Source organism: Emydura macquarii, unplaced genomic scaffold, assembly GCF_026122565.2.
Source record: "Emydura macquarii macquarii isolate MOO-44397 ecotype Brisbane River unplaced genomic scaffold, CSIRO-AGI_Emac_v2 contig_2636, whole genome shotgun sequence".
Taxonomy (NCBI): Eukaryota; Metazoa; Chordata; order Testudines; family Chelidae; genus Emydura; species Emydura macquarii.
In genome coordinates, this window is record NW_027132773.1 from 41,858,066 (window position 1) to 41,930,154 (window position 72,089).

Here is a 72,089-nt window from a genome sequence, read left to right on the forward strand (position 1 = left end):
TATTTATATGACTATAGAACCTTTTACTATTGGTTTTCATTCCCTTTGCAAGGTCCAACTCTACTTGGCTTTTGGCCTTTCTCACTTTATCTCTACATGTTCTGACTGCCAAGAGGCAGCTTTCCTTGCTGATCTCCCCAATCTTCCACTCCTCATAGGCTTTCTGTTTTCTCTTAATCACCTGTCTGAGATGCTTACTCATTCACCTTGGTCTACAACTCTTGCCTATGAATTTGTCCCCCTTCTTTGGGATGCAGGCTTCAGATAGTTCCTGCAACTTTGACTTGAAGTAATTCCAAGCCTCCTCCACCATTAGATTCATGAGTTCTTCAGTCCAGTCCACTTCCCCAACTAATTCTCTTAAGTTTTTAAAGTTAGTCCTTTTGAAGTCAAAGACCCTAGTCACAGATCTATTTTTGTTTATCCTTCCATTTAGTTTGAACTGAATTAGCTCATGGTCGCTCAAACCAAGGTTTTCTCCTGCAGCCAGTTCTTCTATGCGGTCCTCGCTATTCACCATTACCAAATCTAAACTGGCATCCCCTCTTGTTGGTTCAATAATTATTTGATGAAGGAATCAGTCCAGGAAAATCTGGGCCCTATTATTACTTCTAGCACTTGTCCTCCAGTCTATATCTGGAAAATTAAAGTCTCCCATAATCACACAGTTTCCATTAGTATTTACTTCATTAAAAGCCTTAAAGAGGTTTCTATCCATATCCAAATCAGATCCTGGTCTGTAGCACACCCCAAGCACTATTCCAGGGGAAGCTCTAGTAGCTTTCTTCCACAATGTTATTTGTGCCCAGACAGACTCTGTCTTATCAATTCCATCACTTCTAATTTCTTTACAGTCTACATCATCATTGATATACAATGCTACTCCACCACCTTTGCCTTTATATCTGTCTTTCCTAAACAGCACATACCCTTCAATACTTGTACACCAGGCATGACTACTATTCCATCATGTTTCTGTTATTCCTATAATATCTGGTTTCACTTCATCTACCAGTAGCTCTAGTTCCTCCATTTTGTTACCTAGGCTTCTTGCATAGGTATACAAACAGCTTAATTTTTGCTGTTTGGCTTCACTCATGTTCCTTACCTGATTTGTCACAGTCATTCTACTGCCAATATCGCCTATCAGACTGGTATCTACACTACCCTTCCTCTTAATGTCCATTCTGCTCCCCACTTCTTTGTCCTTTCTTACTTCATTTTCCTCCCTCTCAATGCTAAAATGAGGTGTGGAGATTACCTGGGCATCTCCCAACCATCTCCCCCAGCTCCCTAGTTTAAAGCTCTCTTAATCAGTTGTGCTAGCCTCCATCCTAGAAGTGCATTTCCCTCCCTACTCAGGTGAAGTCCATCCCAAGAGAACAGTCCTCTGTCCATGAATGCCTCCCAGTGACCATATGTCCCAAATCCCTCCTGATAGCACCACTGCCTCAGCCATTTGTTGATCATCAGAAACTTGTCACGCCTTTGTTTTCCTCGTCTAGGGACAGGCATAATCCCACTGAAGATCATCTGAGCCTCAATTTCCTAAAGTCTTCACCAGCCTGGTATATTCTCCTTTGATACGTTCCAGCGAGAATCTAGCTACATCATTTTACTCACATGAAGGATAATCAGTGGATTCTTTCCCACTCCCTTTAGGATCCTTTTCAGCCTCAGGTCCACATTCTGTATCTTAGCATCCGGCAGACAGCACACCCTTCTGTTCTCCGGATCAGCTCTGGTTACAGGCCTGTCTGTTCTTCTCAGCAAGGAGTCCCCAATCACGCAGACCTGCCTTTTCCTGGTAACAGTGTGATTCTCCCCTGTTCTTTCTGGCTGCAAGTCATCTCAACTGCTACTCTCCTTTGCAATCCTCTGCAACCATTCCTGTATCCTCCTGGGGATCTTATTTGGTGGTATCTCCATTGACTCATCCACTCTTTGTAGAGGACCAGCTGCTCTTTTCTTCCTTGCCCTCTTACCTTCAGCAACCACTTGCTATGCCCCTTCCTCATTTTAAAACCCTGCAAACCTATTTCTTGAGCTCTATTTCTCCTTCACTAGCCCATCTTTTCCTCTGCTGGGCTCCTGCAGTCACATCCTTCCACTGGCCACTTTCCTCACCCAGCATTCTCCTCTCAGAATTTGTTGGTTCTGCTTCCATCTGCAGGTCTGGGTTTTTCCCTTCAGCCTCCTCATTCCTTTGCTTCATCATAGAATCATAGAATATTAAAGTTGGACGGGACCTCAGGAGGTCATCTAGTCCAACCCCCTGCTCAAAGCAGGACTAACCTCAGCTATATCATCCCAACCAGGGCTTTGTCAAGCCTCAGCTTAAAAACCTCTAAGGATGGAGATTCCACCACCTCCCTAGGTAACCCATTCCAGTGCTTCACCACCCTCCTAGTAAAAAACTTTTTCCTAATGTCCAACCTAGACCTCCAGGGAGCTGGAAGGTGGCCACTTTCACTCAGGCGCCCTGCAACTTGAGACCGTTGCTCCTTGTTCTAAGTGTGTGTCATCAATTGTGTGACCATTGTACCACAAGATGGAATAAACGAGCAATCAACAGCATCCTCTGCTCAGCAGCCCCATCCTCCCTGGAACCGTTGCTCCTTGTTCTTTCAGATAGTTAAAGGCCGCTATCAAATCCCCCCTCACTCTTCTCTTTTGCAGACTAAACAAGCCCAGTTCCCTCAGCCTCTCCTCATAAGTCCTGTGCTCCAGCCCCCTAATCATTTTTGTTGCCCTCCGCTGCACTCTCTCTAACTTGTCCACATCCTTTTTGTAGTGGGGGGCCCAAAACTGGACACAATATTCTAAATGCGGCCTCACCAATGCCGAATAGAGGGGAATAATCACTTCCCGTGCCTGCTGGCAATGCTCCTACTAATGCAGCCCAATATGCTATTAGCCTTCTTGACAACCAGGGCACACTGCTGACTCATATCCAGCTTTTTATCCACCGTTACCCCCAGGTCCTTTTCTGCAGAGCTGCTGCCCAGCTCGTCGGTCCCCAGTCTATAGCTGTGCATGGGATTCTTCCTTCCTAAGTGGAGGACTCTGCACTTGTCCTTGTTGAACCTCATTAGATTTCTTTTGGCCCAATCCTCCAGTTTGTTTAGGTCACTCTGTATCCTATCCCTACCTTGCAGGGTATCTACCACTCCCCCCAGCTTAGTGTCGTCCGCAAACTTGCTGAGGGTACAATCTACCCCATCCTCCAGATCATTAATAAAGATGTTGAACAAAACCGGCCCCAGGACCAACCCCTGGGGAACTCCGCTTGTGACCAGTTGCCAGCTAGACATGGAGCCATTGATCACTACTCGTTGAGCCCTATGCTCTAGCCAGTTCTCTGTCCATTTTATAGTCCATTCATCCAACCCATACTTCTTTAACTTGCTGATAAGAATGCTGTGTGAGACAGTATCAAAAGCTTTCCTAAAGTCAAGGTATATCACATCCACCGCCTTCCCTACATCCACAGAGCCAGTCACCTCATCATAGAAAGCAATCAGGTTGGTCAGGCATGACTTTCCCTTAGTGAATCCATGTTGACTGTTCCTGATCACCTTCCTCTCCTCCAAGTGCCTTAAAATGGATTCCTTAAGGACCTGCTCCATGATTTTTCCAGGGATTGAGGTGAGGCTGACCGGTCTGTAGTTCCCTGGATCCTCTTTCCTCCCTTTTTTGAAGATGGGCACTATATTTGCTTTTTTCCAGTCCTCAGGGACCTCCCCCTGTTCCCACGAGCTTTCAAAGATAATAGCCAATGGCTCTGAAATCACCTGAGCCAACTCCCTCAGCACCCTCGGGTGCATTGCATCCGGCCCGATGGACTTGTGAATGTCCAATCCTTCTAAATAGTCTTGGACCCGTTCCTTCAACACTGTGGGATGTTCGCCTCCTTCCCATTCTGTGCCACCCAGTGCAGCAGTCTGAGAGATGATCTTGTCTGTGAAGACAGAGGCAAAAAAGGCATTGAGTACCTCAGCTTTCTCCACATCCTCCGTCACTAGGTCGCCTCCCTCATTCTCTAAGGGGCCCACACTTTCTCTAATCTTCCTCTTGTTGGCAACATGCCTGTAGAAACCCTTCTTGTTCCCCTTCACGTCCCTTGCTAGCTGCAACTCCAATTGCACTTTGGCCTTCCTGATTTCATTCCTGCACGTTCGAGCAGTGTTTATATAATCCTCCCTAGTCATCTGACCAAGCTTCCACTTCTTGTAAGCTTCTTTTTTGTGTTTAAGTTCGCCAAGGACATCTTTGTTAAGCCAAGCTGGACGCCTACCATATTTGCTATTCATCTGCTCGAACCCCCTTCTAAACTCAACCAGAGTTTTGACCTGTATCTCCAACCCTCAAATCTTCTCTTCCATCAGCTCTATAAGGCAACACTTCATACAAATGAAGCTCTTTTGGGGTACTCCCTCCAGATTCATGTACCTCATGCAGCTTCCGCATCCTGTCATCTTCATTGTCTCTTCCACTGCTTGACTGACTACCATTACCGCCTCTGTATCAGTTATAGTCTTTCCCCCTACTTCCTGTCAGTGAGAGACACAAAAACAAAAAACCCACCAAAACAACCCCCAATGAGCACCCCAAAAATACCAGAACACCACACACCCCCTCCCCAAACTCCCCTTGCGAACTCCCACTCAAACTCCCCTGTTTTCAGTTCTGTTTGCTGGCTCCTGTGCCTAACCTCCTGAATATTCATGACACTACCAGATGCAGTAATTTGAATCCCAGGCTGTGTAGTGAGAGCTCGTATACCTCCAATACATATATCATCTCTTATATACTGTCATATAACCTTATATATAGTGGGGTTGCCTGTGGCATCCATGAGTCTGGAGTTCAGACTCTCATGTGATCAGCAAGCAGGTGTCCCCTATGAGATAAGGCCATAGAGGTAGGCACATATGGTTCAGCTGATCCGCACAGCAGACATGGTGTTCTAGAGTTGGTAATACAGTGTTCTTGTTTAATCTGCTTATCTGTCTTTGTAGTGATTCTTTCTGTGTGCCACCATTCTTCGGACTATGGCATATTTAAAAGAGTAACACAGCCCTAATGGCAACAGAGAGAATGTGACTGCTTCTGTGCACCTTATAAATGCATTAATAAAATTAACTTTAAATAAAACTAAGTAAAATAATAAACTATGAAAACCCACTATCTTCTTGATCCAAGGCACAAAGGGTTGAATTCTAGATTGCTGTGCAAAGCCTGAGTCCTTGTGCCTGGAATTGGTGAGGGTGATAAATTCTTCCTCCCCCAGGGTGTGTAGCCATTAGTATAGCCACAATTACATAAGCTGCAAAAGAATCTACAGCTGCTATGTTTCTCGCCTCTTATACAAACATCAGGGTGTTGATCTGTGGATAATGTGTTGTCACTGGCTGTACACCCTGCTGATGCGGAGAGAGCCATTGGGTAGCACTGCTAAGTGGCATGCCAGGGCTTTGGAGGTTCCATTACATAGCTGCCTCCCATGCAGTGAGTCCTCAGCTGTTCACTGATGTAGGACCTTCTGAGGGCAACATCTGGCCCTCCATCCGAAAACAGTCAGAAGCTTAGTGCTTAGCCAGATGAGCATGCTTTAAATGTTGGCTAATATTTAAGTTGTGCCAAGGATAAGAGACTTTTGTGATATTCATCATCTCAATCTCAGAATCTATTTGATTCATGCAGCAATTGCATCTCCCTTCTTTTCAGATGTTATGGTCGGGGCTATATTTATAAAAGGCTTTTCAGCAATGGTATCCTATAAATGGCTTCAGGATATGTAACGTGTGTAGCTGATTTAAACTGTGAGGGGTTTATTTCCCTCTCCATGGGCACGTGCAGTCTTTATTGACAATAATAAGAGTTATTTATATATATATATATATATATATATATATTCATGTATGGACAGGAGAATGAACTGCAGAGTGTTGAATCCAATTTAGTAGATAAAGAATTTACTTTTACAGAAGAGTGGCTGACTCAGAGGTCTAGAGGGAATGTGACCTTTTGAGATTCCATATTTGAGACTTGACATCAATTATTTGCTCCTGCGTTAGGAGCAATGTAGAAAAACTGTATGTTATCTCAGAGGAGGAAAAAGTTCCTTGTATCTTTCTCTAGTGATCTCACTGACCGCTATTGCCTGATCCAGCAAAGCACTTAAGCACATGTAGTTCCACTGATATCAGAGGGACTGCTCACTGGCTTAAACACATACATATGGGTTTCCCTGAAATGGGGCCTTTGTGAACAGTAGTGGCAGGTTATTTAGCAGGAAATATCCCCTCCTATGAGATACAGAGACCACCCTGTCTTAACCAGGAGATCTTAAGTGATTTAAAAGTGAAAAAAGAGTCCTACAAAAAGTGGAAACTAGGTCGAATTACAAAGGATTAATATAAACAAATAACACAAGTATGCAGGGACAAAATTAGAAAGGCCAAGGCACTAAACGAGATTAAACTAGCTAGGGACATAAAGGGTAACAAGAAAACATTCTACAAATACATTAAAAACAAGAAGACGACCAAGGAAAGGGTAGGCCCGTTACTCAACGAGGGAGGAAAAACAATAACAGAAAATGCGGAAATGGAAGGGGTGCTAAATGTCTTCTTTGTTTCGATTTTCACGAAGAAGGTTGGTGGCAATTGAAAGTCTAACATAGTGAATGCCAGTGAAAATGAGGCAGGATCAGAAGATAAAATAGGGAAAGAACAAGTTAAAAATTACTTAGACAAGTTAGATGTCTTCAAGTCACCAGGGCCTGATGAAATGCATCCTAGAATACTCAGGAGATATCTGAGCCATTAGCAATTATCTTTGAAAAGTCTTGGAAGACAGGAGAGATTCCAGAAGACTGGAAAAGGGCAAATATAGTGCCCATCTACAAAAAGGGAAATAAAGACAACCTTTAAAATTACAGATCAGTCAGCTTAACCTCTGTACCCAGAAAGATAATGGAGCAAATAATTAAGCAATCAATTTGCAAACATCTAGAAGATAATAAGGTAATAAGTAACAGTCGGCATGGATTTGTCATTAACAAATCATGTCAAACCAACCTGATATCTTTCTTTGAGAGGGTAACAAGCCTTGTGGATGGGGGAAGGCGGTAGATGTGATATATCTTGACTTTAGTAAGGTTTTTGATACTGACCTTCTCTTAAACAAACTAAGGAAATACAACCGAGATGGATCCTGTCCTCAGAGGTTAAGAAGAACAATTTTTCTCCCTCTTCCTTCTAACAACCTTTTATGTACTTGAAATTTGTTATCATGTCCCCTCTCAGTCTTCTCTTCTCCAGACTAAACAAACCCAGGGCCACAAAAAACAGATCAGTTCTAACAATTGGAGGGAGCCAGTAGGATTAACAGTGGAGAATAAATGATCAAAGTAAATAGATAAAAGTAAGTTTTAGTAGGCTAAGCAAATGTATTACATAGGTTATTGATTGTGATTTATGCATAAAATGTTTATCCAGGGGTTTAGAATGGATAGGTACACAGATGAGGTAACTGAGTCTGCCTAGAACAGGAGAGAAAAGATAGGTGATTGACAATAGGAAAGTGGAGAAAACATAAGGGAAGAACGTAGCAGAGACCAGTGATTTGGTAAAAGTTGCCCTGTTCCCAAGAGAGGTAATTTGATCAATTATTTTTCTTGACTTATCTGTTTTTCCATGTATATGTAACCGATAGGTGTTAATAGCATTGTCTTAAAACATACACTCCATTTAGACTTAAATAATTTTTTGTGGCCTTTATTTTGTATCTCATTTGTTACACAATGAAACATAATATTTTTATTTGTAAAGTACTTTGAGAGCCACAGATGAAAAGTGCTATATAAAACACAGGTGATGGCTTTAAAGTATAAAGGCCTGCACTTTTCCCACTGAAGTTGGTACGAGCAAGATCAGTCGCTGGTATAATAACTTACTAAGTCAGACAATGGATGGTAATTCATATTGCAATGATTTAATGTAAATTACAGTACCTTTATGGAAGATTTAATAGCAAATATAATTGCTCTTACAATTCAATCTGTTGCATAGTAATTTGGGAGAGTGTCTACGCAGCAATGTTTAGCCACTGTGTGCATGTATGTGCATACAAAATACATATATTAAGGTATTGCTTGAATGGCATTATGTTATTGGATTGGGACCATGAACTGTGTATCCAGGAGGTGTTATTTCTAATCCATTTTTATTTATTGTTGCATTAGAGAAACTGGTAGAAGCACAGAATTGATATGGAAGTTAGCATGAAGTTAAGCCATGTATTTTGAAAGGAGAAAAGTGGTGCCAACATGCCCCCATGTGGTTGTAGACTTGTATACACAGAACCAGAGATGAGTTACTGTTTTCTCACAGTTAGGGAGAGATTTAGAGGCAAATCAATCAATTCAGCATCAAATCCAAATAAAGTACATGGTGATTGAGTGGTTTTCCTTTAAATAATCCTGCTGCCTTGATTCACGGCAAAATGAAATGAATATATGGAAATGCTTTCCTCAAAAATCTTACTACCTCAAGTGGATTGTGAAAATGTTTAATGGTAATTTATTTTCATGAGGCTTGAGAAAATCTGAAAGGGATCCTCAGGGCCTTTTCTTGTTTTGCTCATATAATTGCTGCTGTTCTAACTTAAAATTTATGTGTATTTTCTTAATCGGGATTTTGAATTTTTTTTTTACAAGCAGATGTCAGAACCATGATGTGCCAGTCTGTAAATTGTGGTAGGTAGCATTTGAGATGGCTGTTAGTCATTTTTGCTGGCTCTGAGTGATGGTTCAAGAATTATTATGTAAAATTTTACCGAGTAATTGATGGCATTAATTGTCTTTTTTTTTTTTTTTTTTAAAGAAAAGAAAGCAACTGAGAAATCAGGAATTAGTAGTTCATTTTTATTAATCTGCCCCCTATTCCTAAATAAATCGGTATACAGAGATAGATGTAAAATCTCTAGGCCTTAAAGTGTTTCCACTGCGTAGCCACTATATCTGTTTGCTGTGAATGTAGACTTCAAAGGGAGTGGACAGTTCTCAGCACCACACAGGACTATGCCCATAATGAATTTATTCTTGTGGTTATTTTAAGCAAGTAGATGAGTTTGCTTAGATGGCAGAATTAGGTCATCTTGCAGTGAAGAGCTGTATTCTGGGGAAAACTTGTCTCTGACAAAGTGTGCAAATATTTGTGAAAAGATCAGGTTTTGCTTGCAATATTCCTGAGGCAAAAACTGGTCATTTCACATCAGGGGCATAGCCAGACTCAATCTTCTGGCAGGGCCTCTGGCTGACAAGGGCTGGCCAGCTGAAAAACCTGAACTTCCTGTTTCCAGTCAAGTGACTGGAAGGAAGCAGGAAGTTCGGGAAGCCAAGGGAAACTGAAGCATCGGGCAGCTTAGTGATTCTCATCTGGATCGCTTCCCGAACTTCCTGCTTCTGGCCACGTGACTGGAAGCAGGAAGTTCAGGAAGCCACCAGCCGAGAAAGCTCCAGTTGCACAGGTAGATTAAGCAGAGCTTGGGTGGACCTGCTTTCAAAGTAGGTGTGCCCTGGCCCACCCAGACCCACCTGTAGTTATGCTCCTGTTTCACAGTCATGGTCTTGGTTCTGGGTACAATAGACACTGCCTCTCTGACTGCTGAGATCAGAAGAGGTACTTCTCTTAAAAGTTGCACTTTTGCGGGTGTTCGCATATTTTTGGTGGTGGCCCTCAAATCTGGAGCTCATTCCCATTGTTGGTTTGCAAGATCTCATTTTTTAGAACAAAGAAATTGCCCTTCTGGATCAGAGCAATGGGTCTTGCAGCCTAGAATCCTGTATCTGACAGTGGCCAACACCAGATGCTTCAGAGGACTCTGCATAAAACCCCATAATGCAGAATTTACATTTTTTGCCCTTCAGGGTGCAGTGTAAAGTCCACCCATTTGCTCATGCTCTTGCTCGAAGTGGGTTGGGTTGTGAAAGGTATCATAAATAACACATTGATTTTGCAGTTATTAGGGATGGTTTAAAGAAGGTTATGTTTTGCATTATACCATCATGGCAGCCAGAAATTAATTTTGATGCTGCCTCTCTTGACAGAATAAATTTTAAACATGATTTGTTGATTTTAAAGTCCTCCTAAGGCCTTGGCATTGAATACACATTATTGAAAATACAAATAATGAATAAATCAAGTAAAGGGCTCCCATTCAGAATATTATTAGGATTATTATTATCAGAATACTAGGGATGGCAGACACCTACTCTATTTGGTCATCTTGTCTAGTTCGGGACTGTCCCGCACACTCCATTTTCTAGTGTTTTGTTCAGTTTAGTTTTAAAAGTGCCAAGTGAGAGACTATGCCCAATCTAACGAGTTTCACTGTCAAGAGAATTTTCCTGAAATTAGGACTAAAATTTTCCTTTCTTAATTTTATTCCACTAATTCTACTTTAAAATCCTCTTCCTCTTTGATGTTTGCCCCTTCATATGTTTATAGACTGTCCTCTAGACCTCTTAACTTTCTGCACATATATAGCACCTTTGGTCATCCAAGATGGCAGCTATCACACTATGACCAAAAGTAAAGGAGGTGGTAGAATCTTCATCCTTAGAGATTGTTAAGGCCCAGTTAGACAAAACCCTGGCTGAGATGATCTAATTGGGGTTGAGCAGGGGGTTGGACTAGATGACCTCCTGAAGTCTCTTCCAACCCTAATCTTCTATAATTCTATGATAAGTGATTTCTGAATCCTAAACTCGTGCTTTAGCAGCTACAAAGAAAAATTTAAGACTTGTACAGTAATTTATATCTCTAATTCAGCTCTACTGCATATCAATGATATTTCCAAAAATTGGTTGCCTTATGCTTCCAATGTTACATTTTTTCAAATTCGGTATATAGCTCTTTTATTAATATATGTATGTATTTATATATATGTATATGTATTCCTTAAACTTTTTTATACAAATAATATTAAGAAATCTGATTTGCATTGCTCTGTCAGAAGCCAACCAAATACAGCAAGCTAAATTCCATTGGGGCATGTTATTCTATATTTGCATTAAAAATCTGTTGAATTCATGCAACATCATTTTGAACCATGAATGCAACATGAAAACACAAGAAAACTGAACTGAAATGATTGTATAATATCTAAAGGGTTTTTTTAATATTAAGGTTTTCTTAAACCTTAAAAAACCCAACACTACCCTTCCTGCTTATTGTCTTCCAGCACCCACCACTCCCCTGTATTGAAGAATACAGGGCCTTATCCTGAGAAGTTCTGATCATCTTTAAATTACATTGGAGTCAGTAGGAATTTCCTGCTAAAATCAATAAGAGTTATGGGAACACAGAATCTCTCGACATCAGGTTCACATAATCTCATGACAGTCCTTACAGAGGGGTCTTTGTTCTACAATGCAAACTATACCTGAGGTATACAGTTACATCTAATCAAAGCCTAGCTGACAGCACTTTATCTTTCCTCTCATTTTTCCACTACAAACAACATGCAGGATAAAGCAAGGTGAGAAGAGAGAGGTAGTGGAAGAAAGAGAGGATGAGGTGAGGGAGCGAATGGTTAGAAGAGCCCACAGTCCTTCAGGTTTTCTTTGATTATTATATCTGTTACTGCATTGAAAACAAACTTGATGTTCTGGGTGTCTGTGGCGCAGGTCATATGAGAATATATCTCCTTGTCTTCTTTCTTTAAATTCAAATCTAGGAACTGCTTCTTGATGTAATTTCCTGCATCTTCAAATGTGTTTAGTCCTAGTTGGAGATAACAGCAGATGATATGAACAAGACATTTTTCATCAAGGGCTTCATAGCAAGTGCTAACAAATAGTTTTGTCAGGACGTTAACTTGAAGCACCCACTCTTGAAAACTCTGAAACTAAGTTAGGCACCAAAATTTGTATTTCATCATGTAAATAATTGGTCTGGTTTTGAGACTTGCCAAAAGTAGGAGAGCAGTAAGTGGGAGAAACACAGGAAGAGATGAGAAAATAGTAGGACAAAATGGAAAGGAAGAAAAGAGTTAAAAATAGAAAAGACAAGACTCACAGGAAGGAAGGTGAGATGAGGAAGGAGTAAAAAAATATGGAAGAAAAAGCAAGAAAACCACATAGGCCTCAATTTTCAAAATTGACTAGCAATATTGGGTGGCCAACTTGAGACATCTTTAAGGGGCCTGATTTTCAGAAAATGCTGAGAACCCATCTTCTGAAAATTAGGCTTCTATGAAAGGTGTCCCAAGTTGGGAACTCAAAATTACTAGTCATCTTTGAAAATCTGGGCCTTAATGTACACATTAGGATAGCAGTTTGGAGCACGGTACTGTTTATTCTACTGGTGTAGTGTAACTTGACTTTACGTGTTCTGCTGCATTATCCTGTAACAACTGCTGTTTTCTATATCTATAGAAATTATGACCTACAAAAAGGACCAGCATTCACACATTTATCTTTATGTAATGCAGAAAAAATGGGCTAGACGCAGGCCTGGTGTAAATAGGTGAAACTCCATTGACTTCAATGGCATGAACCTACTTATGTCGGTTCTGAATTTGGTCCAGTGAGTATCAATATAGCATCCACTCAGAATGATAAGAACATAGTGTCCCTTTGCCCTAATAACCCTCTCACAGCTTTCTGCAGCTTTGCCTTTGCTGGCTATTTTAATGTAATTTTCATCTTGAAACCCATAACTTACCATCATATTCTGGAAAGCAGATATTGAGATGAACCTTTGTTATTTTTTCTTGGAAGAGGTCCTTTTTATTTAGAAACAACACAATGGAGGTGGTAGCAAAGTACTTGTGGTTACAGATACTGTTGAACAGATGAAGGCTTTCGTGCATTCTGTTCTGTTAAAATACAAAAGGTGCCCTTGAGAAGCTGACAGATTCCATCACTTTGTTACTTTTACTCTGATGTGCTCTTCTATCAATATACAAGCATAGTGTGTTAACCATTAAAAGAAGGTTATTAGGAAAAGGAAAAGGAAAGGGAAGATTTCTAATGTGCCATTAGAGAGCACATTAAATCTTCACAACTCACAAGAGGTTTTTTTTTTCCTTCTGACTCACCACTTTTCCATCTTCCACCAGGACTGTGTTATAGGCACTGAGTGCAGCACAAAATATGATGCAAGTAACTCCTTCAAAGCAGTGAATCCACTTCTTTCTCTCTGATCGCTGTCCACCCACGTCAAACATTCTGGACAGAAAAGAATAACACACATACCATGTCTAAAAGTAGATAATGAAGACGCTCACACCTCCAAAGTACACAAAGTAACTAGAGACGAATGGATGTTGAAACACCCTGCTGGCTCAAGCCTTGGGTGGGCACCATTTTCCTTCCTCCTTGGAAAAGTCAAACAGATCTGCATATTTCTTCCAAATGTGGGTTGGGGATCTCGTTCAAAACAAAGCCCTAATTCCGCAAGGAGCTCTGTGTGGTTAGCCCCATGCATTCTTCCAGAGCCCCAGTTAAGTCACTAGGGCACTGCACAGGTAAAGGACCCCAACCACACAGAGTTCAGTGCAGGAGTGGCCCCTAAATTTTCCATTGAAATGAATGGTGGAGGGGACCTTTCGTAACAGTCTCAGACAGGGAGCCTCCCTAACCTTTAACAAAAAAACCCAACCCAAATCCATTAACATTTTCTTTGTTTAATTCTTATGCATGTGGAGAACTGGCAAAATGATCAATAAAAACACGGGGGTAATGGGAAACCAACCACTGGTTGAGCTAGCAATAGCAATTAAGGCTCAGATTTTATCAGCATTACTTTGCTCAGTGTTACAATACAGTGTTAATTTGTGCCAGGCCTTGCCAGGCTGAGTCCTGGAACCTCTAGGCTTGGCAGCTCATAGTTCCAATACCTCTGGGCTTGCTGCATTAGTAACGTGTCACTCAGCTGCCAAAGGAACATCCTGAGCCCTGGCCCTCTTGCTTGAGCACCAGTATCTTTCATTACAAATTAAGCACTGTGAAATGCCTAACTGATTTAGGAGTCTAAATCTCATTTTTAAAAGGAATTTAGTCACTAGCTGAGCTAATTACAACAGCTGATCATGAATTTTTCATCAATGTTTTTTTCAATGAAAAATGCAGTTTCTTCTCAAAATTTTCGATGGAAAAATTTTGACTTTGCTGAATTTTTTAAAAATTTTTATTCATGGAGAAAATCCAAGTGGGCTCAACTCAGATTGAAACATATTAGTTAACCGAATTGAAACATTTTGTTTTGGGACAGTTTGACATTAATCTGCACTTGCCTAAATTACCCCTGGGAGTTGTAGTTGGGGTGCCTCATGCCGCCATTCTCCCTTTTGAGCTGGGCTCCCTGGCTGGATCACATCTCCAATGGTGCACAGCAGTGTTCCCCCGCAGTTGAATTGTCATGGTGCATCATGGGAGTCCCATGACAGTGGTGGGAGATGTAGTCCAACTGAAGAGTCTAGCCCATGGAGGAGAATGGTGGAATGAAGCTCCCAAACTACAATTCCCATGAGGCAGCCTGGGAGCTGTGGAGAAGGCAGCTAGATATTGAACAAAGCTGAAACTAAATATTGTGATTTGGTTCAACAAACTGAAATGAAACATTTGAGATTTTAAAGTGTTGGACCATTTAGTTCTGATCAATATTTTTCAGAACTTTTGTTCCAAGAAAATTGATGACATTTTTATTTTTTTTTCTTCGTGATTCAGTATGAAAACAAATGTTGAAATATTGGAATTTCCCACAGGACAGAAATTCCAATTTTTGACCATCACTGATAATGTTCAGTTCCAATGCAAAGAGTAATTCTTCTTGTTATTAAAAAAAAATGAAAGTAGATGCAAATCAGTAATAGTAAAATATTTGCATGCTGTTAAAATAATTTAGGTAAGCAAATTTACAGGAGTCACAAGCCACCATGCAGGTGGCACAGTCTGAAACCTGATTCTTAGACGTTTGCAAATGTAAAGATGCCCTTTTAGGTCTGCTGCTGCGATCAGTACTCAGACAGGAAGACAGTGGGAGTTTTGTCTGAGTACGGACTGAAAGATTAAACTCCAATTCAAATTTCTCAGGGAAATCTCTTAAAATCATTTCATTATGAACTTAAACTCGGGAAGTTTACAACACAGTATTTCACTTGTTTCAGTTATGAACCATCAAATAAGTAATAGAGGGTTCAAAAATGACATAACTGAGTTATTAATATACCAGCCTTTTTGGATAAGTAGCATCCAGAAGAATTAATCTTTTTAAATTATTTTTTCAACCTTTTACAAAGAGCTTGAAATGTGACAAACCCAGGAACAAACATCAGAGGGGTTTATACCTGAAGTTCAAACCCTTGAAGGAAAACTGAGTCTCGATAATTCCAGTCGTTTTCACTCGTGAGTGCAGAACATCTTGGTCATTGGGAATATATCCAGGCACTGTTAGCCTGTCCAAATCACTGAGAAAGCTATTGAAATTGAATAGAAATTAATAATCAGTGAATCAGAGAAGATTTCTGATACAAATAAAAAATGAGTATTTTTTTCCCAATACAAATGGGCCTCTGTTTACTTCTCATTCTCTCTTCCACACCTGTAAACTGGGAGAAACTCCACTGAAGTCAATGGAGTTACACTTGTGTCAAAGCTATTATTTGGACTCAGTTCTACTCTCACATACACCATGGTACCCCATAGGTTTCAAAAGGGATCTGCTGTCTTAAGCAAGAATAGAATTTAGCTTCATGCATTATCATCTCCTGGAAAACTTCAGCTCCAGCACGTCTTTATCTTCTTCAAGAATGATAAGAAAGCACAGGTGGGAAAGTCTAGTTAAGTTAGTTCAATCAAGTAGAAATTGCAATCATGACAAAATCCCTCTTAAAGAAAGAAGATTTGCCAGGAAATTGAGCATCAGACAGTGCTGCCAGGTTGTTGCTATAATATCTTTCCTCTTCCAAAAGGAATAATGTTCCAATGAGAGAATGTGATGGTTCAGAAGAATTCATAGCTATGATCCGTTTCCCTGCACATGCATGAATTTACAGGTTAAAGGTTCAGGAATGTGTGTGTCTTCTTTATTACTGATTAATACTGTTATTAACATTTATATTACAGTAGCACTAGGGGGCCTTTCACCCAAGTTTGGGGCCCATAGCGTTAATATCCTCACAACACCCCTGTGAAATGGGAAGTACTATCTCCATTTTACAGAGAAGTAAACTGAGGCACAGAGGTTTAAATTTCTTGCCCGGAAACACACAGGAAGTCTGTGGCAGAACCAAATCTTCTGCATTTGAATGCCTTTACCACCCTTAAGCTAGCTCTTCTCCTCTTAACTTCAAGTAAAATTTTATAAATGGCTTATCAGTAACCCTGCCCCCTAATATGTGAAGATCCTCTTCACTGTGAAGTTAAAAGCGAACATAAAAAATAGTTATGAACTAGAAACAAAAAGGAAGGCATGAACTATTTAGGGTTATAAATACATTGACTCTTACAATTGATATCCAAATAGCGAACAAAATGTAAAGGTAAAATGGTGTCAATTTTGATATGTGATTCAACAATGGTGTCAGTATCTTCAGGCCCTTTTCCATTTGGACTACATTGCTTGTTTGCCTTTGATTAAAAAAAAATATTGTAAGTTTCTCTGATATTTGTTAGGCTTTGTGCTTTTTTTCTCTCTCACACAAGCTCTACCCAACCCAGTATGCTCTTGTGTACAGTTCAGCTGACTGGAGAACTACTAAAGCAAACTCCATCTCCACTCCCATCTTAGTCTGTCAATATTTAACATTTGCAAATTTAAAAAGTGCAAGTGCTTGGATTTTTCAATAGTTGCAGTTTAGTAAATAAATATCTTGAAATAGGATTTTCATACTATAAACTGAATAGACCTTATTCGAGAAGGAAGGAGTACTTCAGTTCCTCTCAGCATTTCAATGTCAACCCATTATGTATGTCCAGCAGACAGCAGCCAACCTATTATTTTAAAATTGCCATTTAATTCCCATTCATTGGGTCTAAATTCCTGTTTTCTGAGCCTGTGGTCTAGCAGTTACTTTAGCCAGAGGTCAGTTCTGTGGGAGTCAGGAACTATGGCAGTCTTCACTATATATAAAGTATGTAAGTAGTAAAACACATGTATATATGCTAGTCAATATACACACACATAAGATAGTCAAGTGCCTGAACAAGCAGGAGGCATTAAGTGCTAGTACTAGTCATTCCATTATTAAGGCTACAGCTGAATTTCTATTATAACCCTAATTTTACCCCTTACACTGACCTCAAATTTGGATAAATTGTGTCTGATTCCAAAGTAAAATTTTTCAGACTAATTTGAACTATTTGGACAAGGAATTTCTAAATTATGACACCCTAAAAATAGAGATGTTCACCAGAGTTCAAGAAGTTTAACGTTTTTTTAATAAGAAAAAACAAACACAAAAAACCAACCAAACAAACAATAAAAGCACCAGAAAAAAGAATGTCCAACCTTACTGGACTCACCTAACTAAAAGGTTAAAAAATTAGTCAATAAAACTCTTGGGGCCAGATCCTCAGCAGGTGTCTCCTCTACAGAAGTCAGTGGAACTCTGCTGATTTACACCATCTGAGGCACTGGTTTATAATATATATTATTTGTATTACAATAACACCTAGGACTTCCAGTCATGGGTCATGACCCCATCATGCTAGATGCTGAACAAAAGACAGAAGAAAAAAACGATCCCTACTCCAAAGAGTTTATAATCCAAGTAGTTTTAAAGGCAATTTAAATACAATGTTAGAATGGCTCCAGTAGGCATTGATGAAAATGTTGACTAGCATCAGGCTTATCTGGTGTACTGAAAATTGTGCTAAAATTACAAGCTATTGCTTTAGGCTTCCAAGAGGTTTGTAAGGAAGTGTGTGGTCTGGGTCTTTCAGAGTTAGTCTCCAAGAGCCTACAGCAAGGTGGGATGAGTTGTGCCTCTCTACTTTAGGGAGCAGCCTGCTTTCTCAATATGTTTGGCTCTTTGTGTAAATAAATGAGTCACATTGCAACTCCAACCTTCCAAAAAGAATACATTATGTTTTATGATGCAATTTCTCTGACCGAATGCTGTGAAAATAAAAGCCTAGTACCAACCCAGCGGAAACCCCACTAGAAAATCCTCACTTTCAATGATGATTTCCCATTGTCAGCTCTTAATCTATTTAACATGGGCTTTGATAGTGCTAACTTTTTAGTCAGAATGTTGTGCTGTACTAAATCAAATACCTCAGAAAATTGTATGAATATTTCAACGGTTTGATTTTATCAACCAAACTCTCAAAGAATGAAGTGTCCTTTTATTATGACTTGTTTTCTTTCTTCAAATGTGACTAATGCAGTCTAGGTAAACCAAAAATAATCTTGTATTTTTTCAGGTTACCAGACATTCATTTTCACACATTTCATTTGCTGCGTCTCTGCCCTTCTGACAACATTCGGGCTGTATTTCCTTGAAAGCGATAATCAACGAATATCTAGAATCTACCTTCTTAAAACTCTGGTAAAGACCATCTAATCTTAGGTCTTTCTTGAGTGCACCTCACTGTAATAGCTATACTGTTAAACTATAATTCTTGTCACTTACTAAATGGCTGAGTCGTTGAGCTGGTATTCTGCTGCCCTTTCGATGCAGGCCTGAATCCCAGGGTCATTCCACAGACGCTTTATGATTTCAGCCAATTCAGGAGTCATGGAGCCATCCTTGATAGTATTTGCCATAGTGTACAGTTGTCTTTCATCTTCCTAAAGTGAAATTTCAGTAAATATAATTTAAACATATTGTGGTCCTTGATCTTTTTCTGAGACATACTTATTTTATAATAAAACAACGAGAGTTCTGTGGCACTTTAAAGACTAACAAATTTATTTGGGCATAAGCTTACGTGGGCAGAAACCCACTTCATCAGATGCATTATTTTATTATGAATCACAGTGGTTTAGGAATGTCTCATTCTTGCAGTTTTTTGTGAATTTTTTTTTTTTTAACTATGTCCGCCTGTGAAGCTTTTCCCTGTGTTTGGAGGAGGGGAGAGGGGTGGGCACATACATACACCTGCATGGCCTCGCTGCCTACTATATCACCTTGTGGTGCAGGTCCAAAGCAGGATTTAAGTGGTTAAGAGAGCTTCCTTTGGCTTTCTGTACCACAGGACAATTTCATCCTAACAGAGCTGTTCATAGCAGAGCCAGATGGCAAGAAAGATTTTTAATGTAGTGTCAGAGACATGTCTTCTGAGCTAAAGTGTTAGTGTGATTTAAGATTTAAATATTTCCTAGGGACATTTTAATGTAATTGAAAAAAAATTGCACATGTTTTGCTTCAAGTCACTACAAAAAAAAAAAAAAAGAATTTGCTAAGTGAATCCAGCTAATGAATGCATTTCCCTTCTGATCTGGACTTTAGGGAAGGAACCTGTGATTGAAAAACAAAAAAGTGACAGTTTTAAATATATTTGTCCTAGTTTTGTGTGTCCTGTTGTAATTAATCAACAAAAGACTCAGGCAATGTGCTGTGTGGAAAATATTTTTTTCAATAGCTAATGGTTTAGAAACAGAGTTTAAATAAAGAGCTTGATTAAATTAGGATCACTTGATACACTATCATAACAGTAGATAATTACAGAAAATAATCCCTTGCCATCATTTCTCACCATGCCAAGTAATGTAATTAGACAACTGAAATGACTGCAATAGCCATATTTTTCAACCAAAAATTATGGTTTCTTCAAAAATAATTTTTCCTCCCATGTAAAATTCATTTTCAATAGTAAATTTCAATTTTTCAAATGGGAAATTTAGAAACGAAAGATATTTTTGTTTTTGTTTAATTTCAAAATGAATTTTTTTTTCAATTTAAAAAAAAGACAGATTTTTAAAATTTCTGATTTTTGTATTTTCCTGTTTATTCCTCGTTTTCCTCTTTTCCCAATGAATACAATAGCATGACGTGGTTCCCGTTTTTCCTTTTTTCTTATTTCCATTAAATTTTGAAAACTTACTCAGCTTTGGAAAAGTTAGAGACTGGGAAAAATGAAACACTGGAACTTTCCCAAAAGTTGGACAAATGTTGACAAGTTATGATGGAAAAAAAATGAGAAAAACAAAATGAAACAAAAACATTTATTTTATTACAATCAGTGGTGAAAACGGGGAAAACTAAAATTCCAAATTTTGAAAATTAATTTTTTTTTATAAAAAGCTATATTGTGAATTTTTTTTAAAAAAAAATTGTTAAATTTCGAACCCTGCAAAACAAAAATAGCTTCAAAATTTTGAATATTTTTGATGAATCTTTTTCCCCATTTTTGGGCTGTTTAGTCTCTCACCTCTTTCTCTTCCTTATCCATGGTTTTATATCTTCGCTAAAGGAAAAATTCATCCCTGTGCACAAGCTCTGTACATCCCTAGGCCCACATTAGCCTTTTTCAGTGGGTAAGTCTACAGTGCATCAAAAGATCCACAGCAGTGAGTCTCAGAGCCCAGATCAACTGAGTTGGGCTCCAGCTCAAATATCTGTACTGCTATTATTATCCTATAGTGGGAGCCTTATAGCCTGATTTGATTGACTCAGACTCTGAGACACCCTACCACGTGTCTTTTTTTTTTTTTTTTTTAGTGTAGACATAACCTGTGATACCTAGGCCTTGTTCACACCACCAGCACAGAAGTGAATTTCTCTTTCTTGAGTGTGATCTTTCTTACATACCTTGTGAGACCCCCGGGACAAGGACTTTGTCTGCTAATATTTTTATTATTTATATATTATTATATATTTCTAATAATTATAATAATAAATAAAATAATATATAATAATAATAATACATATTTTATATATTTATTTTTAAAATACCATGCAAATGTATGAAGCTAAAATAGTGAGGCAAACATTTCAAAGTTGGGTGCCTAATGTCAAGCACCTAAATGACTGATCTGATTTTCACGTGTGCTGAATACCCCAAACTCCTATTGACTTTAATGTGAGTTATGGCTGTTCAACACCAGACTACTTAGTTAGGTGCCTATGTGAGGATGCCTACTTTTGAGCACACGGTTTTGATAATGTTGGCATTTGCCCAAAGTAACGTGCAACAAGCCTTTGACAAAATGAGATCAAGATGTTCTAATTCCAAGTCCTGTATTCTGGCCATTGGAACAAATTGCCTGTTCACTTTTTAATTTTTGAAAGTTTTGTTTTGTTTCTTTTCCTGGGTCTCTTTCATGGCTCCAGAATAGATACTGTAGAGCGAATGAAACGGAATTACAGAGAGTTAAGTTAGTAACTGTAATATGTGATGCAAATCTCATGGCAATAAAATCACAATTAAGAAATAACTAAAGCTGGTTGAAATTTTTAATTTTGAAAATTCTCAATAATAAAAAGGGATGCATTTTGACAAATTTTAATGAAATAGTCTCCGTTTTTTATCTGCTCTAAAACAAATCAAGCTCTTTTCCTTTATTTTAAATTATGGAAGTAATGATCAATACTGGCTAAAAGGCAAGAGCACTGGCTTGTAGATTCTCTGTTCCTAAATGAGCTCACTGAAGACAAGGACTGTGTCTACTCATGTTGACTTGAGTCAGTATTACTCAGTGTGAGTAAAGGTAGCAAAATTAGGCCTTATCCTATATCTATACAGTGTTGAGCAAAATAGCCACATCTACTTCCTTCAAGTTTTGTGGTAGAAGTAACCAAGACTTGGTGGGGTAACTCACACAACTGAAGCACTGTCATAGATGGATGTAAACTGTTCAGGAAGGACAGGCAGGGGAGAAAAAGTGGAGGAGTTGCATTATATCTAAGAAAGCAGCAGTATGACTGCTGACAGCTCCAGTATGAAACTGGAGAAAAGCCTGTTGAGAGTTTCTGGGTTAAGTTTAGAGGCAAGAGCAACAAGTGTGATGTCATGGTGAGCATCTGTTATAGACCACCTGACCAGGTGGATGAGGTAGAGGGACTTTCTTCAGACAACTAGTGAAAGTTTCCAGATCACAGGACCTGGTTCTCATGGGGGACTTCAATCACCCTGACATCTGCTGGGAGACCAATACAGCAGATCACAGACAATCTAGGAAGTTTTTGGAGAGTATTGGGAACAATTTCCTGGTGCAAGTGCTGGAGGAACAAACTAGGGGCCATTCTCCTCTTGAGCTGCTGCTCACAAACAGGGAAGAATTAGTAGGGGAAGTAGAAGTGGGTGGTAACCTTGGCAGCAGTGACCATGAGATGGTAGAGTTCAGGATCCTGACAAAAGGAAGAAAGGAGAAGAGCAGAATCTGGATTCTGGACTTCAGAAAAGCAGACTTTGACTCCGTCAGGGAGTGGATGGGCAGGATCCCCTGGGAGGCTAATATAAAGAGGAAAGGAGTCCAAGAGAGGTGGCTCTATTTTAAAGAAACCTTATTGAGGGCACAGGAATAAACCATCCCCATGTGCAGAAAGAATAGCAAATATGGCAGGCGACCAGCTTGGTTTAACAAAGAAGTCTTCAGTGACCTTAAACACAAAAAGGAAGCTTATAAGAAGTGGAAGCTTGATCAGATGACCAGGCAGGAATATAAAAATACTTCTCGAGCATGCAGGGGTGAAATCAGGAAGGCCAAAGCACAACTGGAGTTGCAGTTAGCAAGGGACATGAAGGGTAGCAAGAAGGGTTTCTACAGGTAAGTAAGCAACAACAAGAAGGTCAGGGAAAGTGTGGGCCCCTTACAGAATGGGAGAGTCAACCTAGTGACAGATGATGTGGAAAAAGCTGAAGTAGTTGTTGGTTTTTTTGCCTCCCTCTTCACAGAGAAGGTCAGCTCCCAAACTGCTGCCCTGGGCAGCACAGAATGGGGAGGAGGTAAGCAGCCATCAATGCTGAAAAAACAGGTTCAGGACCAAGAAAAACTGGACATGCACAAGTCCATGGGGACAGATGTACGAGGGTGCTGAGGGAGTTGGCTGATGTGATTGCAGAGCCATGGGCCATTATCTTTGAAAACTCGTGGCAATTGCGGGAGGTCCCAGATGATTGGAAAAAGGCAAATATAGTGCCCATGTTTAAAAAAGGGAATAAGGAGGATCCGGGGAACTACAGACCGGTTGGCCTCACCTCAGTCCCTGGAAAAATCATGGAGCAGGTCCTCAAGGAATCTGTTTTGAGGCACTTGGAAGAAATGAAGGTGATCAGGAATGGTCAGCATGGATTCACCAAGGACAAGTCATGCCTGACCAACCTCATTGCCTTCTGAGATGACTGGCTCTGTGGATATGGGGAAAGCGGTGGATGTGATATACCTTGATTTTAGCAAAGCTTTTGATAAACTTTGCTTATTAGCAAAGTTAAAGAAGCATGGGTTGAATGAATTGACTATAAGATGGATAGCAAGCTTGTTAGATCATCGGGCTCAATGGGTAGTGATCAATGGCTCGATGTCTAGTTGGCAGCCGGTAACAAGTGGAGTGCCTCAGGGGTTGGTGTTGGGGATGGTTTTGTTCAACATCTTCATTATTGATCTGGATGATGGGTTGAATTGCACCCTCAGCACGTTTTCAGGGGACACTAAGATGGGGGGAGTGGTAAATACCCCAGAGGGCAGGGATAGGACATAGAGTGACCTAGACAAATTGGAGGATTGGGCCAAAAGAAATCTGATAAGATTCAACAAGGACAAGGGCAGAGTCTTCCACTTAGGATGGAAGAATCCCATGCACAGCTACAGACTGGGGATCAATGGGCTAGGCAGCAGTTCTGCAGAAAAGGACTTGGGGGTTACAGTGGACAAGAAGCTGGATATGAGTCAGCAGTGTGCCCTGGTTGCCAAAAAGGCTAATAGCATATTGGGCTGCATTAGTAGGAGCATTACCAGCAGATCAAGAGAAATGATTATTCCTCTGTATTCACCTCTGGTGAAGCCACATTTGGAGTATTGTGTCCAGTTTTAGCCCCCCCACTACAGAAAGGTTATGGACAAAGTGGAGAGAGTCCAGTGGAGGGCAACACAAATGATTAGGGGGCTGGAACACATGACTTATGAGGAGAGGCTAAGGGAAATAGACTTGTTTAGTCTGCAGAAGAGAAGAGTGAAGGGGGATTTGATAGCAGCCTTTAACTACCTGAAAGGGGGTTCCAGGGAGGATGGAGCTAGGCTGTTCTCAATGGTAGTAGATGACAGAACTAGGAGCAATGGTCTCAAGTTGCAGTGGGGGAGGTCTAAGTTGGATATTAGGAAAAGCTTTTTCACTAGGAGGGTGGTGAAGCACTGGAATGGGTTACCTCGGAGGTGATGGAATCTCCATCCTTAGAGATTTTTAAAATGAGACTTGTCAAAGCCCTGGCTAGGATGATTTAGTTGAGGTTGGTCCTGCTTTGAGAAGAGGGTTGTACTAGATGACCTTCTGAAGTCCCTTCCAACCTTAATCTTCTGTGATTCTATGATTGTAAAGTGTCATTCAGAGAAAATAAGAGAAAAAATATAACAGATGTTGAACATGTTTCATGGGAGCATATTGGGTCTTGTGCATCATATATTATATTTATATTTCTCTTTCTAACATACCCATCATCAGTAAAATACAAACAGTGAAGTCAAATATATTTCACAAAATTTGACAGACATAGGTGTCATATGCCACAGAATATCCAAATACATTAGATAGAATGAAAGAGGATGCCGCTCTAGATAGACAGTCTTGGTCTGATCTAAAATGTAAGTTCCTTTATTCCTATCTCAAATGAACAAGTATTTTAATGTAAGGCTGTTTAAAACAATTGGATTAGCTACAAGGCTCTGTGCAACTCAATAGTTTCACCCACAGGTCTTTATGAAAACATTTTCTTTTGTTTCAGTCTTCATAGGTTTGGGTTTGAACAAAACTTGCATCTAAAAGCAAAGCCCTGTTTAAATCCGTGAGTATTGCCTAGTCTCCAGTCAAAACCGTGAGAAATTGTAAACTGTATATGATGTAATTGAAAGCATAATTTAGCCCAGGTTCACCAAGAAGGGGCATCAACTGGTGGACCTTGGAACAAACATGATATAAATTTCAAGTTCATAATGAAACTCAAATGATTTTGGGTTTCATCACAAACATTTCACACAGCTCTAGTTGTGACTAGAACATTATATATACAAGTTCAAGCCCTCATTCTAGAGAATCATTTTACTATTAATGCCAATGAGAGCTGGAGCAGACTCATGCTATAATTTGGAAACTCACAGTATTTATATTTTTCTTCATTTCATCATTCCTTATTTTCTTCAAACTGCAAAGCATTTGTTAATAACTTTTAGGCCAAAATACCAAACACCATTATCATAAAATGTTGCCTTTTGGAACCAGCTATGGATTTAACTTAAGTGGCTTCAATTCAATATAAAATATATCTGTATTGAAAGTAAGAGTGACATTCAATAAGCAATTAATGCCATAATTAGAAAAGCCAGTTGAAATCCTGGCTGTGCTTAAGCCTTTGAGAAATTTGCAACAGGATGTGAATTATACAACAACAACAATACTCTTCAACAGCAAGGGTCTGTAGTGCCGAAAGTCCATAACCATGTTGTACAGCTTTATTCCAGGTCTAAAAGCGCCACAGGGTTATTACTGATTTTGTGCAGCCAGGTTAATCATGGATGACTATGTGGCTGATGTCAGTCTATGACCAAGCAATGCCCCCTCCTGACCTCAAGTCCAACCTTTAGGGCTCGATGTGCAGGGACTTTATCTCCGATGTGGGCTATGTGACCAAAAAATACAGCCAGCACTGACCAACGAGGACTCCAATCCTCTCGAGGCCACTTCTCAAGAATATATTCGATTACTGATAAAATCAAATCATCTTATGCCCAATAATCACTGCTGGCAATGCATATGAAATGTCTCCAGCCTCCTGATGTTTTGTTTAAGCAATATCCATGTTTAAATTTCATATAAGAGGATCAGAAGTACACAGGTTTGATAAATTAGCACTTTGCATATAATTTAACTTTCTTTTGGAGCCATATTCTACGCAGGTCCTCTATGGCAGAGGCTGCTAAACTGATTTTTCCTAGAGTGTCTGTCTGGCTGTGTCCATTGAATGACAATTTACTGCCTAGATACATGAAACTTCCATGGCTTGTCAGGCAGCACAGAGGTCTTGTATCACAACTTTTGTGCCAACACTCTGGATTTTTGGTTTTGCCCAAGAAATTCTTAATTCAAGGGAAGCTGCCATGTGCTGGAAGCTCTCTAGTGCCTCTTTAAGGTCATTTGCATCCTGGCCAAAGAGGACAACGTTATCCACTTAATCCACGTCAGTAAAAGGAGTTGAACTGAAAGTTATACACCTAGTTGCGGAGATATGTTCAAGGAGCCAATCTACTGCATGGCTGAACAAGGCTGGGGCCAAGACACATCCCTGCTTCACCTCAAATCTCCTGTAAAACCTTTCAGACTTATGGGTCTCCCATCACACCCGTGCCACAGGTCATTATGCAGATCTTTAATTAACCTCAAGAAGATGTCAGGAATGCCAATGCCTTGTGCAGCCTTCCATAAGGCAGTTCTATTGACAGAATCAAATGCTGCCGTTAAGTCTATATATGCTGCTGTCAAAGGATTTAATTCATGATATATCTCAAATAAAACACCAAGAGCAAGTGTAGTGTCCATTGTAGATTGCCCAGAAGTGAAGCCCGATTGCTCTGGGTGATAGCATTTCACAAAGAAAGGCTGGAGACGGGTAAGTAGGACACATGTCAAAACTGTTCTGGGAACAGAAAGCAAGGTTATTGGCCTGTAGCTGTTGCACTCAGAACATGGACCTTCCCCTTATAAAGTGAGATGGTGATTTCTTTCTTCCACTCTACTGGAACCTTCCCAGCAGTCCTAGCCCAGATAAAAATTCTACACTTATGGGCTCTATGGCATACCTGAGAAATTCGGGTATCATTCTACTGGGTCCAGCAGCATACCCGCTTTGCAGTTTCTTTATGACAGAGTGAACCTCTTCCAACATAGGTACATCTATATGGGTTTCAGGCTCAAGCATTGCATCTACTACTAACTCATCTGTATCTGGGCATGGAGTCGATTCAGAATGTTTAAGGGCTGTTTCATAATATTCTTTCTGTCTTTGCAGGACTGGTTTTTGGGCCAAACATGTTTTACCCATCAGCCATATTTATTGGTATAAATCCCATGCAAAGTCCAGTTTAGATCGAAGTGATTGAGTAGCTTTGAATGCAGGTAATAATTTATTATTTCTTATTCCATCTTCTGTCTGTTTTGCCAAGTTGTCAAAATAAACTTCATTACCCACTTTTACTCTTAACCAAAAAATACCTTGTCAACAGTGTCATGGCAAATACCTCATTCAGCAGCATCACGGCTCTGTCCAGCCTCATATTTCTTGCAGAATTTGAAATATCAGATAGCCAAGGGAATTGCTTGTAGCATTCCAGTTTTGGAATGGGAGCTATGGCTTCTTGGATTTATTTATGGCTCTCCAAGCTGATTTTATGTCATCTGGGAGAGCACCGAGTTTGTTAAATTTGTTCTGCATTGTGATAGAGTTAGCAAGTGCTGAATTTTCACAGATGCATTGTGAATTATGTGTCATAAGAGGCACAGTCTTGTATTGAAATTGGGAGGTAATTGCCATTTTAGCACTTGACGATGGTCAATATTTGCTGGGACCTCTGCACCTCTGTAGAGTCAACATGACCTTACTATACGATGATTCCAGACCAACAGATGTGAATTGTAGGGAATATATATGTGAATTATAAGGAACTGATTAATCATAGCACTAAATGGGAAAGTGTATGGTCCTCTCTTATTTCTGTCCCTGCAGCTCCCAGTGATGGTGATGGGAGTTTTGCATGAGAAGCATGGGATAATGGGAATTACTTGCATGTCTATATATCTAAAGAAGAGACCTAACATTTTCATTTTACATATGGAACATTAATACATAATAGGACTGCAAAGTAGATGGCCCCTGTGCAAGGGGGGGGATGGGGAAGTAAGGGGCTTCCCCTCTCCTTTACTCCCGTATAACTCACCCTGTGCAAGCCACAGGGGAAGTCCTTGATCTGTATTCAGGGATTAGAAGGGACCAGCACCACTAGTGCCACCAGCCACCCTAATGAGGTTGGAGAGAAAAAGAGGGGATGGAGCTATGGCCACGCCTTCCTCGGTACACCACCAGCAGAACTAAGCAGCCACAAATGGGAGGACAAGCCATGCCTCTTACAGATGCAGTGATAGGTTTGCTGCTTCTGCACAATGGGGGAGCTCTAGGAAGCACAAGGGGACAATGTAACTCTAAACTACTCCCACAGTGGCTCAGTGACCTTTCAGCCCCCAACTGAGCCCCCAAATGTGTCCATAAAAGGGAAATATTCATTGCACTTCCCAATGGCAGTGGAAAAGCATCTGGCAAACACAAAGGGATTCTCTCTCTTATTAATGGCGAGGAGGTGATTACTGGTTTGGATTCTGGTCAATGTTTTTACAAATTGAATGACATTTTGCTCAAAAGATTAGATCTCAAATCTCAGGTTTCCGCCTTCAGAAATGCTTATGTTCAATTAAATGTTAGAGTTCAAATGGCTAAGGACATTTTGATGCAAATGAAATTCAAGCGAATAAATATTTCCACTTCAGTAAAACAAAGGCTGACTTTCTTGCTATCCCATAGGGATCCATTATCTTGATCCAAAGTTTCATATTTTTATGCTTATTTCAAGGGCACAGATGTCATACTCACTAGACAGGCTGGGTTTTTTAAATCAATCCCTAAAGTGGACATCGCCTTCACGATTGCCAGGATGGATTGCAATATGTTACTGTAAATGACAGATCTGAACTCCATGCATTCCTGATCTGAGAAGCCAGCTTTATGGATGATCCTGTGAGGCAAACAGAAAAACAGATCTAAGAAATCTTTAAAGTAAAGATTCCAGGAAAACTGGACAGCAAATGCACAGATACACTGCTGCAGTGAAGACCAGCCCTTTAACACAATTCTTCCCGGGCTCTGGAGGATAAGAAGTTACTTCACCCCCATTTCGGCAGTGCAGCTTATTTCTTGCTATGCAACCAGCTAGCAGTTTGGCTGCAAATACAAAGCAGAGAGCCAAGGCTACTCCCACTCCCTGCACCCTTCCTGCCCACTTACTCAAAGGTAAGGAAAGTGAGCAGCTCCTGCTGTTTCTCTATAGCCAGAGTTGCAATCTGATCAGGCTAAGTAGAACTCCCTGCCCAGCTGCATAAGGGCTGTGATAAGGTAGCCCTGGTTGAACAGAAGTGTACATGGAAACTTTTCTTGCCAGGGACAAGCCTACACTAGCCGAGAATGGGAGTGGGCTAGCATGGAATGTCTCTGAATCCTATCATACCTCTTACCCCAGGCACACAAGAAAAGGCCAAAGATACAACTTTGCATACAGAGAGAGGGTCAAAAAACCCCTCTCTAAAACAATTCCAAATTAGCTTAAAACTTACCTTCTGTTTTGGAAGTGTCTAATAGTTTTAGTGACATGCTCAAAATGAATATATATTGGATCTAATTCAAAGCCCATTGAAGACAGTGGAAGGCTTCAGAAACTCTCTCTGACTTCAGTGGGCTTTGGCCCCAGAATGAGAAACACCTCTAGAACCTTTCTAAATGTAAGAAAAAACGAATGTGTGTCAATTGTATGTAACATGTGAGGCATGTCCAGGATACATGGTAGTGTGGAGTAGCAACTAGTACTTATTGGGCTGAGTTTGGAATGTCCATCTTGCTCATGAGTGGCAAACCAGATCATGAGAAAGTCATCCAAATGAGTGTAAGAAACCTTCACCTTGTACCATCCCATCGTACTTTCTGTATACGCCACGTTTTACAGAATAAATATTTCCGATATGTTTTCAAGATATTTTGGAACTTGTGAAGAGACCTTTATGTATCTCCCCACCTATAAAATCAGGTGCTTTAGTATATACAATGGAATGAGATATAAGGAAACTCCAAACCACAGAGCAGTCAGTGTCTGGGGTTGGCTGTTTTTAGTCTGCATGCCCCATAGCAATGCACACAGTAGAGCCTGTGTGGAAGTTGGGGCATTAAAAGAACACATTTAAGTGTCTGTCTTTTGGGGAGCGGGATAGTTGTGACTACCTAAAGGAAAAAGAAGGAAAACAGGCATGTGCACTTGTAAATCTCAAACAGACATTTTAAATGGTATTCTGCTTAAAAGCATTTGAACAACAAAGAGAGGAAGAGAATAGAGGGCCTCAGAATAGCACTAGCTATTGTAATTACAAAAAGAAAAATACTTATTTTTTCTTGAAGCTTTTATATTTATATTGACATCCTCTGGCAGCATTCAGGCGACCCACCCCTAGGAATAGTCAGTCAGTAGCAGTCTCCTATTCTCTTTATGTATGACTTTAACAAGCAAAGTAACATTTTCAAATGCAACCTCAAGGCATAGACTTCTTAAGAGAAGATTTAAAACCAGTGATATCACCTTGTAAATACTCAAAAGCATAGGAACAGTTTTAACACCAGAAGAATTATCTTCTTTAATCCTAACTGAAAATGTAAGCACCTTTAAAAAAAACCAAACAAACGAGAGTCCTATATACAGACTAACATGGTACCCCGCTGGAACTTTTAACCATTTAAAAAAAAAAAACAATCTCATGATGCTGAAAGGGCTGGACAGTATCATCTGCACATATATGAGGGCAGAATTCAGTCCCCCGATATTTTTGTGGGAGAACGTTGCATTTTCATCACATAGGAGCAGTTAGCTAAGTCTCAATAAGCACAATCAGTTAGTAAATACTTCAGAATTTTCTGTTTTTTCTCTGTTAAGACACTGTAAGGGTATGTGTATATTGATGGTGGCACTGTTGGCGCCGCCAGATTGATTCTGCGGGGTTGATTGAGCGGCAGTAGAGACCTGTTCAATTGATCCGGAAGTTGACGCCATTAATCCACCTCTGCAAAAAGAGTAACGCTGCACCAACAGGAGGGCATTTCCCATCGGCACAGTATAGTGGGGACACCATGGTAGGCAGAAGTTAGGAAGTCGCTTGCGTATCTCCCATCGACTGCCGCTGAATTTCCCCGGCAGTGTAGAGCAGGCCTAAGCCTCCTCTGTGTCAGAAGATGTTGTCCAAAGCCTACGGAAGTCAATGTAATAACTCAAACTTCAGTGGGGTTTGGATCAGGTCCACAGATATCTCCATCATAATGAATAATAAAAAGTATAGTATTGTGATTTATTCATTAGAATAATTATATTAGTAGTATTAGGATGACATCTGTAGGGTCAAAACATTTCTATCAAAACTGTTTTCTGACAAAAAAGTTTTCAGTAAAACAATTTTTTTTTAAACCTATGCTTTCTTGGAAAAATTTAATAATTTGTGTCAGAATTTTCCATGGGAAAAGAAACATATTTTCCAACCAGCTCTAAACCTCATAGACACAGAGCTTTAAAAGTGACCTACAACTTTTCAGGTTTACCTCTAATGCCATCAAGTATGTTAGCGGTCGGATTTCTCAGAGTTCCCAATTCGGCAGTACAAGCTTAAATCTAGCCCTATTTAGCAAAATGCTTCAGCGCAACTTTAGTGGGTTTTAAGTACATTTTAAAGCACTTTGTAGAATAAGGATGTGCTACTCAATCAGACTTACAGTGAAGAAAATAAAAAATACATGATCTTATGTGAAGCAGAAAAGTTGGCAGAATGTTTGGTGAAATCTATGGTGATATTACTAAAATTGTCTTGCTACAAAATCAACTGAAAAAAAGGTAAAAAAGCTGCCATTGTGACATTTATCCCTCCGCACAACGTTGTCCAAATTACTCTTTAAATAGGTCAGTAAGGATGTGAAATAACCAGAGAAATTGAAATAAGAGGTAATGTGTTCCATCTAATAAATATGCTGTTCTTAAAAATGTTTACATTCGAACAGACTGATGGATGCTAATAATGTGGAAAGATGTTCAAATAATTACAATGGTTCTGTAAGTTTGTAATCTTCCTCTGTTTTTGTCAGATGGCTATAAAAAGCAATGTCAGGCATTAATTCACAAATTCACTTGGAAACATAAATCTAGATTAACCAATAAGATTTTATGAGCTTGTAAATGTAAAGTCGGACATAGGCTGCACATCTGAGCATGAGTTACATTGCCACGGACTTGGCACACTTGAGTTATTTCTTTAAACCACTACTTGAGCTACCTTTAGAAAAATTGGCCTGCTTAAATACATGTAAAGAAATGTGAACAGGCTAGCTATGAAATATAATAAAATAACCCATGATGAAGCTCATTCAGTTCCTAATCCAACTGCCTTTGAAATAAATGGAAATACAGTCATTGACTTTAATGGTAGTGGGACCAGGCCCTTGTTGAGTGAACTGTTACTGCACTAGGTTTATTTTAGGTAATGGCACAATCAAAATAGCTTTCTGTCCAGATCCCTAGTGAGAGTCTGGGCAGGGAGATTGCCCTATGGATGATCCCATCTGCTATTCCCAGCATGTCCAGTGGGGACCATGAACACCTGCAAGTGGGGTAGGGCCATCATCCCATCTTCTTCACTTGCCCTTCGGAGTGGTTTGCGTCCTTGGGTGCACAACAACATCATTCCGTGCAGTTGTCCACAGCCCTGGTATAAAGTGTGCAATGGCGTTTCCTTGCACCTCTCACTCTGCGCAGGAAGCAGACGCAGTCTTCCCATTCACGAGGGAGTTGGCTGTGAGCAGGGATTTAGAGTAATTCTGTGCAGATCAACAGCGATCTGAGAAGCGAAGATTTGTGAGTTCAACTATACTCCTTGATCTAATAATCCTGGCTTGATACAATTCCTGTGGAAGCTAATGGAAAGATTCTCCTTGACACTTTAGTAGTAGTTGGATCAGCGGAAGATTTGCCAAACATATTCGATTAGAAAATCAACTGTATATCTCCCATCATTTTGTATTTCACTTTGTGGGTTGAAATTGAAGTTAATTTTTTTTTTTTTTTGCATTTTATTTGAAAACGAAATTACTGATCGCTAAAATATTTGCTACACATACTACAAATATTTAAATTTTATAACTGAAATTGATATTCATATACCTACTTCATTTGCTTCACAATAGTGCTCTTTCCTGATTCTCCAGCACCTGCAGAAAAGGAATATTCAAAAATTTTACTGATACATGAATAACTCTAATAGGCATTAATAATAATCTTGCAAAGTCCATAATTTTCATGGACAAAGGCTGGGAAGGTGAGAGAGACACATATTGTCTTCCAAGGCACCCTTTTATCTCCTAGAATCCTCTCTCTTTTTAAATCGAGGGGTATTTTGCACTGAAATCCTAATAGAAATGTCATTTGTAAAAGATAAAAGAACACTGGCGTAATTAAAAGAATATAGATTTTGGAAACAGAGAGAAAAGAAAATGGGCCAAATATACTCTATCAGCAACCACTGGGCACTTGAAGCATATGAAGCTCAGCTCAATGAACAAAAGGCCATTGATCCTATATGAGGTTGCCCAGAGGGGAAGGGAGTGTGGAAAGTTTACATTTAGCCAACTGATATACTTAGAAGCATCATGGGTGCAAACCTGTTGTTGCAGATATCTCACTCCACTGCCTTTGCACCATAATCTTAGACTCTCATGTAGAAAGGGGAGAGTGAGTGTGTGTGGAAAGTAGGACCCCAACCAAACTTGCTCAGTTTAGGAAGAACCCTATATCTGCATAGAGCCCCCTTGACTTCTCTGAGGTTCTGCCTGAATAAAGTCAGCTGCAGAACTGAGACCAAGATTTAGCAGGGGGTGGTCTTACGTACTTGAACCTGGTCCTCCTAAATGGCTAACAATCACAAAATGATATCCCCCTGTGGCAAAGCAAGGGTAGCTGCTGTTACTCCCCTGAGATGCTGTTAGTGCACAGATTGGGGCATAGCAAGGACAGCAGCTCAGGTGAGAAACTTACTTTCCACATCTGGGTTTTAGGCACGTAGGGGGACATAATTTGGGGGCTAAATCCAAGAAGCATGATTTTCCATTGCCCTGCTCTTTGTCAGTCAGAGCACCAGTGCAAAATATTTTTGATTTACCCTCTTTTGGTAGAGGTGTAAATGGCTGCACCTGGTGCAAACTGGAGAATCAGGTCATCGCTATTCCAGCTGGATGTCCATTGGCTGAACGGAATACATAGGTGACCAGCATTTTCTGAAAAGGTTTTTTTAAAGTTAAAAACATTTAAATGTCAGCAAATGAGTCACAAGAACCAGAAAAACATATGCAAAGCATTTTTCTGAAACCCATGATGTGAATGGCAAAAAAGCATAGGTTAAAACACCATGATTATGCTAAGTTTGTGAATAATTACAACTGTGTCAACAATTTGTTTTGCATCTGGAAATTGCAAATTTGGTATAAGTCATCAAGCAGTCATCTTCTCAATATCCATTTAAGGAACTGAGCAAACCACAGCACACTCCTGCCAACTGTGCAATGATTACCACCTTTTTACTACGTGACAGAGAGGTCTTATGCAGTGCAGTGGTGTACCATGGGTCTACGGCACTCAGGGGCCAATACTTTCATTTGTGCCCCCCCCTGTCAGTGGCAGCGTCTCATGGGGGGGTGTCTGCAGGCCCATTTCCTGCTCTCCCCCACTCCTTCCTTTCTCCACCGTGGGGGGGGGGGTAACGGCTGGGAGTGAGAGTGACGGGGCAGTCAGATGTCCCCGGGACGCCTGGCAGCAGGGGGGTGGGGATGTGACAGGCTCAGCTCCCTCATTGCAGCCAGTGTGGGGATGGAGGGGCCAGGAGGATGCTTGCTTTCCCCAGAACCCTTGGCTGCCAGTGTAGTACCAATAACCAGGACTTATCAGACTTTGGGACCTAGGTCTGGAATGGTCTCAAATTCTGTTAGGTCCTAGTTATCGATACTCCCCTGGCAGGCGTCGGTGTGGCCGCAGCGCCCTGACCACCTGCTACAATGGGGGGGACGGTTCCTCTGAGGAGGGCCCAGCCAATGCCCCCCCCCCCAGGCCGGTGCCAGGTGGCATGGCCTCCCCGCCCCCCCCTCGGTACGCCACTGATGCAGTATTGTTGTAGCTGTGTTGGCAGGATATTTGAGAGACGAGGTGGGTGAGATAATATATTTTATTGGACCAACTTCCCTTGGTGAGGGAGACAAGCTTTCAAGCTATACAGAGCTCTTCTTTAGGTCTGGTCTTATGACATTTATGCAAAATACCTATGCTAGCCCAGGGGATTGAACAATGTAAGTGAAAATAGTACCTAAATGAGTCTCTGTTCAATATCTGACAGGCAAAGTTAAACTACGAAAAGAGCTGGGTGCATCTCTCCTCTTCTGCTTGTACTCTTAATTGATCTCTCAGTAATGCTTTAATCATAGACTACATAGAACTTTTAGGCTCAGTCTTGAGTATGGGGTCGCTCTTAGCTACGCTTTTGCTCCCAAGGCAGTGGGATAGTAGAACTTTATTGCAGCCCTGAATCTTTCCTTCCTTCTTTCCTCATGTTCAGCCAGCTCCTCTGGCCAGAGCATTTAAGGGGCTGGGGACAGAGAGTCATGACTGTTTTCACATCCCACCCCTCCTTCACAGGGAACAGCAGCAACTGAGCCGAGACCCAGAATCACAATAGGTCTTAAATGGCTGCACAGAGGCTTGGGGCCTTGGCTCCCTCCTGTTCCCCTGTGAGAATTATGGCTAATGATAATCCTATCCTTCTATGTATAACTTATGTCTGGATGGAGTTAGAAAAAGAAGAAAAGTTTGTAACACTGGACAACACTCATTCCTGGAGTTATGTACCGTGGGAGCTATTACAAAGTTAATATAATAATGGTTATTTATTAAGTATTACCTACTGCTTTTCATCCATAGATCTCAAAGAGCTTTACAAAGGGGATCAGTATCTTTATCCCCATTTTACAGATGGGGAAACTGAGGCACTGAGCGTGGAAGAAAAGTATCCAGCAGGCCAGCAGAAGAGCCAGGAATGGATCCCAGGTCTTCTCAGTGCCCATCCAGTGCTCTAGCCAATAGGCAACATGGCCTCCTTCTAACTATTTCACAGTTACTGTATCTCCTACTTGGAATAACAGGTGAAAACTGAGGTAAATTCCATTAATTTTTTCCATGCAGGAAGGTTAGTCACATTCAGTTGCAATAACTGTTAATTTAGATTAAGGGAATAAATAATAAAACAAGAATGCAAAAGTGAAGTCCCCGTGTGTGTGTGAGAGAGAGAGTCAGTGTGAGACAGAGAGCAGTGTGCATCTCCTTTGTAACGCGCTGCTTCACTTACACTCATAAAACAGCAGCTCCCTCTGCAGATCCAGGCCCCAGGAAATGTAAAGGTGCAATACAAAATAACTACCTGTGCCATAGACTCTCTGTAGTATCTACAAATAAGTGACGTTTTTATGGCACCTGCTGTGTAACTATTCAGGAACAACACAAATAACTCTTTGTTAGTAGTTTTTAGTCTAGGAATGGGCAAACTACTTTGAATGAAAAAGAACTGACCCTAATTTTAGTCTACAGAACAAAGCAAACCCAAACCATTTCTGAAGCTTGGAAACATTCAGTTAACTTTTGAAAATATCTGTGTTTCCTGCTGAGTTTGGCAGGAAAGACTCTTGGTATGAATTTTGAACTTGGTATCTTCAAAGGCCTGCAAAGCATCAGAGAACATATTTTCAAAAGTGGTCTCTGAAGTTGAGTGCCTTTATTTTAATTTCTCCAGTTGTGCACCCCTCAAAATGAAGCCACTCCCAATATCAGTGGCCACTTTTGAAAATTGGGGTCTGTTCCCAAGAGATGCAGGATACTTGCAACTTCCAGTGACATCAGTGGGGGTGCAAGGTACTTGACAAATCTCAGGGCTGGGCCCCTACAACATTACTGTGAGTCAAAGAATTATTTTATTATTTTACGGATTGGAACAGAGTGCCTGAAATTATACAGGGAGTCACTGGCAAAACCAGGAGAAAAAATTAAGGATTCCTGGCCCCTAGACCCATTCTCAGTCTATCAGGGCTTGTTGTTGATATATAAGAAAAGACTTATTTTTTTCCTGAATGGAATGTGAAATGGAAATGTTTTTGAAAACCTGTTCTTGTGATATTTAGAGCCTAAACTCAAGATGTTTGAATCAGAGGGATAAAGTGTGAAAAAATGTCCTAATTCTTGGATGCTTCTTTGAACTAAACCTATGAACTTTTAAATCTATAACAGGGTATTTCTAACTATCTGATATATACTCTTCATTGATGCTCAGATTAGTATAAATGGCTGACATAAAACTTGTTTCTAAAAGACATGGGATAGAGAATTGCTTTAAGTATTAAGTCCACAAAGGTTAAGAGTTAGTTCCACCAGGAATGAATTTGACCCTTTGATCATTTTAAAGAATATTGTTAATTAGAATGAATGACAACAGGAAGGAAGGAAGGAAAGAACATTTTTAACAGATTCTGAATGACTAGGATTTAAAAAATGCAACTGCTGATTGATGCAGTGATCAGTGGTCATGATGAGGACAGACCCATGGAATTAAGCAGTAGGCCACAACTTTTCTTACATTTTAGCGCAGGGGCGGGGCACTACCTGCCCATCACTCATTATCTCCTGTAGCAGGCCTTTAATTTGTTCCACTGTGGGAGTGGATTGGATGGAGGGAAGCATGAAAGAAGTTCTAAAACTATATGTGAGAAACAGGAGGTGAAAAGAGCAGTAAAGATTGGTATGGGTTTAGGGAATAAACTTGACTTTGTCTACACTAGTTCATGTGAGACTTATGTGAATCAGAAACCTGCAGTTCTGTGTATCCCCATTTCTGTTCCAAGAGCAACACTCAGCATTTCCATACTAAAACACCTTGTACAGATAATGGAAATTGAACTAAATAAGGGTGTCTTCATTTTTGTAGGTGGTTTCATACTTTTAGTGTGACCACTTGAAAGCTGTAGACTCCAGAGAGATTAACCTAAGTACTAAATCCTTCTCTTGGTAAAAACACCACTGGAAACAGTACATTTGATTACATACATTGTTTTAATCATAAGGGTCTTATGGCCACTCTCAAGACTCTTATAATTTGCAGCTCCTCCAGAACGTTTCCTACCAACCTATGTTGACCTCTGGTCCATAATACAGTGGCAATATATGGTCTGAATGGGTACAAATCTGTCTACATGATAATCTTTTTCTATGATGATCAGTATAGTATGATGATCAATATCAGTATGGTCATAGTGAAATTGTGTTCTTGGTGATTGTTAAGGAGATAACATCTTCTGCACAAAAAATAGCTGTCCCATGCTCAAAGCACGGCCATCCTCTATACATTTCCCCAACCCTGCGCTACTTTGTGATCTCAAAATGGATTTTCACTCAGGTAACTCTATTGACTGCAGTGTAGTTACTCTGGATTTACACTGGCGTAAGTGAAAGGAGAATCAGGTCCAAGATCTTACTCAGAGGTGGGAATGGACCAAAAGCCCTTAGTAACCTAAGCTTTGGGGAAGTTCCAGCTTTGGAGATAGCTCCAAATTCTATCGACTTGGTCCAGACCTGGACCGGCCCACACTGCTCGTTAGCCATGGAAGGAGGCACATGCTGCAGCAGAACAAGTGCAGGTGCAGCAGCTTTGCTCCCCTGGATTTCAGGGAGGCACTTGGTTCCCTCTGTGACAAGCCATCGTTGCACTAGCCCTAGTACAGTCTTAGTGGCCCCATATATTTTTTTTAAAGGACAAGTTAATTGGGATCTGCTAAACCCAAAAATCTTCTTTTCCCTTCACTTGCTTTTTTATAAATAGTTGCCTCTTCATTGTCCACATCAGAGATTCCACAAGGGAAAAACCTGCCCACATATTTCCCATTGAAAAGACTGAGATCTTTAGCTGAGGAAGAAGGTGAATAAAAGGGGGCATGATTGAAATATACAAAATAATGAATGGCTTTGAGGAGGTAGATCAGGCTATTCACCTTGTCTCTTGATGCAAGGACAAGAGGACCGTGAATGACATTGAAAGATGGCAAATTTAAAACCAATAAAAAGACATACTTTTTCATATAACATGCAGTTAGGCCATGGAACTCATTGCCACAAGATCTTAATGGAGTTCAACAAGGTATTGAACTCTTATCTGGAGAAGCATACCCAGAATCATAATAATAAACACTGAAAAAGAAGAGTTTTGTAAGGGATAAAGCTGCTCAATCCTCACAGTATAATGCAACCTCTAAATAACGGGGCTGTGGGAAGAAAATTTTCCTGGTGGCAGGTTAGCCCATAATTGCCATCTTTTGGTTTTCCCAAAACTTACTTTGCAGCAACTGGACAGAGTCAGAGTCAGGCTACTGGAGTAGATGGAACATGGATCTGATCCAGTATGGCAATTCCAATATTTCCTACTAGTATCTAGTTAGCTAGTTATTGTTTATGGCTACAATAAGATTTTTTTTTTCTAGAGCTGGTCAATTATTTTGACTAAAATCTTTGTCAACATTTGTAATTTCAAAATTTTTTTTATTTTTAAGATTCTTTCTTCCCCAGGTTTTAGAATCATAGAATATTAGAGTTGGAAGGGACCTCAGGAGGTCATCTAGTCCAACCCCCTGCTCAAAGCAGGACTAACCTCAGCTATATCATCCCAACCAGGGCTTTGTCAAGCCTCAGCTTAAAAACCTCTAAGGATGGAGATTCCACCACCTCCCTAGGTAACCCATTCCAGTGCTTCACCACCCTCCTAGTAAAAAACTTTTTCCTAATGTCCAACCTAGACCTCCCGCCCTGCAACTTGAGACCGTTGCTCCTTGTTCTGTCATCTGCCACCACCGAGAACAGCCTAGCCCCATCCTCCCTGGAACCCCCTTTCAGGTAGTTAAAGGCCGCTATCAAATCCCCCCTCACTCTTCTCTTTTGCAGACTAAACAAGCCCAGTTCCCTCAGCCTCTCCTCATAAGCCTTGTGCTCCAGCCCCCTAATCATTTTTGTTGCCCTCCGCTGGACTCTCTCCAACTTCTCCACATCCTTTTTGTTTTGACTAGCTTTAGTTTGTCTCCAAGAAGACAGTAATTTATCTTACTGTGGCACATGACCTGCATATTCACTACAGGGTAGAAAAGTTTTTTAACCTGCAATTCAGGCTATACAAGGAACACTTTCTCATGGTTCTATATGGTCACACTCGGTCTGCCTTTTTGCCAGTAATAATAAATACTTAATAATATCTAGCTCTTATATAGCATTTTTCATCAGCAGATTGCAAAGATAGATCCCTTTAGCATTACTGCTTTGGTAATTTTCCAGGGAAAACTTTCATTAAAAAATAGGTAGTATTTGCCAGTGTGATATGCAACTAAATATCTCTTAACATATTTACAACTTTTCCCTCTTAAAATATTACATCATATCCTTAATATGATGTAACTAAGAACTCTTTTCAATATCATAAGTTTTACTAAACTGGTGCCTCCTCATTATTGCTTGAGAGATCTATGATTTTATGTTTTCTCAGAATTTATTTAAATGTATTTAAATTTAAAAATTTATATTTATTTTATTTAAGGGTTAAAGCTTCATCTGGTGTCAGTTGAGGACTTGTATAAAACTGAAGTCAATGGAGTTATGCTGATTTACATTAGCCCAGGATCTGGTAAAGATAAACTACAATGTAAAAGCTTTTGTAAGCATTTAATAAATACAGTTATAGTAAGTCCTATGCATCTGATCCAACATATTTATATTGTTACGCCACATATACTATTAGATGTTATAAAGAAGACTGTTAAGAAAATCTGTAGGAGTGCATAGCGTACTGATGGAAGTCTGATAAATTCCAAACTTGCTCATGGACAGGACTAATATTGTGCCATTACTCATGCTGCCTATTAACAGGCATTCCCTAGTTCACAGTTTGTAGCAGGAGAAATAGTACATAGGAAAATCCATCTGCATTAACTTCACATCATCCGCTACCACAAATTGTACACAGAAGCATTTTTACATATAGAAATGTTCACTAAACCATCTGTTTGTACTGTATGCAGCAAGCTGCAACAGTTTTGCAAATTTAAAACAATTAACACATTTTCATGAGCCAGTTGCACTTGTGGTTTTTTTGTTGAATCAGTTGACTCCTTCAATCCATTTGCTAGTGCATTTAGGCTGTGTTTATTGTACGTTACCTCTTACTTTCTGTATTATACATTACAAAAGATAACAGCAAATACTCTAATTATTCTAGCAGTGATTTCTCTTCCTCAGATTCTTTCATTCCAGGGATTTAAATGATCTAAAAATGATTAAATGTAACAAAACCATATTCATTTTCAACCTGTTCCTCGCCTCTTAACTGCTTGTCCCTATCATTCATTTCATGACATAAAACGGGTGCCAGCCATGACTGTAAGATCACAAAACTTTTTTGTATTTATTATTTTACACAATTGTTTGCTTTAAAGTAAAATTGTAAAAGCTGGAAAATCATTGAATTGAAATTTAGTTTCGATGTGAAAATAATTACTTAACGGAAGGAATAATAGATTATTATTATTATTATTAATATTATTAATTAATTATTTACCCAACAAGAGCAATTTGACTGTCCTGGAATCCTGCTCTGCATCTTCCTGGAGTTTCTTTTCCAGTTCCTTTGATCTTCTGGCAGACTCCTTACTTTCTGAACTGACTCCACTACCCATGGTGTGGTGTTACAGACTCACTTTATTGTCCTAGCTAGTTTATTTCCAATTAGAAGAGCTGCTTAAGTTAAAACAGGCAATGCAACAGCAATTTTAGAGTGAAGTCTAAAATTCCCGTTGAGCCTTCTATCTATAGATTGCCTTCAGACTCATCAGTTGCTTTTCATCCATCACATGATCCAGAGATGGCACAAACAGGGATTTACATAGGAACATGGAATTACTCTGTTATGATGACAACAAATTAAAATATCCTACTCAGCTATTATAGCTATGGAAAATCATGATATAAGAACATAGGAATTTCCATATGGGATCAGAGCAGCAGTCCATCTATCCAGTCTCTGACAATGGTCGGTACCAGATGCTTCAGAGGAAAGTACAAGAAACCTGAAGTGCTCAATTACAGAATAACTTGGCTATAGGGAAAGTGAGTTTCTCACCCCATGAGTCAGTGGCTGGATTATGCCCTGGTGCATAAAGGTTTATTATATTCCTTCCAAACATTTGGGTGCATTTATTTTTTAATCCTTACTAATGTAACTCAGAGTGTTCTTGTTATTCACACACAAATGTCTAGGTTAGGGCTAGTAACTGATGATGTCGCATCATTAAGAATAAGTTAGCTAGTAACATGTGAGGATGTCTAAATGTTCTTCAGTTTCACACTATTATGATAATATGCACTAACTGCTTTTCAGACTTTGTAACAATACATAGCCTCTGGAATACACTTTTGTGTGGCTATCTTTTGGTAAAAGCTATGATGTCTTTGCCAATTCCTATCATCCCATTAACTGTTATGGAACATAGTACAGTTGGCATTTAGTTAGAAATATCGTCCCCCTTTTTTTGTGGAAGAACAGGCTTTTCTGAAGATAAAAGGCCAAATTCTCTTCCCTCCTATGGTCACTTTGTGCCAGTCAGCCAATGCAAAGGTCTTACAAAGCCACTGGATCCAACCAGGTGGAAATTTCTCCTGGCATGGGGAAGTCACTAGTGTTATGGCACTGGCTGCTATAGTCTAAACATGGGTAAGGCTGGTATAGAACCCCTAAAGACTGGAGGGATGGAAACAACTCCTTTTCAGTCCCTTCTGTCCAGCTGCATTCAGTACATATTGGAGGCAGCTGAGAATTTAATTCAAATGATGTCCAGTTTTTATTCATTCCTTATTTTAAACTCTCTTAAAAATCAGTGGGTGAAATCCTGGCCTTGAAGTCAATGGTTGTTTTGCCATTGACTTTAATGATGCCAGCGTTATACTCAATAAAAGTTTTGCCGATTGTGTAAGTAAGTAGGTGCCCAGATTCCATAGTGATGAGTGGTATATAAATTACTTTGCCCAGGTCATTCCTCTGTATCTCTTCATTGTCTCCCCTTTCTTTATTTTATCAGACATAAACTACTTGTCTTCATTTTCAAGGCTCTTCGTGACCCATTCCCACCCTACCCATCATCTCACTCAGCATGGAAAGGTTGATTCTTGCCTCTGATCAGCATGTGATGAAAGCCTCCATGACCAACATGTTAAAGATGTAAACAAGCATCTTCATGCTTTCCCCCATGCTGCCATCTCCTGCAAACGTCATCAACTAACTCATTATCCTCCTTCGAAACCTTCCTCAAAACTAGGCTTCTCTGTGATGTTTACAAAAAGCTTGACAACAGTTAGGCTGCCAGTGCAGAGATCCCTGCTGATCATGCTGACCAAGTCTGTCCCTTTATCTCCTTGTCCTCCTCTGTCTGTCTGTCCTGATCCAGCTGTTGTCTCTTGTCTCATACCTAGACTGGAAGCTCGTTGGGGGCAAGGACCATCTTTTTTGTTCTGTGCTTGTACTAGCTGAACAGTGGCAGCCTGTTCCATGAGTTGAGCTCGTAGGCGCTACGGTAACACAAATAAACAAAATATTTCAGGATTTATCCTGTAAAGACTAGCAGAGGGAAATATAAGTGACAAGATAGAAGCAGGTGAGGTTAGATATATTTTCAGACAAGATGTGAAATGAGAATGAGCACAAGGGGGCAGGGCAGAGAGACTAAGAAGGGTGTGGGATCAGGAACTGCAGAGGAGATGTTTCTGGTACCGGCAGTGGCCAGACTGTGAGAAGTAAGAGGAAGGAGGCCAGTACTAGATGAGGTGAGTGTACAGAGAAAAGAATAAAGCAAGAGCAAGCATGGTATCAATTGGCTACATTCCCATTGGAACAGAAGGGGGTTCATTTCCCAACTGAGACATAGATCCTTTCCTCTGTGTAGGTCCCGTTAGGTAATGGGTATTATCCCCACACATCAAGAAGAAACACAGGCCAGTGCAGAGGTCTGCAGATTTGACTCCTGCATTACCTCCTTATTACTCAGTGGAGGAGCTCTACCAGAAAGAAAACTATATTTTTAATGACTCCCTGCATTGCTCTTCTATAGGCATTTCTGCCCCACCAGTTGCTAAATGTCAACAACTCAGTTTTGCATATTTATTTACACAGCAAAAAAACACTCTGCTCTGTTAAGTCAACATTGCTGCTATGTTTATTCTTTAAAATAACAGGTAATAAAATCTCTGTGCATAACCAAATCTTTCCAGTCTTTTTTTAAGAGATGAAATCACAGAGCCACATCTTTGCAATATTTGTGCCAGGCATCTGTTTATCAGAATTTGAGCTCCAATTAACTTCAGAGTGTTAGATTTTTAAAGCAATACATCTATATGTATAATTATGGGCATTGAAGTGATTTACAAGTTAACTGATAAGTTCACAAGCCTAGATGGAAGAACAACATTGTTTCAAAACTATGGGCCTAATTCACCACTGTGTTGCTTCCGTTTTATATTGGCATAATGGAGTTATACCAGCATAAAACTGGAGTAGTGCAATGGCTAACTAGACCCTATAATGGTTCTTCTGTGTCTTGCACCTTCTGTAGTCATTTATACCAGTGCAAAGTGACTATAAATGAATCAGAAAGAGAGTGTTACTCCCTCTTTGCACTCACTTAGCACAGAAGCAAGGCAGTGGGGAAAAAATCAGATCTATAATTTCTACAGTGTTTAAAATAAAAAATTCCAGCTAGCTCTAGTTACTAGCATGATTATGTACAGGAACTCGCTTCAATTAAATTGCTAGCTTAGGGGAGCTGTAATTAAAGTGTAATTATAGTCATAAAGATAAAAACAAATACTTTAATTAATGAGCTGTTAGTTGGTATATCATAACTATAAAATAATATCTTCTTACCCATTAGACCTACACACTCCTGTTTCCTAAATCATATCCAAATATTTCATTTAAAACAGTTTTTCTACTTTTTATTCCTATTAGCCAGTACAGCTGTGGGAGAATGCAGTGAGTTCTATTCTAGCTTGATCTGTAAACTAACTACATTTGATATCAAAGTCAGGGGGAAACAGTAAGTCTGGACTCATTTTTGGATTAGTAATTCAATTTATATTCAATTTATATTACTGGACTTTTACTGGGAGTGCACAGTAGATGGTGCTGGTATTCAAAGCAGTGTGTGGTAATGGTACTATTTTGCCAATAAGGGAAATCGTAGAGAAGAGACATTTTAAATAATTTTTTTTAAAGGAATGGGATCAGTTTGAAAATTTGGATGTGTATTTGGGTTCTGAACATCCCAAAATAAGGGTTTGTTCAGATCCCGGGTTCTGATTTTGCAAATTATAAGAGAGTCTAAAAACTTTTGCTGTGGATCCAGTTTTAAATTTCAAAGCTCCCCAACATTTTTTTCTTCCCAATAAGAGAGAGCCAAGTAAGGAAATATCTTTTTCTTTCTTTCTTTCTTTATTTCTTTCTTTCTTTCTTTCTGCATATTTTTAAAGCAAAGAATGACATTTTATTGACTGGAGTCTGCTCTTTCCCAACCAAATAAATGAAAATGTGAGTGAGAAGAGGAGGAAATTTAATCAAGCAAAACAATTCAGTAAGTCCAGGATCCCTAAGTTTTATGGACCTGACCAGTGCCCATTCAATGGAGTCAATGGAAATGTTATAAATGATGTTAATGGGCATTGGATTGTGACCTACGTGATCATCCCAGGAACAATGCACATGAGAAAATGGAGCTACTCCAAAGCTGTTTGGCTCATGAGGATGTTGAAAGGTTTCTATCATCCTGCTAAAGGATACCACAGCTTTATGAACCAACCTGGCAATTGTGACCTTCTTCTAGTATTAAAGCATTTAGGAAATGGATGGTTTTTCATATTGATTCTCTTTAATTGGATTTCATTGCTTCCAGCTTTTGTATTTTAAAATTTAAAACACTGCATGTAGGTTTGGTTCTACATCAACATGAAGTGCTGAGTCTTCTCTTCTCCACACACTCCTCTCCTTAGCAAGCAAACACTAGCCCCAAGAAGGGGTCGTTAGGATGGCAGTAGGAGCAAGAAACACTTCACTTTTGTGGCATGAGGTTATAAGGAAATCCTTGCTAGCATTTATAGAGCTTCTCTGCTCCCTCAGTATCTTCAACACTCTTTCACTCTTTTTTGCCAGGTGAGTGTCCGAGAATCCAGACTCCCAGAGATGTTGCATGGATGGAGAGGCAGTGGCTTATACTATGCACCCACCACTCAAAGACCCCGACGGGAAAGTGCTGTCCCTGAAGGCCAAGAAGGAGAATGCAGGAGGACACTGAGCTACAGGAAACCATCAAAGGAGCACAGTGAGTCAGGGTGTTGTGCTTCCCCTGAAAATATTTTGTGTCAATAGGGGGTTCCTGTTGAGAAGAGGACACTTGCATTGGGTTCTCATGAGGCAGGCAGGGCTCAAGAAGTAGGGCTGGGAAATTACTAGTGGCCTAATTTCAGGATGTGGACTGAGGCATGTGTAATAAGCAATATCCGGGGCTAATATTGTGTAAGAGATCCACAATAAATTGCAAACCCACTTGAAATTGAAAGTTTTTTGATAACAACACACTTTTCCACAAAAAAATTTGCCAAGTTTCATGGTTTTCCCAAGCAGAAACATTCCAGAGTCAAGGAACCGTAGACAAATTTGAAATGATTTGGTCTAATGTTTTATATTTGATTAATTCTTAGCAGATGGAAACTGAGATGTCATTCTCCTTTCCCTTCTCTGCCCCTCCCTTCCCTTCCTTTACTTTTCTGCTCTTTGGTGCTTTTTCTGTGATCCCCTTATTTCGGGGAGGAGGGGGAAATCAATAAAATATAAATACATAAATGAAAAGTTATCCCTATAAAAATCATCCAGTGTTCAAGTAGGAACGGGTCAGTTACTGCAACTATTAATGCCTTCCTTGCATTATTCCTCCTGTTGTGAAGTTTTTTCCGTGTGCTATATATGTTTCTAAGGAAGCTTAAGAACTATGTTATCTAACATGTTAGTCACTTCTAGCTCTGCTGACTGTAATTGCTGGGGTCAAATTTAGCTTTTATCTACTGATTAATCCTGCTTTCATCCTACTGCTTGTATCAATGGAACACTGTTGCAAAAAAACCAAAGATAATTCTGGTATGTATTAGCAAGAGTGTTGTAAGCAAGAATGAGAAGTAATCCTTCCCCTCTACTCCGCACTGATTAGGCCTCAGCTGGAATATTGTGTCCAGTTCTGGGCGTCACATATCAAGAAAGATGTGGACAAATTGGAGAAAGTCCAGGGAAGAGCAACAAAAATTATTAAAGGTCTAGAAAACATGATCTATGAGGGAAGATTGAAAAAATTGGGTTTGTTTAGTCTGGAGAAGAGAAGACTGAGTGGGGACATGATAACAGTTTTCAAGTACATAAAAGATTGTTACAAGGAGGAGGGAGAAAAATTGTTCTCTTTAACCTCTGAGGATAAGACAAGAAGCAATGGGCTTAAATTGCAACAAGGGTGGTTTAGGTTGAACATTAGGAAAAACTCCCTAACTGTCAGGGTCGTTAAGCACTGGGATAAATTGCCTTGGGAGGTTGTGGAATCTCCATCTTTGGAGATTTTTAAGAGCAGGTTAGAGAAACATCTGTCATGGATGGTCTAATTAATACTCAGTCCTGCCTTGAATTCAGAGGACTCGACTAGAAGACCTATTGAGGTCCCTTCCGAACTTCTACGATTCTAATTAGGCATCATCAGTATACTGAAGGTAGTGTGGTCCATGTCTCCATACTAAGCCCCCTCATGGCCTCATAGATAAGTTGATTAGAGCTGGTCAAGAAATAGAAAAACATTTTATTGAAATGTTTCATAATTTAGAATTTATTTTTATTTCACAGGGTTCAAAATGGAACTTTTGAAAAAACTTTGATTTCTCTCTTTCCTTCTGCATTTTGTTGGGGATGGGGGAATACCATGGAGTACAATAAAATGAATAGTGTCTGGGCCTTCCTCCCCCCCAAACACTTTGTTGCTACCCTCACCCTTTCCACTCTGTAATGTATCAAAAGTTCTCCAAATTTCCAAAGCTAGAGAACTTTTGAAAAATAAGAGTGGAGGAAAAAGAGAAACAAAACACCTAGACATCATTCATTCTATTGCATTCATTGGGAAGAAGAAGGTTGGGAGGAGGAGGCAGAAATAGGAGGCGGAGGGGAAACAAAATCCAAAATTACAAATATTTTTAATTTTTTGAAAACCAGAAAGAATCAAATTTCAATTTGAAGCTCAACAGAAATTTTCGCTTTCTTGCATTTTAAAGATTCCCAGTTGAAAATGTAATTGAAACTTTCCTTGTGAAAAGTTTCCTTTTTGATGAAACCTCATTTTTTTCAGAAGAATGTTTTTTCCAGTTGAAAATTTTCAGTCACCTAACATTGATGAGGGTGGTAGCTGTTGTGAGGGAATCGTCATGGTGGAAAAACAGCTATTCACAATCTGTCAGAGGCTGTAGCATGGGCAGTCTGACCTAGTGGTTGGAGCCCAGAGCAGAGTCAGGGTCATGGTTAGGGGTCACGGCAGCACCAGAAGCCACACCAAATGTTAAACTGGAGCCAGAGCCAGAAGTCATGTCAAGGGTGCAAAGCCAGACTCAGAAGCTACTTAAAAGGCCAAACTGGAGTCAGTAGCTGGAGTTAGGATGAGGAAACAGGAGTAAGGTGTTGTAACAGGAACAGGGAATGGGAACCAGGATCACCTGCTTGGTACCAACAGTTAAAAAGGGGCTGGAATATCAAAAGTGCTGTTATCAAATGGTTGCAGAAAGTACAGAGAGAAGGCAAAGTTGTGCAGAATCAGGATGTAAATGGATTAAACTATTCCAGTTGGTCTCAATCACATCCACTTTTGTTTACTTAGTTAAGACTACAGCTGGTTGGAGATTCTCCAACTGAATGTGTTTTTCTGTTGCAAAATACTGATTCATTTCAACTGAAATATTTCATAGAGACAGTTCCAATTTGACAAAGTTGTGATGGAACACAGGCAGGGATTCCATCTGAAACCTAACTGGTTTCCTGCCAATCTGCCTATCTGGATCCTCAGCAGCTTGCCTGGTGGACTGACAGGGAGCTGAGAACCTGAAGCCCTGGGGGCTTTGGTTTCCAAGCTACTCTGCAACTCTCCTGGTGAGCTGATGAGAAGCCAAGAATGTGGGAAACTGTGGCTCCCAAGCTCCAAGGATCCTGGCTCTGCTGGGGTTTATAGGCCTGTGGCTTCCCTTCAGGCCATCAGATGAGTTGAGAGAAAGCTGGAAGCCTGAGAGATGTTGTTTCCATTGTTGACTCATATTTAGCTTGTCATCCACTATGATCCCTTCCGGCAGTACTCCTTCCTAGGCAGTCATTTCCCGCTTTGTGTGTGTGCAACTGATTGTGCCTTCCGAGGGGACTACTTTGCATTTGTCCTTATTGAATTTCATCCTATTTACTTTGGTATCATCTGCAAACTGTAGAAGCGTACTCTCTAGGCCATTATTTAAATCATTGATTAAGATATGGAACAGAACCAGACCCAGAACTGATCCCTTTGGGACCCCACTTGATATGTCCTTCCAGCACATCTGACCCTGCTGATGCAAAGGAAGGAGTGACTATTGGTGCCAAGATGCAGGCTAGCTGGCTGAGCTTCAGTCCAGATAAGTTTTGCATGGTCACAAACGTTCTGACTGTATGCATGCCCAGTTTTGAGCTAAATTGAGCCAATTGGTGAATTCCTGATAGTAGACACGTGGCTGAGCTACTAAGTCCACATCCAGATCTGTTCATCCCAAAGATGATCAGGCTTGGGGGTATTGGTTTGGCCCACTAGAGAGAGAAAGAAGCTAAGCACAACATTTGGGTGCAGACCCAGATAAGAACTTCCTTAAGGTTCAGGTTGTCCAGGGCCAGAGATTTTCTTCTTGATTGTATCAAGGAGGAAGCCATGTGAAATGTGTGACTTGTATGAAATTGATCGTCAGGGAGTTGAATCATTAATTTCCCCTGGTTTCTCACAGAAAACAAAGGGAGCAAATAATGCTGGACTAGGCCCTTCTTCTGTAGTTAACAAAGGGTTTAAGCAGGAAGCTAACTTTGGGCCCAAACTGCTGCCATGGAAATTGATGGCCAAACTCCCACTAGCTTCAATGGGAACAATATTAGGCTTTTAGTTTTTTACCTTGTAGCCAAACCAAGATTAATTGTATCTTTGATTTCTCCAGGCATTCTACATACACTGTGGTAATTCTGGAGTTATTTAAACCTACAGCTACTAACTAGCAAGTGTGACAAGTGGAGTGTTACACATTAAGTAGCCTGTTCTCCACCATCTTTCACTTTGTGCAGTCGCTTACACCTGTGCTAAGTGAGAACAAAATGCTACCAAATCTGCAGCACTTTGCACTGCATGAATAACTGCACAACATGCCAGGCTGTGGAGAATCAGCCTTCCTATGTTGCAGTAAAACTGACTCTTGGTTGATTTAGGAGAGGGAGAGTCAATGAGTATGTTAGGAAAGTTAAGTCACACACCAGCCAAAACATAATGCAGTGTGATGAACAGCGAGAGAGCCCTGCAGCTTCTGAGATACAGGACTTCATGTACAGGTTAATGTTATGAGTATGGGCTGATGCTGCTCTATTCCTTATAAGGCTGTTTGACATTTCTCCCTGTTTACTACTGCTGTGGATACAGCTTGTATTTAGAAAACATAGGAGGTAGACTTTCAGAAGGACAAGAGAGGATGCTTGACGTCTAAGTTAAAAGTTCATTTGCCAGTTCAGGGCTGATATAGTGGGGAACATGAGGGAATATCTTAAAATAGAGAGAGCATCTTTTTGTCAACATCCCATTCTGCATTATTTCAATTCCCATGGGAGTAAGTCTTCATAACCTGCCAGCTCCCACAATGCCTTACAGCACAGGAACTGAAGCAAGAGTGAAAACACAAAATTCTCATGTGGTGAGTAGAGCCCCCCATTTTAACCTTTCCCCTATACCCCATTAACACGGGAGAAAAGAAACAAAAGGTTAACATACAACTTTTTCCATGGTGCTGATGAGACAGGAAGCTCCTCCTTCCAGTACAGTGAGCATGTTCCAGCAGGCTGAACTTTAAGCAGCCTGTGATACAGCAGGGTTAGGAGTTACAGATGGAAAACCCTTGTATGCAAAAGCCCTCAAAGGACAAATAAGCCGGATAGGCCCACTTACTCATGGACTGCAGTCCCTTTTTGTAGGGAAGGAGAAGTCAAATAAAAAATATCCCTGAAAGAGCAGCTCTGTTCAGCATAACTGTTTCTGAAGAGCTACTGGAAAACTTTTGACTCCCAGATTTTCAGGAGTACACACATATATGTGCAATGTAATCTTGGTGCTCAGAGGGAGGATTCTATGCTTAGCAAGTTATGTACTGGGTGACAACTCGCTGCACGAAGAGTAGATCCTTTTTTCTCTGGAGGATCTGTTGAGATGTTGAGTGTTATCCCCACCAAAGGGAGGGCATGTGCCTCAGAGATGATGAGCTGCCACTGAGGTCCTGTGCGGTATCTAAAGGGATCTCTAATACTACTCCTAGAACCACTGCCAATGGCGGCAGTCTACTCTTTTTCCTTTGTCCTGCTTCATAGACATTTAGAGCCAGATGCTGACTTCACTACAGCTGCTTTGTGGAAAATAGTTGTCAGATGGATCTGGTCTGCTGCACGTTACCCTTGACTAGGAGAATCCTCAGGTAACATTCAGCTGACTTAATGATTTCTATTGTTATAAGAACTCTGTGTTCTTGGGAACAGGGCACAAAACCCCTACTCTCTCTGGCTCACATGAACACCCCTCACCCCCAGCCCCTGCTTGAACCAGAAACCAAAGGCATCTCAATATGAAAAGGCAGTGGAAGACACACCTAAAACCCTCCCAACAAGGGTGATACAACTCCCCTAGCCTCATCTACATCAAAGATGTAAAAGGAGGCATCCAATTAGCACATCGAATGGAGAACAGAAGCCTCATCTACATCGAAGATGGAACAAGAATTAGCATAGCATATGGAGAACCAAGCTCCAAAGCAGGGACCGCACTGAACTCTGGGATTGGCAAAGCAGGGACACACTGCATGATGGGAAATCTCTGCCCTTGATGTAAATGAACTCACACCTGCACACATCCAGCTCTGCAGTTATCAGACAATTCTAGTTATTGATATGCAAAACACTGAATCTGCCTGGTTGCATTGTGAGCTCCCTCAAGGAACACTGCCCATAGCCAGGAATGATCAGCTCCTTTTGTCCAACATAAAGAAAACCACTCTGGGATACTTCCCTGAGACATTGTTTACCCATAAACAAACCTGGTGTCTACAAAAACCCATACCTAAGTTCAAACCTCTCTTCTGATGCCTGGATCCAAATTCTGCATCAGCTCCACTGGAACTTCCCCTCTTCCTGACTGATCATGTTGGGGGCTCTGCCTGTCTCAAGCGCTCCAGATCCTAAGCTGAACAGCCAGTCTCCTGGGAACCTCTGAGCTGCACGGAGTGGTGAGGCCCCCCCCCACCTTTCCCTCAATACTCTCTCTCTCTCTCTCTCTCAGTCCAGGTATAACTTCCTACTTTTGTAATCAAAGCTAGGCTAGCTTTCTCCAATACCCCAACTGTAATTGTGTAGTATTGTAAGCGTTTGATTGTTTTTCTCTCCTTGCATGGTATCACTGTTAGTATCATAAGTTTTATATACCTGGCAATAAACTAACTGTTATAATCAAGCTGGTGCCAGTCTCTCTCTCTCTCCCAACTTCATTTACTCCCTTGTGTTCTTGGCTTCCCTATCTTGCTCTGCAGCAACGCCTTTTTTACCTAAGCCAAAGATCCCTGGAGTGCCCAACAATCCTATGGGGTTTGCTCATCAAGGGGGTTACTGCTAGAATAATTGTAGAGTGAGGGGGGAGGCAGCTGAAAAGTGCTGCTCAGCCTAGTCTACAGAGTCCAGGGGCATATAAGGGTGGCCGCTGAAAGTGCTGTGTCACCCAGCCTGCTGAGTTCAGGGACATATAAGGGGTCAGCTGAGAGTGCTGATAGCCCAGTCCACTCAGACGCACTCGGTTAATCTGGAATGTGTGTGTGTGTATCTGTGTGGGGTTTATTTGAATCTGGGGCTGGAGGAACCCAGCCCTGAAAACCTTAGGTCCTGCAGGATAGCTCCATTGGGAGGGAACTTGTAGCCATATGAACACACAAATAACACAAGCAGTATATTAATAGAATCACACACATGCTCCTTTTTCCAGGAAGGTAACCCTAATAAAGGAGCATTCCTCAAGGTAACGGGCAAGTCTGGTAACACTATGCTGCCCTCCTTCCCTGATCCCAGTGCAGGGATAGAGTGTAGCTTGAGGAAAGGAGCATGGCCAAAATATCCTTACAACCTGATGATACCCAGCTGCCATTTCAGTCCCTTGAGGAAACGGGCAGATAGCTATAAACATAGGTGATCTTACTCCAGGGAGAAGTCCATGGCCATTCTCAAGATCTGTGGGCTGAAAGAGTGACTAAAGCCACCTTTACATTCCTCCCACCCATCTTGAGCCATGCCAGAGCAAAGTATCTAGGCTCCAATGTAGAACGCATGTTTGCTCAGTCCAGCTACTCTGCATTGACAATACAGAGTTCCACATTATGTACTGCTACCCTGAATCAGGACATTCAGATCGGCCCCTGTGTGATCCTGAACTATTCCTAGCGACAAGCTGGATAGGCCCCATCCACACAGATGTTGCATACAAGGGCAGTAATAGAGCCTGTCACTGTTTGGTGACTGTGAGAATAAGACTATTATGGTACTGATATCATATTAATACCAAAACCCTTTATGCTGCAGCATCCTGCTAGCTGTCCCAGCTCTTACTGACACTTCCCCTAGAAAGGAAAGTATTTTCCTGCAAAGGACTCTGAGAGAAATGAAGGATTAACTCCACTCCCCCCCTCATATTCAAAGGAGGAACTTTAAGAGCGAAGTATTTCCTCCTGAATGGGATCTTTGCCTTCGGATGTTCTTTTTCCAGTGTCAGAAAGGAAAAGAAAAAAAAATGCACTTCTCTCCTGAATGTAATTAGTGCAGCTCTGAGGCTCCCTTGATTCTTAGGGAAAGGAAAAGGAGTTCCTTCACTCACAGATTAACAAAAATAAATGGGAAAAAAAAGTTCTGAATCTTCCTCACTTCCTCTTTTCAGGAAATTTCAAATAGACTTGCCCTGCACAGTTAGTGAAAATAATGACTAGCTTCAAACATGAAGTGATACCTAGGAATCTAGCAAACCTTGGATTATCTTTAGAAACCAGAGTGACTTTTTAAAAATCTCTCAGTGAGTGTAGTGTTACGAATAATTGCCTTATTGAGAGCACTGGAAGCTAAAGCCACAGAGCTCAACTGAGTCCAGGTAATGGCCAAAAATATGCTTCCTCCATCACCTGCAGGAATCACATTTATAGATGAGAAGATCATTGTTTCCATGCCCATCTAATATTTGTCTGGTGCCAATTAATGCCATTTGTAGCAGTGGTTTTGTGACCTGGATAGGTCTGTAATCGGACCTGGGCTAGCACCACCAACTGATTTCACAGAGGGCACCGAACATACAGTCATGAGCTGGTAACAAATTTGAGTCATTATCAATCTGGGTTGTAGTAGAATAGTTTCATCTCTCTCTCCTTCCGCATTAAACTCAGGCTCCTCAGCCGCACATTCAAGGCCTGACACTATTTTACCCTACTACACATCTGTGGGTTCCATTTCATGTTACCTCCTTCCTCACCTCCTGGCTGCCTTTCCTCTGTCCACATTCTCTATGCTGGCAATTGGGAAAGTAGTTCCTTAAAAGCTGCTACATCTCTAAATCACCCAAGGATCACTGTATGCAGGCAAGATCTTCTGGACACCAGATCTGCTGGACTAAGGCTCACTTTATGCTACTAAGACGGTGCACAGCACTCTAGAGAAAACTCTACCTTTCCTAGTGTAGATAAAAGATAACACTTTCACTTTGATTTAAGCAGGCTTTATTATAGCATATATATCGAACAGAATTTTTTAAAAGTAATTTAATAGGGAAAGGGAAGTAGCTTATATATTGGAGGAAAAGACATTTCCCTTTCAGAGTTACATCAATGTTTTGATTAAAAGAAAAATCCCTGTTTTTTTAATTAATAGTGTCTGTTTATTTTAAAGGCTTATGGGAAACATTGAAGTAAAAACTCTTGGGCAGAAAGCATGATTTTCAAATTAAAATGGAACCCCAAAACATAAGCGAAACCAAAAGCAGTGATATGAGTTAAATGCATAGCAGTTAATTCCGACCACCATATGTTATCTTGTCTGTGAGTCATTATGCCAGTGGCAATGATTGGTGGTGCTGGATTGTAAAATTAACTGGTGCCTCAGATGTACATAACCCCACCTTTTTGCATCTTTATTTTTCCCAGATGTGAAACACGGGGTTTGTTTAACTTAAAGTAAATAACCAGGAAGTAAAGAATCAAGCTTCAGTTACACTGTACATTAAAAAAAGCACATATGGAATTCAGGCATGTGTTTAACTTGCAAACTACCCTTTAGTAGTAATATACCAAGTTTATTTTCTGCACATGCCTCGGACTAATATTTTGTCCACAGCTTTTTGTTTTCTGCCTTGTTAATGATATTGACACAGATATATTTATGTTAATGATATAGCCACTCTCATGGCTATAAAAATGTATAGCATTTTATATACATATACAAAAATGTATAACTTCTCTTCTACAAAGTTCTGGAAAGCCTTGAACTGATATGGAAAGCAGCACATACTCTAACCTCACCTGGAAAAGTGGCAGTTGTTGGAGAGAGTACTCTGGGAGATGGGAAGAACAATGACAATCTCAGCTCTCCAAATATGCAGGGGGAAAAAGGAAGCGAAGTCTACAAAAAGGTGAGTGTCTTTTGCCCACAAGCACAGTCCAACAGACTATTCCAGAACTGCAGAGGGGAACCATGGTTGACACTGTCCAAATCCGGGATGGTGAAGACGTTGGTGCATTGTGACCAACTGTTAGCATGGTTCAGTGAGCATCAGATGAGTGAGTGATCAAAGCACTTCCACATGTGTGCCTCAACAAGCATCCTAAAGACTGGAGCAGATGCGCTTGTAATGGGAGGACATATAGCACCTGTCTGTATGTCAAAGAAAAACCTACAGCACCAAGTCTCAGAGCCCAGGTCAATTGACTTAGGCTTTCAGGGGTCGGGCTGCAGGGCTAAAAATTGTATGTAGATGTTCTGCCTTGGGCTGGAGCCTGGGATCTGAGACCCTCTCCCTTTGACAGGTTTCAGAACCTGGGCTCCAGCCCAAGCTGGAATGTTACATTGCTCTTTTCAACCCGTGCAACTCGAGCCTGAGTCAACTGATCTGGACTTTGAGACTTGGCACTCTAGCTGTTTTATTGCAGTGTAGAGATACACTATGACTCTTCCTCTGCATGTTAAATGCTTCTGAGATAATAGTGTTAGCAGTTTAATTAAGAATATCAAGAAATGTTAAATGAGCACAAGAATGCAACTTGGGAAAAACACACTTCCAAAAGAAACCAGATGCCAGATGAGTCCACTGAAGAACAGACCTGCACAATAAAGCTAAGGCATGTGAATTTGAAGAGTTAACATATGAATGAACTAGAGTGTCTTATTAAGGTTATTGCAAGAAATTAACTTGATACTGCAAAATTATTGCCATGTGCTTATTGCTATAGAAATCCCTGTATGTTATTACTAATCTTAGTATGTGTTTTGTTTTTTAAAAATTAAAAAAATAATAGGAGGGTGAAGGGGAAGGAAAGATACTGTATATAAAACAGTTCTATCTGTACTCATGGTAACTAAGTAAAGACAAGGTGTACTAAACATTAGAAAAAAATTAGCATACACAGATTGTTTCATTCTCAAAGTAAAAGTTAACATGTCAAGTTGGGCACTCAAAGTTAGAGGCCTGTTTATAAGAATTCAGTAAGAAAGGCCAAATCCCTTAGAAATACTAGGATTTTCCTTTTGAACAGCATGGTTTCTCTCCCTCACATGCAAGCTCACATATGGAATGATATACCACTATACATATTTAGCCTGTCCACCAAGCTACAGTTCCTCAAAATAGTCCTTTTGGCTACTCCTAAAGATCCTAACAACAGTTTCTCTCTGTTCCCTGAATATTACAGTGAAATGGTGCACCACAGAGCCTGGAAGCGTGCGCCAGATCACAGCAAAGCCATTTAGGTATTGTACAGAAAATTACAAGGATTGCAGAGAATTTTTTTCCAGCAGGGGACTTATCCTGAAACCTTTAATCATGTGGGTAATCCATTGTCTTTATTTGGACGTCAGGACTATGCGTGGCAAGAGTAGAGGAGAAGAATTGTAGAAGAATTGTAACAACACCAGGACATCAGCTATACATTCATTCAGAGCAATTCAGGATGGTTTGTCTAGTTATAGCAGTTGGTTTGCAGTCAATATTTTGTGTGGGTTTTTTGTACTGTGAAAAAACAAAAAAGGCTATGGCAACTGTGGGTGAATTGAACTTTCCTCCATAAATGCTTTTCCCTGAGGGTTTGTGGGAATGGCACATGTTTGTTCTCGGAGACTTCCCTCCAGCCACTAATTTGAGGCAATTGTTTGGCCATTGTGTGTTCACTTCCTTCTTAATGTTGTGTGCATAGTCAAATAATTGGAACGTTGACAAGGCAGTAATATAAAAGGCAGTGGTCTCTGCTTATTGTATGGCAACTTGCTCATTTAATTTTGCTCCTTGGCTTCCTCTTCTCACAGCTGTTTAATTCACTAACACATTGCATCTTATCATAATCTAAACTGTGAGCTCTCTGGGCCAGGAAACTTTTCCTGCATCTCTGTTCAATATTTGGCATAAATGAGGCCCTGATCCTTGACTGGTGCCCCCAAGGTGCTACTACAAAGCAAATAAGTAAAACTTAGTAATTAATCACAGAATCTCTAGCTATGTACAGAACTTTTAAAAGGCAGTAGCCACTCTCACAGTTCATTAAAGTGATGGCAGTATCTACTGAGCAAGTCATTTGCATGTGTAATAACTCTTATTCTTACTATTTCATCTGTAAGAGAGCTTATAAAAATTAACTAATGACAGTGCCTCTGAGATAGGCAGGTGTTTGCATTCCCATTTTACAGATGAGGAATTAATTGTCCATTCCCTCAGACAAATTTTACACCATTGACTTCACTGGAGTTACTCCTGAGTAGAGAACAGGGCCCAAGGATTCTTATAGGCCAGTATTAGCGGTTAGGGTTCCTGACACCCAGTTCTGATCTCAGACCACTAAGCCACATTCCTGCCCCTTTCTCTCTGTGGGCCAGACTCTCCAAACTGGCCAAACATCACCTAGCACAAGCCTTGATGGGAGGAAAGAAGCCACAGCTCCTCCTAAAGGAGATTCCTTGTGCTGAAGAAGGCTCCATGGAAGAGATATTACAGTGCTAGACTCCATTTTCCGTTCTAGTGCTTGTGGGGGAAGGAGGTATTTCTCTCAACTCCATTGCCCTAACTTTGGCCTGCCCACGTCTCCTCCAACCCACTGAGTCCCCACTCCCCTGGGAAAGCATAGAGACCAACTCATTGACCTGATGAGCCACAATGGCTCACATTCAAAACCTCCCTAATCAACCAACATTCTAGAATCCCCGCAGAGAACATTGCTCAAACCAAGATTCCTGAATCATCCTTGAGCTCATCTCAGCTCCCTGAGATTTGGATCTTATGTCAGCTCTCACAGGGACTCAGAATAATGATCAATAATAGTGTCTTTGCTAGACATTTGAAATATCATATGCTCCAGTCTATTATTCTGAGAAAGGCAAAACTGCCATTAAAATCAGACCTGAGTAAGGACTAGGGAGAATCAGATCCTTAAGATAATATTTTAAGAGTGCACCTTGAGTTTCTGCAGAAGTTCTACAATGCACATATCACCTTTGGTTCTTTTACGTAATGCCTCCTTTCATACATTCTTTTACTCCATCTTTCTGTGTCTTAAAAAAGAAAATAAGCATCATGTGTTCAGGATACAAAATTATTTCGTGCCAGTGGTGGTTCTGTTGCTAGGGAATCAGGATACAACCCCACTCAGAAAAACTAGGAATCAAATATAAATGTCCGTCATTTGTGTGTGTGCTGCACTCACCTGCTAATTTAACTGGAACTCATTCTTTTAGATGAAAGCAGTGCATGCAGAGGCTGTTGCTGTGTAACACACATTCCACCAGAGGTCTCCAAAGCTACAGTTGAAAGAATTCACGAAAAGTACTCACAATATTAACCGCCCAATAGCCCCAGCACTGTAGACTGCCTTTAATTATGGTCTGGTGTCAAGGGGAACTCAGCATATGGAACTCCCCATGGGTGAGATTCACCACTGTGCAGATGACCAGCACAAGAATTATTCACCCCTTAAGAAGTTGTGCAGGTCCCCTATACAGCCGTGAATGTCACCCTTTGACAACACTGGTACATAAGATTTATTTATTTTTTAAATACAAGGAATATATGTTCTCATGCTTCAAATCATAAACCATCTGATGAGAGTCAGGAAGAAACTTCCCCTGTGGGCAGGTCATTCCATCATTCTCTATTATGGAGATTCTTGCATCTTCTTCTGAAGCATCTAATGTTGGTTTCTGGGGCAATGGGATGCTGGAGTAGATGGACTGATCTAGTATAGCACTTCCTAATCCTAGGACACCAACTGGAGTTTCAGGTACTCAAGATCAAGCCTTTAATGAAATTCTGTATGTTTCAAGGGCAAGTTGCTGCATCTCAGCTAATGTGCTGAGCTAAAGCTGCCACTAATTTCCCAGGCAGACACTTGAAAAAAAGCACAATCAAAAACAATTTTTAAAAGTTTTGTTTCAGCATAAGCCTTTCCCAGGATCCTAGTATGTGATGATTATGTTATCTGAGGCTAAAAAAGGTCATTTGAATTTTGTTTTGGAAGTTGTCCATATTTTCTTGGGTTTCCTGGTTAAAAAGTGAGAATCAGGAAAAAAAAATAGGCTTCTTAATTGAGTGTTGTTTTCTGCATTGATAAAATGTTTTGCAAGGGCATTTTTGAGAGGCAGTGCAATTAGTCCTTATAAAACAAAAGGGGTCAGTGACAAGAACAGGAGACTTTTTGATGCTGAAGTCAGAGGTTTCTAATGCCTACAGCGATGTTCACAGTTCACATCGTCGCACTGCAGCCGGAAGGTTAAATAGCTAATTAAACATGTTTGATCTAAACTCACAGTACAAATTAAACTTAGTGGGACATGCTGCAATGCTGAAAAGATAGTGGGGGGTTCCTCTGAATATGCAGCCTGAGGGAGAGTTAAGAAAATTAACTATTTTTAATTTGTTTGCAACAAAATTAAAAATAAATAGAAAATATATACAAAAAGAAGTTTTAAAAGCAAACTTGCTTTCATGGGGAAACTTTAAAGCAGTTGGCAATGGACTTTTGAATACATTAAGTGTACTAGTAAGTGTGTTAGCCAGTATGTATATGTTAGGCATAATATACACATTAATAGGTACTATGTGCTTGGTATTGTGTGCATGGTATTAATAGAATATACATACTCTAAGTGGGTTAGGAAGTTATGTTAATTGAATGTTTTATGCTTTCTCCACAACTCTGTTTACCCATGTCAAGCATCCTAGAACACTTTGAAAAGCTTTTTGAAGTCAGCTTTGCCATTGGAAAATTGGAACCTTAGTAGAATCATAGAAGATTAGGGTTAGAAGGCACCTCAGGATGTCATCTAGTTCAACCCCCTGCTCAAAGCAGGACTAACTTCAGCTAAATCATCCCAGCCAGGGCTTTGTCAAGCTGCAGCTTAAAAACCTCTAAGGATGGAGATTCCACCACCTCCCTAGGTAACACATTCCAATACTTCACCACCCTCCTAGTGAAAACGTTTTTCCTAATATCCAACCTGGACCTCCCCCACTGCAACTTGAGACCATTGCTTCTTGTTCTGTCATCTACTATCATATCGAACAGCCTAGCTCCAGCCTCCCTGGACCTCCCTTTCAGGTAGTTAAAGGCTGCTATCAAATCCCCCCTCATTCTTCTCTTTTGCAGACTAAACAAGCCTAGTTCCCTCAGCCTCTCCTCATAAGTCTTATGCTCCAGCCCCCTAATCATTTTTGTTGCCCCCTGTTGGACTCTCTCCAACTTGTCCACATCCTTTCTGTAGTGGGGGGCCCAAAACTGGACACAATACTCCAAATGCAGCCTCATCAATGCCAAATAAAGGGGGATAATCACTTCCCTCTATCTGCTGGCAATGCTTCTACTAATGCAGACCAATATGCTATTATTCTTCTTGGCAACCAGGGCACACTGCTGACTCATATCCAGCTTCTTATCCACTGTAACCCCCCAGGTTCTTTTCTGCAGAACAGCTACCTAGCTCATCAGTCCCCAGTCTGTAGCTATGCATGGGATTCTTCCATCCTAAATGCAGGACTCTGCACTTGTCCTTGTTGAATCTCATCAGATTTCTTGCGGCCCAGTCTTTCACTTTGTCTAGGTCACTCTGTATCCTGTCCCTACTTCCAGGATATCTACCACTCCCCCTAGCTTAGTGTCATCTGCAAACTTGCTGAGGGTGCAATCTACCCCATCCTCCAGATCATTAATGAAGATGTTGAACAACCTTGTTAAAGCAAAGATTCATAAATTCTTTGTACCAAGCACAGTTAGGGAGTACTTTCATCTCTCATCTACACTTGGCATGTAGTATTCAAATAAGATATTGGAAAGTATATGGATGTACCTTCGCAGACCAGTAGCTGAAATGCTAGTCTCCAAAACAAAGATACAGTAGGTCCAGAACATCAAATTAAGGAATTGGTACAAATTGGTGGGTTGGATTTAAATGAAGTGTAAAAAGTTTTATAACTTGTAAAATCATCCTATAAATTCTACTAGCTGAAATGTGTTTATTTGAAACACACTTTCAGTGTATGGGGAACGAACTGCGGGAATTTGCTGCCCAGATGGAGGTTACGTGTGTCTCCTTTTCATATTGTACTACTTTGTGTTTAGACAAATAGTTTAGCTAAGTTCAGTTATTTGGTCTCTTGAACATTTTAAGAATGAACGGTAAGTGTAGTCAAGACATTGCCTTCATCTTTGATTCAATAAATGTAAATAGTTGGGAGCCCTCTAGTAGACCTTCCTGTTCTATATTGGAGAAGCTATCCACTACCAGAGCTGCAGTGTACATAAGTAGCTAGGTATTCTATTTTTGCACATAGTTAATAAACAATTGGACTCCAACTGTGCCTTTGTGGCTATACCCATATCTGTAATGCTGTGTAAAGATGGAGGACACAATATTATATAATAGGGTCGGGTTATGCCCAGTGTCTGAAACAATGAAGAGAAACCAAAGAAGGGACTTCATGGACAGCGCCTGAACCACTTTGTTATAGTTACAGAACTGGGGGCTGATTCTGGTTTTCACACTGGTTTTATACCAGTGTTACTCCTCTGAGTGCAGTGGAGTTATTTCAGATCTAGATTGCTGTAAGTGAGAGCAAAGTATATGTCCATGTACTTAACAGCAGGTGGAATGAAGTATTTCATTTCTGATGAATAACAGCCGAGGTGCTGATGTGGCATATGGGAATAAGATACAGACCCCTTTAAATAGTTTGTGAGTCCTCTAGTGGAGCTCACTATGGTCTATATTACAGATCTGCCAGAAACTGGTCAGAGTAGCAGTAGGTATGTAGCTACACTTGGCATCTTTGATGTTTATGTAGTAAACATGGTTATTTGGGACCCCACTGTGCCCACATGGTTTCTTCATGTTGTCTGTGGTCTTTAAAGTGCAAAAGGCAACGACTGGCTATGCCAAAAGTAAATCTTTAATACAATAGACATGGATTAGGTGAGACGTGATCTCTGATGATGATTTAGCAACATGACATAAGCAAATCATTCTCTGTGGTAAGTGTTCTCATTATCACATGTCATCCCACAAGGAGGAAGCTGGTCAGATTTCCCTGCTTCTCTGGCAGTGATGTCTCAGCAAAACTCTAACGTTGTGGCACAGCACACTTCCTTCCCTTAGTTAGCCCATAGTCATTTCCCACTTCTGTGTCTTCATGTAGACATTCACAAAAAAGTGAATATTCATCGAACTGCAGGAAGTCTCTGAATGGGAGAGGATGAAAAATGGGATTTTGAAATTTGTCAACAAAACACAGGGACAAATTGTTTGCAAAAAATGTCCCTGATTTTCAACCAGGGATGAAGCTATGGGCTGGCAGAATCACAGTGCTCTGGGAAGTATAGAGGAAGAGTGGAACCCTGGCTCAGGATAAACTGCTCCTAGGGAGCACTGCAGAAAAAAAAATGCCCATTTAAAGGGCAACCACAGGCATCCACGAAATTCTTTTTTAAGGTTAATTAGAACACTTACATTTTGAGAGTACAGTTTTGAGAGTTTCACCAGAAAAGGTCTCATTTCAGTACACGTGCCACTCTTTTGTCATCCTGAAATCACTCATTTCTAAAACCTCTGACTCAGCACTAAGTCTGTGTTTATAGCTCAGAATCGACTCTGCCCTTTCTGATGCAAACAGTACTTGCTGGCCATGTTCTTCTACTGACAACAGTAAATCCCAGGGCAAATCTCTGTGCCCTTGGATAACCTTTGTTAATTACTGATACAGGGAAAATATTATCACGCATGCAGAATTATCTTAAGAACAGTGCTGTTGCCATGTATACTAGCCCCATACTTTGGAATAATAACGACGTTCAAACAGTACAATACCCTTTAATGGTATCCCATCTATTCTATACCTACTGCTTTGTAGAGCTGATGGTGCCCTGGAAGAAATAATTGACAGAATAGCATGTTTAGAGCCGGTAGAAAATTTTCCAAGGAAATAGTTTTTCCAGTGGAAAATGCTGATTCAACAGAAATGAAATGAGCTGTAATAGAACAGAGAAACCCCACTCCAGCAGAGAAGGGGTTAAGGAGAGTCTGTGGGCCCAGTTAGCCCCGCCCTGCTGTACCTCAGCCAATGGCAGGCCTCAACGTTGAAGAAAGGGAGAGAACCTGGTGCAGCTTGGGCTGACAGGCAAAGGAACGAGTTGTAGTTCTGCCTCTTTGCATGAGTGGAGATTTCCTGCACTGCTGTGTCACTGACCAGGAGAGACTCTCAAGGAGACTGGGGAACACCCAATAGCGAGCGGAGTTTACTGATTACTTCAAGGATATTGTGGGGCCAAGCCCCTCCAGCCTCTCCCCCCTCCCTCCACCTCCAAAGGGGTGAAGGTTATAGAGACCACCAGCAAACACTGGGGATAAAGACTTCCTCCCGCTCCCACAAAAGACCTGTGGCCACAGCAGAATGCTGGAAAGATCCACAAGGGGTGCTATTCCAGGCAGCCATTACAGAATTGCTGGACAATGTGGGCATCAGCCTCAGCCCTGTCGAAGCCAGTAGGTCAAGCTTAAAAAGGAAAAGAAAAAAAATAACAAACAACACCCTCACAGTGGAACAGTTATGTATCAGCTGCTAAAATGGAGAGCCGAGCAGAATACGCAACAGCAGCAACAACGCTTCCAATGAATGGCCAACCACCAGCAGCAGATGGTCCATGATCTAATGGCCCAACAGCAGCAGTCAGTACAGCTGCTAGTACAGCAGTGCTGTACTACTGCCATCTGCCATAGTGGGGCCAGCGAGCCTTGATCCAGAAGTGGCCCCCCCATGCCTGTCTGGCTTTCTGAAGCCTTCCTTGGAATCTTCAAGCTAGTAGCCATGGTAGCCTGGTGGCCCCTGGAACAACGGGCCATTTTGTTGGCTCCCTACCTAACTGGGGTGGCACAAACTTCCCATCATGCTCTAGACTTGGTTGTGAATAGGGATGGGTGAAAGCAGCCATTCTCGACACCTTGGACATCTCGGAAGAGACGTTCCAGCAATGCTTCTGGGATTAGCAGTACACACTGGGAACAGTGCTTGTTTCCCCAGAACCTATGAGACTCATGCTGGAGATGGGTTACTCCTGAGAAAAAGGTGGGAGCGCACGTGGCAGAGCTGGTTTTACTCCAACAGTTTACCTAGATAGTGCCCTCAGGGGAAAAGGCTGGATGATATAGCATCATTCTGAGACCATGACTGATGCCATTCATCTCATGGAAAGCCATCTGAAGGCCAAGGACTCCATGATGACACTCTGCAAGGGGCCTGCTGGGTCCAAGAGCCCAGCACAGCCAAATGATAAAGCTGACCAATATTTCAATGGGCCTGCTCATGTAAAATTTCCACATGCTTAAGTATTTGCAGGGTCAGGGCCTCAATGTAAATACTTGTGATCAAATAATAAGTATCCAATAAAAATGACCAGCAACATTCTGAAACCACCTGAATCCTTCCTAGCTTCATTATCCTTGAAAAGACTGGTTAAATATTGGAAATATTCATTTGAAATTCTCTTAGCTAGATTATGCTATCTGACCTAAATAATGTGACTCCTAGGGACAGTTAAGATGTCCTCTGTATATTTCAAAGTGTGCTCTTTAAATATATATTTATTTAAGAAATATACGATTAGAGAAGCCTCCGTGAAAATAAAAGATGGGCCTCTAGTCTGATCTCCTGCTTAAGACAAGATGCAAAATTACATTCAGTTTTGAGTCATCTTGTATTAAGCCCAGTAACTAGTGTTTGACTAAGCGGATCGTCATACACAAGTTATTAGACTATATCTGTATCCAGGCTTCTTCAAAGTACAGTTGAATTTGAAGCCAGGACTTTGTTTATGCCCATCTCCAGTGTAAATGAGTGTTGTGCCAGTGGATGAAATTAATAATTATTTGATACTTAGCCAAGGTTAAGCCCCAAGGTAGACATGAGGTGCAATTAAAAAGGGCAAACTACATTTTATCCGATGTGTGCATCTCAGTAAGAATAAGGGAGGGTGATTGGAACCGACCTTATTAAAATATAAAGAGATGATATCTAATACTTGTATTGCTTGATTGCAAAAACAGAAGTCTACAGTATATACATATTAATGCAAATGACAGTACGCTTTTTATTTGAAGCTCTGTTTTTGGGCTGGCCAGTTGACCAGTGTTATATTTTTAAATAGGCCTCTTGTTTGTCCTGTCTCTAGGTGATCTATCAAGATTGGACAGACCAACAGGGAAATTCCCCAGGGGCCCTTAAAGCTTGGAGTATTACCAAGACATGATAAAGCAGTGGCAAATGAGATGCAGATCCATTTTTCTGTGGACCCAAGTTCTTGTTGTCAGGTGTCCCAAAGCTGAAGAGAGTTTAGCTTCTCAAATTTTCCAGCGGGCCCGTTGCTGGAGAAGGAGGTGGAGAAGATAAGGATTCAAGTGGTGTGGGACTTGTCCTTGACTATACTCTGTTGCCTCATACTTGACTTCTGCTCACCACCAGGTAATACGTTTTGAGGTGTGGTCTGAGGAAACTCCATAATGACAACTTACATTCAAACGCAAGAGGCAGCAAAAGATCCATCAAAGAGTCACAATATGAAGCTGTAGCAAAGCATTTCCAAGTGCCTCATGCTTGGATGAAAGCTGCATTCTGCCTGCCTGCAGCATGATCAGACTTTTGTAATTATTGCCAGTGAATGCAAACAAAATCAGCCAGTTCACTACAAGGGATGCAGTCAGGCATGAATATGTAACACCCATTGCGCAGGTTTCTGCACTGGCTGTCTGCCTGCTGCTGGTGCAGTTCAAGGTGTCGGTTGCTATCTCCAAAGTTGTGAATGGTGTGAGGCCCACCTTTGTGAGATAGGACTTCTAAACATATACCCTGCCACTGCCGTTAAGCCTGGGATTATTTGTTAATTTAAGGTTAAACCATTCAATCCAAATTTAGAAAGGAAGTGGGGTGTGATAGGGTCTCTCAGTCCTTCTCTGCCTCCTCTGGAGGTATCAGTGCCCTGTTACACCCCTGCTCAAGGAAAATGTACCCAGACCAGGCTATCAAGAAGATGTGAATCCTCCAGAGGCCTAGAAGGGCTAGGAGGAGACATTGACCAATCAGGAGCCAGCAGGTCAGTTAAGAAGGCTTGCTTGCTGCTTCTCAGGGGTAGTGCAGAATAAGACTTGGACAGAAGAAGATCTCCTCATTGCTAGCGCCAAACCCCAGAGCTTGGGCAGGGCCTCGCCCTCAAGTAGTGTAACTAAGAACTTGCCTTTGCATTTTGTTTCTTTGTTTGCTTGCTTACTTAAAGGCACAGACAGCCAAATTCTGAGTTTTGTTATCCTTAGATAACTGTTCAGAGACTGATGCTGGGCTTGTGGCACTGTGCCCTGCTTTGAGCAGGCAGCCACAGCATGTGAACTAATGCAGAGAGTGTCTGCAGCACCATGCTGGGACCTGCAGGAGGTTATATGGAATAGCCCCATCTATGACAGGGAGTGTAAATAGGTATAATCTACATTGTACTGTATCCTATGCTTTCTTTAGCCCTCCTACTAGTTACTTTATCCTACACCTTTTTACCCCTCCCACTGGTTCCTTTATTTACTACACCTCTGCCTTTCTACCTCCTCAATGTGCAAATTACAGCCTGTTATGCCCACTTTCCAACATGTCACTATCAGACACATAATTATGAAATTGGCTGATCCAACAGGGCTCTGTCTGGCAATATAGCTTTCTCAGCTGAGCACCCTGCTTGCAGAGTTTGCTCCCCTTAGAAGGCCAGTGAGGTACAATCTAGACACATGTATAATTTGATTAGCTTTTAATTAAATGGTTTTTATGCCCCTTATTTTTATGCTTGAACTTATGTTCCTACAGCCCCATACTGCTAAGCTGATATAGGTGCTCTGCATATTAATAAAAATCCATCCTAAATCTGTATCTTTTTTTTTTAAGTACTTTATAAACAAATTTGTTTTGCATTTTCCCTTAATTAAAAAGTTATTTTTAAAGTTAGAAATAGCTGCTCCGGCTATCAGCATTGTGTCTCAAAGGTGCCTGAGATGCTGATGCTGCCTTTCCTGGGAGTGGGGAGCAGCTGGAAAATCCCATTCAGTAAAGATGAAATACACTCCACCCCCAATGGAAGTTGAGAATTAAGGCTCTGTGCAGGTGGAATGCCGAGTGGCTCAGATGATGAGACCCAGGGCCAGGGTGAGGGGCTGCCTATGCTCCTTCATAGCTTCTGTTCAATTCTATGGGCTGGGATAGCAGCTGCTATTCCCCTCTGTGCCAGTGGCTTGGAGTATGAGCCCATTGGATCCGTATAAATGTGAACATTCAGCGCCTCCTCAGGCCTGCTGTATCATGGCTTTCCATGCTGGACAACGCCGACCCAGAGACCCTTTCCAACGGTACCTGACATGGCATATCTTGTACGAAGTATTATAATTTTGCAATACTGATATCAATAATATTATATTTGGTCACCCCAATCCAAATAGCATCACAGGAGGGCCAACGCCGAATTGCAATGCCTCTCTGACAAAATCTATTATTCTACGGGAGGGGAGGGGGTTGGAAAATCTGTAGGGGGCATGAATTCTGTGCTTATGTTTCTTTTGTTAAAAAGTCATGGGGGGGACCTGGACCTCTCACTTTTAAAAGTGGGGGGACGTGGCCTTCCCCCCCTCCAGTTCCAGCACCAGTGATTCAAGATGATGTATCCAAATACCTTCGTGCTGTTTAAGGCTTTATCTTCTGTCTGTAGGAATGCTTTCACATCTAGGGCAGTTCATAGTTGTTGTTTTTTTTTCCTGTCATGACCCCAATTTCCCAGATATATCCGCTTTGTACTTACTGATCAGGTCCTTTGACATCAGACTGGTTCCTCTGTTATTTACATATAGCTCTCTCCTGTTCTCTTCAGTAGCCCTGTAACAATGCCCCTTTAAGGGCTGTGCTCATAATTTGCCTGTTGTGACCACTAACTCCCTATGGTGCTGTACCCACAATCTGCCTTTTATAGATATGGACTTCTTTTGGTGATGGAGAGGCTAAAAGGGCACTCAAGGAAGATAAGGCTTGCGAGAGAAACTAAATGAATTCTTTGCATTGGTCTTCACGGCTAAGGATGTGAGGGAGATTTCCTAACCTGAGCCATTCTTTTTAGGTGACAAATCTGAGGAATTGTTCCAGACTGAGTATCACTAGAGGAGGTTTTGGAATAAATTGATAAATTAAACAGTAATAAGTCATGAGAACCAGATAGTATTCACCCAAGAGTTCTGAAGGAACTCAAATGTGAAATTGCAGAACCACTAACCATGGAATATAATCACTCATTTAAGTCAGCTTCTTTACCAGATGACTGGAGAATAGTTAATGTGGCACCAATTTTTTTAAAAAGGCTCTAGATGGAATCCCAGCATTTACATGTTGGTAAGCCTAACATGGTACCAGCCAAATTGGTTGGAACTATAGCAGAGAACAGAATTATCAGACACATAGATGAACATGATTTGTTTGGGAAGAGTCAACATGGTTCTTGTAAAGATAGGAAATAAAGTGTAGGAATAAATGAGCAGTGTTCAGAATGGAGAGAGGTAAATAGCTGTGTCCCCCAGGGATCTATACTGGGACCAGTACTGTTCAACATATTCATAAATGATCTGGAAAAAGGGGTAAACAGTGAAGTGGCAAAATTTGCAGATAATGCAAAGTACTCAAGATGGTTAAGAGCAAAGCAGACAGTGAAGAGGTACAAAGGAATCTTACAAAACTGGGTGGCTGGGCAACAAAATGGCAGATGAAATTCAATGTTGATAAATGCAAAGAAATGCACATTGGAAAACACAATCCCAATTATACATATAAAATGTGTGGATCTAAATTAGCTGTTACCACTCAAGAAATTCATCTTTGAGTCATTGTAGATAGTTTTCTGAAACCATCCACTCAATGTGCAGTGGCAGTCAAAAAAGCTATCAGAATGTTGGAAATCATTAGATAGTTATAGATTAGAATAGATTATCATAGATAATAAGACAGAAATGTCATACAGCCTCTATATAAATCAATGGTATGCCCACATCTTGAATGCTCTGTGCAGATCTGGTTGCCCCATCTCAGAAAAGATATGTTGGAATTGGAAAAGGTACAGAAAAGGGCAACAAAAATGATTAGGGGCATGGAACAGCTTCTATATGAGGAGAAATTAAAAAAGACTGGGACTGTTCTTCTTGGAAAAGAGACAACTAAAGGAGGATATGATAGAGGTCTATAAAATTGTGAACAGTGTTGAAAAAGTGAATAAGGAAGTGTTATTTACTACTTATAAGACAAGAACTAGGGGTCACCAAATGAAATTAATAGGCAGCGGGTTTAAAATGAACAGAAGAAAGTATATCTTCACACAATGCACAATTAATGGACCTTCTTGCCAGAGGATGTTGTGAAGGCCAAGACCATAACAGGGTTGAAACAAAATTTATAAATTCGTGGAGGATGGGTCCATTAATGGCTGTTAGCCAGGATGGGCAGGGATGCAAAACCATGCGCTGAAGTGTCTCTGGCTTCTGTGTGCCAGAAACTGGGAATGGGCAACAAGGGATGGATCACTTGATGATTACCTGTTCTGTTCATTTCCTCTGAAGCATCTGGAATTGACTACTGTTGGAAGATAGGATACTGGGTTAGATGGACCATTGATCTGACCCAGTATGGTCGTTCTTATGTTCTTAAAGCCAATCCCTGCTTCCGAGAGCTAACAGTATGAAATACAAGATAGACAAAGGGTGAGAGAAAGAGAGTATTACTTTCCCTAGTTTATACTTGGGAAACTGAGGCACAGTTGTTTACATACTATGTTCCAATTTCTCACGTCCTTGCTCGGCTTTTCTGATGTGCTTTCTCAGAGAAACTCCCATTGTCTGAGTAAGGATTGACTTTGCCCTACAATGTCATTGTGAATTCCTAGGAAGAGGTTTAAATTGTTCATTATTAAACACTGTTATATTGCAGTAGAGTCTAGAGCAGAGGCACCAGGAAGGTAAGGCAAAGGGGGAATTGCCCTCCTTTCCCCTGTGCTTCATATATGCCCTGTCTTCCAGTCCTTTCCCCCGTTAATGAGAGAGAGAAACTGATCTGCCTCTCCTCTTTTTTTGGATTCCAGAGAGACTGTAAATGTTGGCTGCCTGCTTAGATGGTAAACAACTCACCTTTTAGGGGAATAGCACCGATATATAGCATGGTGTCAGACTGCAGGCTGGAAAGAATGAGGAAGGAAGCCTGAGAAGGATTTTCCTGGACAAGTTTGTAAGTACTGTGCATGGTTCTCTGGAGAGCCCATAGCTCTGTATAAGTAATAAAAGCTGTATGGGACCTGTGGATACTGAGAGGATATGAGACCCACTGCTTGGATTAACCAGTGAAATGCCCATAGCTGGGTTAGATGACATGTTCTTTCCTTTGTTCTCACCCACTTTTTCCCCCTCCTCTTTATCCCCCCCAGTGTGCAGCCCCCCCCCCCACCCCCCCATCTTCCTTCATGCTGTGTTTCTTTCTTACCCTGATTCCAACCCTCTGCTATTCTTCCTGCAGTGTTTCCTATTGTGCCCCTAGCTCCGGTGCTGTGCACCTGCCATCCTTCCTGAAATGTGTCCTACTATTCACCCCCAGTGTTATTTCCCTCTCCTTTGAGGCACAGCCTACTTGGAGCAGTTTCCCACACACATTCTGGGGTTCCACCCTCACACTCACTTTTTTATCTCACCTCCCCTTGTTGGGATGTTCCCTCCTCTCTGTTCTCTCCTCCTCCTTGGTTTGCCTCCTCTTCCACCCTCCAAACACTGGGCCTCTTCTTCTTTGTCATGCCTCA

The 72,089-nt window shown here is 40.8% G+C and overlaps 1 protein-coding gene across 1 annotated transcript; it reads right to left on the bottom strand.

Moving 5' to 3' along the window:
* Nucleotides 1-11,604: 11,604 nt before the first annotated feature.
* On the bottom strand, nucleotides 11,605-41,800 carry GNAT3 (G protein subunit alpha transducin 3). Its single transcript, XM_067564001.1, has 8 exons — nucleotides 41,683-41,800; nucleotides 33,175-33,217; nucleotides 28,808-28,949; nucleotides 18,652-18,809; nucleotides 15,364-15,492; nucleotides 13,114-13,243; nucleotides 12,738-12,891; nucleotides 11,605-11,795 (listed from the first exon to the last, which is right to left on the bottom strand). The coding sequence occupies exons 1-8, from the start codon at nucleotides 41,798-41,800 to the stop codon at nucleotides 11,605-11,607; spliced, it is 1,065 nt and encodes a 354-aa protein (XP_067420102.1).
* Nucleotides 41,801-72,089: the final 30,289 nt, after the last annotated feature.

Bases quoted from the DNA above. Each gene is read 5' to 3' on its own strand.
- GNAT3 (XM_067564001.1), bottom strand. From the start codon at position 41,800: ATGGGTAGTGGAGTCAGTTCAGAAAGTAAGGAGTCTGCCAGAAGATCA. The intron at 18,810-28,807 runs GTGAGTATGACA...ATTTCACTTTAG, and splicing joins TAAAAAACCCAGCCTGTCTA to GAAGATGAAAGACAACTGTA. The intron at 15,493-18,651 runs GTAAGTGACAAG...CAATTTCAATAG, and splicing joins CTCAACGACTCAGCCATTTA to CTTTCTCAGTGATTTGGACA.